The sequence below is a fragment of the Cottoperca gobio genome, chromosome 12 (assembly GCF_900634415.1).
Source record: "Cottoperca gobio chromosome 12, fCotGob3.1, whole genome shotgun sequence".
In the NCBI taxonomy this organism is placed as follows: domain Eukaryota; kingdom Metazoa; phylum Chordata; class Actinopteri; order Perciformes; family Bovichtidae; genus Cottoperca; species Cottoperca gobio.
The window spans coordinates 8,517,209-8,589,297 of NC_041366.1; positions in this window are offsets into that span (position 1 = coordinate 8,517,209).

Genomic DNA, 72,089 nt, shown 5'->3' on the forward strand with positions numbered 1-72,089 from the left:
TTGTTTATATGCTTCATACCACAGGTCCTCGGGGGTTTATAAATATTGATCGTTACAAAGGATGGATAGATGCTTGATAGCCTGTCCAGGCCCTGGGAATACACACACACACACACACACACACACACACACACACACACACACACACCCACCCACCTCAAAATCCTCTTTCGCAGTAGCCACAGCCCAATACAATCATCCTCTAATATGTTGCTTTGATTCAGAAAACAAGAAGATCTCTGAAGAGATTCTGTGCAAAATGAGGCAACCAGCATTTAAAAACGGTGTTGAACTTGAATGCTTATCAACTGTGACTATAGGGCTTGCCGATAATTCAATTATCAACTTTCAGCAGAATCATATTATTGTGGGGTTCCAGCTATGATCCACATCCCTCCTGATTTAACTCTGGCCAGGGACCTTTGTTGCGTGTCATTGTTTGTCTCTTTGTCGCCAAATTTCCTGTGAGCTCTTTAATAAATACATAATATGCCCCAAAATAATCATATTGTATGATTTGGGCCAGACTTTATTAAACATGCACAAAAGTATTATTGAAGTTTTTGTTTTACACATTTAAATTGTGGGTCTCTGAAACAGCATTGTGTGAAATCTTTCAGATGCATTATAAATCCATTAATACACAGGCTGCTCTGCTCTTTCTCCAAACCTGCCTTTCAAAGGCCAGTCTGAGAAAGTGCTGTGGGAACACTTGAGATGAATCGCATTTTATTTTCTTACCAAGTGTCCTCTAAACTAGATATACTACTATATTGTCAAAAATGTACAAACGATACAAGTAAACATACACAAGTCCTCATGAGTAAATCTGAAGATGAAAGCTTTCAACTATGTGGATATTTATTGATGAAATAAAAACCGTAAAATGCTCACGTCACAATTTCAATTATTAAAAGATTGCTTTCTAAAGGCTAGTCAGTAGGCAATGCAAGTCCTTCAGTTTTCATAAAGCTATACCGCTTTTACTTGCTTTCTATAATATCAATTTTTGCGTCACTTGGCAGCAAACATCAAATATATTTATATAATTCCGGAAACTCTTCAATTCCCCATTTTTACATGACAGAGACTTCTGTAGATGTTATTTCATATTCACCGTCATTGTCAGGATGTATGCGAATGGTGCGGCAGACGTTCAAAGCCTTAGATTGAGTGACAGGATTGCCCCTCAGAGCACACAATAGATTGAGATGATTGGATTGAGGCTTGGCTAAAGTGCAGCAAGACCTCTTGAGGAGGCAGAGTGTCTGAACAGGAATAATGAGACGGCGAGATCAGACGCCGTATTACCACGTTCCCATCTGCACTGCCAGATACATCTGAACACTCCATAAACCATCTTTCTTACGCACTTTTTTAAAGGGTCCCCTGTGGGACTGAGAGAATGAAAGAGAGAAAATAATGAGATGAAAAGATAAGACAAGCTGTATTTCCTGGTACAGAACTGGGTTACGAGACACTTGTAAACACTCCACAGTTTCAACACATTCCCTCTCACACATGTGACCGTGTGTGTGTGTGGGTTCTGTATCAAGGTGGAATATTAAGGGAGTCATGTTTGCACTGTTTGGGCTCCAGTGTACATACTGTGACTAAATTGGGTGACGAAGACGATAATTCGGAGCTGTATGTGGTACTGCTGAGTGTCAGGCGGACTAACTTCTGACAAAAATCTTTTCCTCTTCATTCATCATATAGAAAAACCAACAATCACATTCAGTTAATAATCATCTGTTTTTGCTGACCTTTCATGGCTAAATCAGTGATCTTCCTCAAGGTTTTATATTTTAAGGACCGCAAGGGTTATTAGTATTCTGGGAGAAAATAAAAATATACTCGGCTGTACAGTGTTCATGGCCAGCTGACTGGACCTGCTTTCTGTTTCTTTCTTTCCGTAACCTCTTTGTTTAAATGTAGCTTTTGCTTTTTGGGGCCCCAGGCCATTGCCCACTTTTGCCTAATGGTAGAGTCTTGGTCTATGTATGTGTTAAAAGCAGTTTGTTGCACTATCCTTACGGTTGACGCTGGTTTTCTTGGTTTTGGTTTGGCCCCTTAGTTCCAATTAAAATGGATCTCACTGCTACAGCATACAATGATATTTTAGACAATCGTGTGATTCCAACTTTGTGGCAACTGCCCTTCCCAACATGACATTCCCCCATGCACAAAGCAAGCCCTGATCTTAAACCCATCAACACCTTTAGGATTAATTGGAACAGCAACTATTTGCCAGACCTTATTGCCCAGCATCAGATTTGGACCTCACTAATGCTCCTGTGGCTGAATAGGAACAAATCCCTGTGGTGTTTGGGTGCCCATGTGGTGTACATCTTTTTACCTGCACATATGTAAGGCAGAGAGCTAGGGAAAAAACTGTGTGTGTGTGTGTGTGTGTGTGTGTGTGTGTGTGTGTGTGTGCGCCTCAACTCATCTCAGATTGTGTGTTAGTGTCTAATTCCCAGTGACAGATAACTGGTCGGAGCAGCACTGTGTCAGCTCTGTTTAGCCAGGACAGGCCTCCTGGAAATTAGACTTAACTCATAACCACAGACGCCAATTGTCCTTCTACAAATACACACTCACACACACAGACAAATCTATGCGGAGAAAAATCACCACATGAATGAAATAGATGAATAGATCTACTATGGCACACAAACAAATGTGTACACATGCAGATATTATAAAGAAACACACGTAGGGGCACATACAAACTCTCATAACTATTCCTAGACAAACACTGTTCCAGAAAACTTATTCAGTACCTGTCACCTCTGCTTAATAAATAAGAATCTGGTTTTGTCTGTGTGTGGGAGGAGAAGTTTAGGGTGTGTTCATTTGTGTGTGTGAGTGTTTGTGAGAGAGAGGGAGAAATAGAGATGGGGGTGAGCGAAGGAGCGAAGCTGTCTAGATTAACCATGTAGTCGGTGTGGTCAGGCCCCTTAATGAAAACCAATAGAGATTCACTCTGCTTTAATGAACAACACACACACCTCACAGCCTCAATTTACACCTGCAATAAGGCCCTGTCACTCACCTGCGACTGTGTGTGTGTGTGTGTGTGTGTGTGTGTGTGTGTGTGTGTGTGTGTGTGTGAGAGACTGAGAGGGAGGAACAGAGTGTGCAGGGGGTATTTTTCGCTTTTATATTTCGGTCTTCCTTTCTTCTATTTTCTTTTGTCCATTTCTTCCCTAGTCTCTCTCCCTATTTTTTTTATTCCCATTTCTCTCTGTCAGAGCTGGTGAGTGTTTATGGCTTTGTGTGTGTTTGGATGTGAACCTTTGCAGAGTCAATCTGGTAGGTGACACCCCTGATCTGGCTTCTACAACCAGTAAGCAACTCTGGCAATCACAAGCCGCCAAATTAATTACTATACGTGTGTGTGTGTGTGTGTGTGTGTGTGTTATTGAGCTTGAGAGGTTACACACTTACACACTTGACTGTACCACATCAAGTGTAAACTGTGGGACAACTGACTTGCTCTCTTTGTGGTTATTGTTTTTATGTCCCATTCCCCTCACACTTTCTTCCTCTTTGATGATATGATAAATGATAAATGCACACGTAATGACAGGATGACCAATTTGCTCTTTTGTGACGAGCCCTGTTCTAACTTTGTTCACAATTGACATGGCATTTGGCCTAATGTGTGTCTCTCTGTTTCTCTTAGTTCCAGTTATTTATGTATTTATCCGCTCTCTCCGACATTAGTAAATGAACATGAAATAAAACATTAATAATCAACAAAAATAATAGTATAACAGAAGTACTTTTCCATGTCTGAACTTTATAACCCTGAGTGACTGGATTGAAGTAAAATAATCAGTGAAGCATATTGCATCTTTTTTTAATTTTGTTATCGTATGATATGAAACAAAAAGCCTCTTTACCAAGAAAACAATTACTCAAACATTCATCCAAACTCACTGATCTTGTAGTTTTTTTCAATAGAAGTTAAACTCTGAGCTCTGGTTATAATGCAAACGATCGAATTATGAGACCATGTTAATAATCAATGTGTCTTTGTCTGTTGTCGTACATACAATAAATCTGTGTGTGTGTGTGTGTGTGTGTGTGTGTGTGTGTGTGTGTGTGTGTGTGTGTGTGTGTGTGTGTGTGTGTGTGTGTGTGTGTGTGATCCATTCTGTGATTGCATGAGTGTCACCATAAAGCTTGAGAGGCAAAAGCCTCTTTGTACTGGCGGTCAGGACCTCACCAGATGTTACTTATTAGATGATCAGATTGATGCCTAACAGCAGCACAATCGTGTGTTTGTACAAAACAAATCTGCCTGCAGGGATTTAAATGCAGTTTAACTGTTTTTTTTGGGAGGGTTCAATTAACTCAAATTTGTTGACTAAAGAAATGGCATACATATATTTTAGATTATTAAAAACAACGTATAAAGGACATGGAAGAGAAAGCAGTTCATCAAGAGAAGTCACGATTTATGACGCAAGGTACACTAGCGAAATTATTTAAGTCATATTACTACAGTATAACCAAAAAGAGCACAAACGTAGCCGACAGTATGAACACGAGTCAAGGGGATGCATGCAGCGTGCTATTTTTTGCAACAGAAGGCAACTAGATTTTATCGGGATTGTGCTCTTTATTTTGAGTAACACCAGAACTACTAACACCAAGAGCATGAGATCAAGGCCTCATTCATTTATGTACACGATACACCAATACATGTTGGATTTTTCTGGAGTATGCGATCTCTAGCACAATCATTTTAGTGCATTTAATGCAGTCTGTGTTGCCACGACAAGGTATTCAGCTCCAGCTGGTAGTGAGAGGTGAGTGTTGGGGTAAAATAACGGTAACAGGTCACAGCGTGTTATCTGAACAGGTATTTGACCTGTCTGACCTGACTGTGTTACGAATACACTGGCAACATGATCTTAGCCTGACAGCGACCAAGTACTATGACTAACTAATACCACAGCTAGACACAAGGGTAGACGGGCTGCTTCCTCTGTGTGTGTGTGTGTTTGTGTATGTGTGTCTAGCAGGGGTCGTAAAGTTAGATGGGCACATGACACTTTACTTTTCCACCATGGTTTGGCGTACTCTTATCTGAGTGTGGTAATACATTGATGGGTGCATTTGAATGAGATCTACTGGACATCATTTGAAAAGAGAGAGTAAACACGGATACAGGAGAGAGTTTGAGTGACACTAATGAGTTTGAAAAGTGACTACAACACCGTCTCTCCCTCAATATCACTTTTTATACAATTAAATAACATACACACACACACACACACACACACACACACACACACACACACACACACACACACACACACACACACACACACACACACACACATAAATACTGCTTCTACAGAAGCAGCTCTGCTTCCAGAGTTCTCGGTTTGATGCTACCTTGAATTCAGCGATCACTTCTGCTCATGGATCCTACAGATCCTAAAAAAAGTCTTAAATCTTTCAAAATCTCAATAATTGTTAACATCTAATCTATTTCAAATAATTTACCAAATCTCTCTCACGTTAACGACGCGCAGATCCAGATAGTGGATAAATTGCACATAAAATTGTTGTCTGTCTGCTAGCCTATTAAAACTACTAATACTGTTAGTAGTTTTGTTACTTGTACTGAAATTATTGTGACTGACTAAATCCCAGGCAAGGCTAAAACTTACAAAGGCCATATTTTAACTGTTGAACTATAACTCAGTATCTTTAAGTCACTCACTTCTCAAAACAAGATGAAAAAACAGGTAAAAATGATCTCACTGTAATGGCAGCTTTTTTCCAATTTTTCGTTTCATTTTAAAACGTGATTGATGTGAAATAAGACACAAAAAACACAACTGTCAGTGGCATGATGATGGGGAGGTGGTTTCACACAGTACCTACACTTTTGTCTCTCATTAACATCTCATGCAGGTCTGTGGAAAGTGAAAGGCGTGCAATGCCTCTGCCTCAGATCAGACTACAGTGTGTCAAAGAACGAGAGCAGAACAGATTTGAGATGTCTGTGAGAATAAGAGGTAACAGAGATGAGATTTTATTTTGGATTGTACAGAGCAGTGAGAAGGTAATCTGGCACCATTTAGCTAAAAACAATATAATCTAACAGGCAACTATTGTTAACTGATTTGCTTGAAATAAATCCATTCAGAGTCGGCTTGTTAGTACAACTTCTCACTAGTATTAATCAGTGATTGTTGGTTTGAGTGGCTGAACTCTTATTTGATTGCATTGGTTTACTTTCACTAAAACTACTGTAATGAATCTTATATTAGATGTCATCTTAGTTTGGGTTACAACAGCAAAAGAAAAGACACACACACACACACACACAGGTCTGACTTACTCTCGCTTCTCATGTACAGACGGGTGAAACACACACCAGAAAACACATCACCCGAGCCACCTCAGGTACTCACTACCTTCCACTCTGTTACCTTACCTTCACACAGTGTAACCTTTCTCAATAATTACCTCAGCTTACACAGACACATTGAGAGCTCAGATGACGATTACTAGTGCAGTGGTGCCCGTATAAGATCACATGGTAGTCATCTGTGTATTCAAGGCTCTCGTGGTCAAATTTATAAAAGGGAAGCAAGCTGACATATCAACATACAATTAAAAATCGATTAATTATTTTCCCAAAATACACCGTTTACTGTAGTTTCTGTAACAATCATTCATAACTCACTATAACTATATACTATATATATATATATATATATATATAACTAACAAGCCTTTTGTCAGTTCACTCAAGAAAGCTTTATCTCATACTGTGACAGTCGCCTGAAGAGTAAAAGCAACATACATTCAAAATGTCAAGGTGTCCCTTATTAACAACTCTGGCACATTTATTGTGACATACCCACCAGGAAATGCAACTAATGCCATCAAGGTCTAATTATGAGCCAGCTCTGACTGCGCTCCGGGCGTCATCCATCATACTCTGTGCTGATACTGTCTCTGCACATATAAGCGCTTGTAATCAGGCTCTGTCTCATGTGCCATTTGTCATCCTCTATGGCCGACTGGGTTTGTACTAATCACTACTATTACAACCATATCAGTACACCTAAGCAGCCCCTAATGGACTCATCCTGTGCAGTACGTTACTAAGACTCAGTCATTTTGTTTAAATATGTGGATATTCTAAAAGTAGCTCATTGGTTTAAACTGATTTACAAGGTTCACCCAAATATAACTAATTGTAGTAGAATGTTTCTTCTCAAATCAGTAAAACATTTGAATCCATTTATCATGTTTATTTACAATCAAAATCAAAAGTCCCAGATTTAGTTTTACATTATATTACATTTATATTAATTTGGTAATCTTTGAAAACATAGGCAATTTGGAATTCCTGTTGATTTGGCCTCTTGTACTTACAACATCGCTTTGCTCCCAGTTTTTGCTTCTGAGGATTAGTTTTTTCACATTATTTCAATTACAATTGTAATAAGTAACGCCTCCACTGTTTGACTGAGAAAAATGCAGAACAGAAATACAGCAGTAATGAATGAATGAACGTTTTCTGATACATGTTCATCCCTGTCTCATACAGAACCCCATGAATATTGCCTGTTAATTCAGCAAACATAATTTACAGCAGGTTTGAGGATGTAGGGTGGTAATATAGTGAGAGTGAAGGAGAGGCCTGTGGGCCTCAGGGGCTGAACTCTGTCTCTTTCTCTGCTTTTGCCTTTTTTAAATTCAGCTTCACCACCACAATTTGTACATCACTTATTCACCCTCTTTTCTTGTCTTTCCCTATGTGTCCTCAACCCTCTGTACATCACTCTGTCTCTTCTTTCTCCTCCCATCCAACCTCTTCATTTCTTGCGTGGTTCCCAGATGCCTCGTGCTGCTGGTCCCTTGGTCTGATGGCTCCCAGCAGGAGGGAGGACCCAGGCTGCAGGAGCACTGGGAACAAACAGAATGCTACATGATAGGATGTTGTAGTCACCGGACTGCTGTAGATAATATAGTTTACGTTCAAATGTTTCACTTACAACAACGACCACATACTAGTGTTAGTTGTATTTTTATTTTTATTTTTAACTCCAGTCATTTAAATAGACACATTTATTTTCATCAATCATAATTATGTTTATTCAAAGCCGTATTTTCCCATTTAAAGTGGTGGCTGTGTTAAAATGATGACACTAATTTGCCTTTTGTACCAATTTAATAACATTAACATTATAGTTGTATGGACATTCCTGAAAGGCCCTTTGGGCAATGTGAATAATCATAAACATATACCTTTTAATAAGAATCCATACTGTACTGTAAATCTGGAGCAAAATATGATATTGGAGTAAAAATGGTTAACTACAGGTAAAAATGCAACGTTATAATGAAAAAAGCACTACTCAAATGTTAAGAATGAATAGCTTTTCCATGTTGGAGGCGTTTGCAAGTTAGGAGCACAAAATCACATAAGTGTACTGATTGCCATTGTGTATTCATTATGCATAGTTTTTTGACTGACAAAATCGGCTGTGTGTCTCTGTCTCTTGCCACAGAGGCATTGCACTCATTGTGAATCACTCAGCTTTCACTGGGCGGGAACATCAGCTGCAGTAAATGACTCAAATATAAAATGAACACTTTGTGTGTTTATCTCATCTCTTCAGTCCCGAGCCTTGACTGCGCCGCATTGTAAAGTAATAAAGCAGTGCGTAGTTTTCACAGAGAGCTAGTAATTATGGGAGCGCTGTGATGAGAAGGTTTTCTCTAGATAGACTAGATTGGCCATTCATTACCAGCCCTACATACACACACACGCACAAACACACACGAGCTGCAGAGAGACAATGGAGTGCAAACTGATTCAATCTGGGCTTGTACTTACAGACAACAATGAGATAATCAAGTAGAGCATTACACCGCACAGTACAGGGCTGGGCGTGCGTGCGTGCATGTGTTCGTGCGTGTGTCCGTCCATGTCTCATACCCTTACCCCTTTTTTAAGGGACAAGTTAAGCAATTGTTGGCATTCTGTTGAATTCTGGTTGATTTCTTTCTCTGTCATAGGTGTACTTCTGTCTGTTTCTGTGTGTAAGGTGAACTTAAATGCAAGCGATACAAACACATTTGTTTACATCAAGGAGAAAGGGAGAGAGGGGGGGGCGTAAAAAAGGAACATTTCTCAAGCCCCTTCGCCACTGGACAGAAAAGCTATTAGCATCCACTAACATCTGGCTTTTGTCTTTAGAAGTAGAGAATACAGATTAGAATACAATCTGCAAGCGTTCCCGGGACAAATCCAAAGTCACTCGTATTTATCGGCTCCAGCTCCAATCGGCAGTGATGGAAACATGACATCTCGGTGGACTCGCTAATTTTCCAGCACGATGCTAGACGCAGGTTGAAGTAAGTATATACTAAAATGAAAATCTACAGGCAATTATTAGAGTTGATTAACGTACAAAACATACAGTTTATATGCTCTCAAAGCCTCTATCTGCAGAAACAATCATTTTACCTCGCTGATCATCGTAAAACACATTTCATTCAGACTTGAAGGAAACTAGAATAGAACTATTAATAACTGTTTGTTGGTCTTTCCTCTGTTCCAACAATCAGCAACTCTGGTTTGAGAGTTTAAAAGAGAGACTGAATAAGTAACTAATAAGAACGAAGTAACCACTGCTTTCTACTGTTTACAAACCCTGCCCTTTGACGCGACGTCGAACGTGACACACCAAAGAGAAAACAGATGAGCATACTCGTGTACTGACAATGGGGAAGGAGTCTATCGTTTGTTTTAACCTGCATAACATATGCATACATGGTTCAGTTTCACCATCAGTGCTCTGTGCAACACACTCTTTACATCTCTCTGGGTTAAGCAGGTGGAAGAAAATATCTGGAGTGGAAGAGAGAGAAGGGGGGGGCAGTATGAAAGGGTTAGATCAAAATAGGAAGTGGGGAAAAGAGGAGTAAGGAGATGCAGGTGGAAAATGGGAAAAGGAGAAAGAAGAGGCCTGTAATTTATAGTTGTCAGAGGAGCAGAGTTTACCATTGGAGGGACACTGTCTCTATTTCTTTTTACCCTCTTCTTCTCACCAGTACTTGGTCTCTCTCTGCTTCTCAATTGATATGTGCTTGATTTCCAACAGCCCCCTCCGGCGCCCGCTGGGGAGTCTTTTTAGATTTTACGCTTGGATATATCTGTTTAACTCCCCGTTTACCCCTCTGACAGCACACACACACACACACACACACACACACACACACACACAGACGTGCAGAGCTGCCGGCGGAGAATGTGAGGGAGAGGGATACAAGCCCACAGTCCTCTGGGAATTGGATATAATACAATACAATAAAAGAAAGACAGAGGAGAGAAGGAGAGATGTTTTTATTGTGGCGTAAGACACCCCACACTGATCGTGTGTGTGTGTGTGTGTGTGTGTGTGTGTATGTATGTGTATATATATATATTTATATGGCTGATATGTGTGGATGCTGTTAAGTGGATGGAGCACAGACAAAAAAATCAAACTTACTTTGCTTTGACCGTGACGTGTAAAGAGGTAACTTATGGATGAAGCTTGTTTTCTGCTCAGCATTGTTACTTAATGAATACACCTAATCCTTCCTCAAGTAACTCTAATAATTTAGCAATAAACCTAATCTATTCTGTTGTATTTTAATCGGTTACATTGTCTCATTTATTCATGAGTGTCCTGAGGTGTGTGTGTGTTTCGGGGGCGGTGTTATGCTAATGAGTCTTTGGATGGTTAACACAATGCCTCAAGGGAGGAGGAGGGGTGCAACTACATGACCGTGACTGACAGCGAGCAGCATGACCGATAAATTGATTGAGTTTATCCACGCTACACTTCCGATTGTTGTTTTCAAAATTATTGACGCAGACGGTAACAGCAATCAACAACAAGGAACGAGGAAGGCAAAAGGCCCATGGAGTGCAAAATCAAGGCAGATATCAGTTAGATTATAAAACAATCGATAGTTAATGTGCGTATTTATGGGACCCACAAAGAAAAATGAAGATGAATCCATAAAATCTAAGAGTCCATTAGAATGAAATGACACCTGTTCACTAACGTGCTTTAAAAAAGAGATAGAAAACGTTAAAGTAATTTTGTGAGTCAGAATGTTGTGTAACAATATGTCCCGTTCTTTCGCTCGCTCCCTTCTTCCATCTACACTTTCATTGCCGCATTTGCCACGTCCTAAACTACCATCATTCAACTTTCTTTGAATCTTTGAAGTCCTTCCCTCTTTCCTTCATCCTTTCTTCCATCTGCTTATCTTTTCCTTTTCTCCCTGACACATTTTGCAGAGAATATGTCCAGAGCTGTGGCCCCTTTTGTGTTCATTCATTCCTCAGCGCTGTTCTCGCCTTTTTAGTGGCTCATGTTTCAGTCTTTTATTTTTCTTGTCTTTCCATCTTTCCCTCTGTCTTCATCACATTTTCTTATAAGACTCATACGCAGCTCTTAATTCGTTTTACAATTTATGCATGAAATGTTTGTTTAAAGTTTAAATTGAAATTAAATTATTTAAAAAATAATGCTAAAATGGCATTAACGTGAACTAATGAATCAAATACAGCAATATTTACTGCATTATTAATTTCTTGTAGTCTACTTTAGTTATATCTGTAGAGTATAAATATTGTTTGGTACTTGCAGTTTTTATCGCCCAGAAGAAGCAAATAGATACGTAACTAAATGGCTGTCAGACCTAATTAATCTATAATGCCTTCTTTTCTCCTGAAGCAGGCGTGACCGTCAGAACACATCTATCGATCCCCCTCATCTCTGTCAATCTCACCCTTTCTCTCCTCCCCTCTCTTGAACCCTTGACCACGACCTCTCAAGGTCAGAGGTCAAGGTTGGGGGTCAGCTTGGTGACACTGAAAAGTCAAGAGTACCGCCCGCTGCTTTTTCTCCGTTTAAGCAGGTGGAAAGAATGTGATTGTGCCGTTAGATTGATTGTTGCTGCATGCCGGAGACCCGTGTGTGGTGTGTGTGTGGCTCGTTGCGGCAACAACAATGCATTTCAATAGGTCTAATGTGAAAACTGTCAATACTGCTGATCCAAACCACAACGCTTCATAGGAGGTTATTGCCCTTTGGCTGATAGACAGTGTGTGTGTGTACAGATTGGTTCACGTGTATATATATATGTTATATGCTGCTGTGTGTGTGTGTGTGAGAGTGTGTATGTGTGTGTTAATTGACAGATGTTGACTCGTACACAGCAGCCAGAGGGAAGTAAAGGAACCATGTATTGATTGGTTTGGTCATGATTGTCAGCTGTCTCCTCTCACATTTGTTCTCATATTGTGCCACATTTATTGTTTCTTGGATTGACTTACACTGCAGTTCTGTTTTTGTTTTGTTATACTTTAAATGTGTTCAATATTCATGGCGACAGAAGAAAATTGTCCACCTGTGAGAAATATGAATATTTCAGATTGCTCTCCAAAGACAGCGCAGATAGAGAATAAACTTTTGCAGATGTAAATGCAGGTGAATTGTAATTTATTCTCAATCATGTTTTCTGAGCGTCATCTTATTTGTTTTGCTCCACAGTTTAGATTAGATGTGATTTTCAGCAGCGATTTATTTAATGTTTGTGTCATTAGTTTGCCCCAGTTGTGTTTTTACCTTGATAAATTGTCCTTGTTGTTGCACGGTAATGGAAGGTTTCTGTTTGATTTAAAAAATCAGCTCTTTATATTACCGGGATATTGCACAATTATTACGGGGCGATAGCACTCTGGTGGTCGTATTAATATGTATATGGTTATTGTGTGTTTGTGTAAGTGTGTTGGCATGTATGTTTACATTTATTTTAGTGTGTGTGTGTGTGTGTGTGTGTGTGTGTGTGTGTGTGTGTGTGTGTGTGTGTGTGTGTGTGTGTGTGTGTGTGTGTTGTGAAAGTGTGAGAGTGTCCCTGTGGTGCCTCTTCTCACTGCTGGAGATTAAACAGCACGCTACACACACACATACACAGAAAAACAACATGCATCACACAAATCCCAGTGGTGATTATCAGATCCCCTCAGATCCTTTCCAAGCCTCAGACTGAAGTGGAATTTACTTTGCTTTTTATTTACTGGCTATGGAAGACCTGACGACAGGCGTACAAAGGGACCCAACACACACACTCTGACACATGTACTCGCATCAAGTCTCCTACAGTACAACAAAATAAACTCTCTTATTGAGAATTAGAATTGAAGTTTCATTCAAATTAGCCAACAATTGATAGGTTTAGATAATTCGACTCTTTCCAAAACAACTTTACTTGTTTCAAAACATTTTTAAGCGTCACCACGTTACGACTTTTTGTCCCTCAGGGTTTCATGAACTTTCACTTATTAAAGCACAAGCATGTTGTAGCATCAGCTGACATGCCAATACAATTGTGCTAAAATTAGCCAATATCGGCCCGAGCAGCGTATTGGTCAATCTCAATCTTGTGTAATTCCGTTATAATTGCAGAATGTAATTGAGTAAAAGACCTCAGTGTGCTGAATGAGCTGTGGCACTGCCGGCTTTAATACTGCACATTAAAAGTGTCTTGACTCAGAGAGATCTTTAATATGTGTGAGTGTGTGTGCCCATCCCTGGTCATTAAGCAGAGAAAATATACCAAAACTCTTGCACTGAGGTACAACATCATTACTTGTCCACAGCGCAAAACGGAATAGTTTCACAATAACTGCTGCGAAATTGTGAGACGGCGACGGCAAAAATCTAGGAAAAGCCAGTGCAACGTTTTTCATGATTGCGACGGTGGTTGCTAGGGGCGCTGCTGTCGCTGAAAACAGTCGCTGGCATGTTTGAATCGTTGTCTTTGCTGTTATGTTATTTTATGTATTTTATTTTTCTCTCGGTGAAGAACATAGATTTTAGAGCAGGGATGACACATTTATTCCTCTTCTTTGGATTTCTACAGAGTAGTGCCATTTCACAGTTCACTGATGTACTGTATGAATACAAAAAAAATGTGTGTTAGTGCATATGAGCTTTTAAACCTCTAATACCTCTAAAACAGTTGGATGTAAATTATATTACCTGCGTGTGTGTGTGTGTGTGTGTGGTGTGTGTGTGTGTGTGTGTGTGTGTGTGTGTGTGTGTGTGAGGATTATTGCTTGTGCCCAAATGTGTATATTTGTGCACTCGCCCATTCACACACATGTCTTTGTCTCTGAATATGTCTCCAAGTGATCATATTAGTCCTCTGAATGTTGCTGAATGTACGTCTGATTCCCCACAGACAGGCAGGGATTGAGACATTATGGGATGTGTGCAGGTACACTCACCTCTCTCTCTCCCTCTCTCTGTATGTGGGTGTGTAGGGATATTATGGAGATCAGAGTCGGGCTGGGAGCCTCCAAGGCTATTAGCTCATCTGTATTGTATTGAGACGAGGGTATGTACACATCTGCTGATGACACCAGAGAATTGAGCTTTGTGTGTGTGCGTGTGTGCGTTTGATCCCAGACACACTCGTTTTTCCCCCCCATGCCAGTGTGTGCATGTGTGCATGACTTCATGCTTGCTTGTCTGGCTAAGACTCCAATATTATTATTACTTGACAACTATGCTCTTGCAGGCAAATTGCTCAGCTGTGGTAAAACAACGGAACTATACACATAATATATACGGTACACAATTTGTTTTTGAGGAGCCTGGTTTGATCTATCAAGGGAGTTATTGCTATCAAAATGTAAAACATTTGAATATGTGTATTGTGAAATCAACAGCAAATATGTGAGGTGCAAAATGGGAGTAGATGCTCAGATCACTCCAGCGTTGCCCAAGTGCTCATTTTGCATACAGGCCTGTTTTGTATTTTATCATATCAGTGTATCTTGCACTTTGTGAATTAGCAGTAAAATCATCTTCTGACATTTCATTACATTTTCTTCCCGTAACAAGAATCTGCAAGTAAAATCGAGGCTTATTTGAAACCCACCTCAGATGCCTTTTCCCCCCAAATACATTGCCTCTTGATCAGCCGGTTTTTTCATAGCATTAGCATGAACTGCATTGCACCAGGGAGATTTTTTTGTCCGCCTCTCTCTCTCTCTCTGTCTCTCTCTCTCTCTGACTCTCTGTCTCTCTCTCTCTCTCTCTCTCTCTCTCTCTCTCTCTCTCGTTTATCTCTCTCTGGCGACCCAGTGGATCTGGGTCAATTGATGAATACAAATGTCACCTAATGTCCTATCAACTAGACAAAAAAAATGGTAAGGAGAGTGAGAGAGAAGGTGATGGAATAAAACGCTTCTCCTTTTTCTGCCTACGTTAGCAGCTTTTAACCCGCTTTGATTGATACGGCATCAGAAGTTACTCGATTAAACGGCGTTTCACACTGCATAGATTCCTACTTAAAAGTCTCAAGACCTCTAAATTATTTATTGATGTCTGTTCCAATCTACATCTGGCTAAGAAGGACTGTGCTCTGTGTGTGTGTGTGTGTGTGTGGGTGGAGGAGAAGTGTTCGGGGGGGTTGGATGGTGCTTCCACAGCGCCTAGAGGAACTTGTTTTCCATGTGCACTTGTTCACCTGCCCGTCTACTCTAATGGGGCTCAGCAGGGAGGGATGAATAGGCCTGAAAGTGGCAACGCGGCGGTGAAATTGCATCGTGGCAGCTCAGCATGCACGGGCTCTCTGAAGTTAAATCCCACCGCTGTCTTTTCTTTTTCAAATCCCACTCTCACCTATAGGAGAAGAAAAACGAGAAGCATGCACAGGCACACGTACAGTAATTCAAAGACCAACAAATGATCAAGTAAGGAAGAGAGGAAACATGCATACACTCACATGAGCAAGTGAGAAGATATTGGGTAATATCCTTGGCAAGCAGCTCAAGAATCTTTTTAAAGTTCAGCGGCAAAACAAAGCAGCTCCTCATTCTGTTTCTCTCTTTCCCTGGAGTGCACTGTCTTAGTGGATGTGGAAATATGCAAGTCTGATTTAAGACAAAGCTATTTGGAGGCATTTAAGTCTCCCAGTGTCCCAAAGAGGAAAGGCTCATTAGTGAAGTATTGGTGGAGAAGTGGTGGAATGATTGAAATTTTGTGAAATGAGAATTATTTCTTATAGGCCCAAAACACAGCGGACGTGCTGACACATCAACGTTTTACTTTGGGGTTCATGTGAATTGAGGCAGCAGTGAACAGTAAGCAAAGTATTTGAGAAGTACACAAGAAATGTACACGATAGATGGTTTATACGGGCTCCTGTTTCAGCAAATATATTTTATATTCAATTAAAAACTCTGTCTTTAACGTTGTAGACGGGACGTCACTTTAGGATGATATTCATTATCACATGCCTTTTGACAAGTACGACGACATATTAGGGTCATTGTAGGTATAAAACATAATTACAGAGCTGGGGGAGGGGGGGGTAATATTCAGAGGAAAAACTCTGAATTGCCAAGAAAAAGGATATTCTTTGAGATAAGAAATAATAATAAGAAGAAGAAGAAGAAGAAAACTTTCACAAATTTATGAGGAAAAAAACTTGAATATTCTTTGCTATTATTAAGTCTTAAATGTCCTCAACTGATAACATTGTCAGCAATTATTTATTTATTTATTTAAAAGAACAAATACATTTCCCTCACACATGTCAACTGTTTAATGCTACTTGTGAAATAATCCAATTAATCTTATTTCAATATATGCATTTTGTATATACCCTTTGTTAAACCCTCATACAGCAACTTTTTCTCAGTTGAGCAACATCGAAGGAAAAATCTGCAGATTGGGAATCTATTTTGGACATTGTGCAGAATCTCTGTAATTGTGTAGAAGTTGCACCGGCCATGTGTCTGATTGAATAACGGTAATTTGCTAAACCGTAACATTTCAGATGTCATTTTTACAGACGCTCACTTTAGTTGGCTAAACTTGAACCTTGTTGAAGCAGTGGATGTTTACTGGATAAATGACATCAATTATTTATCCTTTATCAAAATCGGATTTGCGTGCATTGCCGTGCCCGTGCATTGATCGCATGCCACGTGCACACATTCATACCTGCACCTCTCAGCCTGCAAACGGTACCGCGAGTGTGAAGGTGCCTCCCAATGAATCATGGCCGGGGATTGAAACATCACCGCGTCCTTGAGAGCTGAAACATTGGATAGAGGTCTCTGCTGTTGGTTGGATGAAGTTAGAGGAAAAGTAGTGAGTTCATTTACTTTGTGTTGTGCAGAGAGCGGGAGGTGAGGGGGAGCTTTAGCTCCGGAGGCTGGCCCATGTTTCTCCCTCCACTGTTTATTGAGGGCCTGTCTCAGGGGCCAGGTATTGATTTCTGCTGGATGAGATGGGATAGCCCTGGAAGACTCAATGACGGATGGATGAGAAGGAACGGAGGGATGAAGTGGAGGAGTGGAGCTCTTCTCCCACTACAAAGGCTGCTTCAATAGTCTATAAATGTTGCCTTGACCCCCACTTATTGGTTCCTGTTTAAGAAAATATAGTGTGGATTTTGAGTCTAATATGTTTGCTGAAAAGTCATAGCACCCTGAAAGAGCCAAATGCCTGAACTGACTCCAACTCGGATCCTAATCTATTCCCCTACGTCCCTTTTTATTTGATCAGTCTTTATCAGGTGTTTCCACATTCATGTTAGGCTGTGTAAAGTTGGTTCTTCCATTCGTATACCTTTATCACCTCTTGAACTCTTAGTATCACTCTTATTCATTAAGAATGTAAAGTACAAATCCCAAGGATTCAAAATTGATGTGTCTGTTTCTTTGACTTGGCTGGATCAGACAAGTCACACATGCAATAAACTAAATATGATGGCAAATGTGGAAAAAGAAAATACAGTTTAAATTTCTGTGCTAGTTTACCTTACACATATGTAACCTTTCCAGCGTTTGACATCGTTAACGATGAGTAAAATGTAATGTGGACCAAGAGAAAGTCACGGTTCAGAGTTGTTGAGTTCTTTGTTCTTTCACACCCAAGCAGCACTCCATACAGTCTATTTAGAATGTTTGATTCTCTGCTGCCTACATAACCATCAGCCATAAGAGAGCATTGCATTTGGTTTTATTGTTGAATCTTGTGAGGGAACAATTTGGAACTTTCTGTTACAGTTATGTGAATCAGCTGTCACTCTGAGGAAACAACTTGACAAGTTGCCCTTGAGATAAAACTCCCAGGAACTGGAACTGCTCAGGAGTCAACAGGAGGAGATATTGTGAACTTCTTCCCAAATGTGATTTGTGTGGACATGAATTCACTTTAAGAATTGAGTAGGTGTAAGAAATATGGAGGCTCAGAAGATACTTTCAGGAATAAATCATAGCTTAACAAATTGATACTCAAATGGACTTGTCTTTAAGAACCTCTAATGGTTCAATACTTTCAGTTCAACTGTTGTGTTCTCTTGTCTTTGCTCCTTATTTCTTGTTGACTCCTCTCCTCCTCCTTTTTTAGATGCACAGCCTGTGAGGTTGTGTCAAACTCAGACTCTGTCTTTCATTTCAACTGCACACAAATTATACTCTTTTTGGGCCGTCTATCACAGACACACAGTCTTGACTTTATCAAGGTTGTATAGTTGATCGTTCCCTGGTTAAGTGCCCAGTGAAAGTCGCAAAACACACACACACACACACCTCCCTGGCCCTCTGTCAACTTAACGGCTGCCGATCAATGGCAGGAGGTCAGCCTGGTGATAGAGAAGCTTGGAGCTGCATGTGTATGTCTGTATATGTGCGTCTGTGTTCATTTGTGCTTTTATGTGTCTATGTGAGTGTTTATTTGTGTGTGTGTGTGTGTGTGTGTGTGTGTGTGTGTGCGTGCGTGTGTCCGTCTGATAGAGAGCAGGGCTTAGGACTGCCGAGCGATTGAGGAGGGGTGAAAAAAGTGTCCAAGATTCATTTTTTCTCATCTGGTACAGAGGGAGAGGAGGGGAGGCTGGTGCGTTATTTTTCTTGGCTTTAGCCCTCACAGCTCTAAGTGGGTATTGATCAGGTGCCTTAATGCAAACCTGTCAAATTAATTTTGCAGGGAGAGAAGGCTGTGACTGCTGCGAGATTGCTTCAGCATCGAAGGGGGTGTGTGTGGGGGGGGGGGGGGGTGTGTGGATAGAGGGATGGATGGATGGAGGGGGTAAAGGGATGTTAGAGGTGGGGAGCCTATGAATTTTAATCATCATCTAAATAGGAAGCTGGCATTCTAGTCTCTTTTCTTCATTCTTCTTTTTCCCCCTGTGTGCTTACTTCTTCATCCTTATTTCTTTTTCAGCACCCTGTCCTCTGGCTTGTTCTTTTCTTCAACACACAACTCCTGGTGTGAGACCGTTGTATAGTTGCTATATGTGCCTGTAAGCAGCCAAGAAAATTAAAAGTTGGAGCAAGATGGTGGAAACATCCACATCTCAAACCAATTGGACCCATTGCATTTAGAGCGGATCAGAATCACACGGCCGATACACAAATAATTGTTTGCTGTCGTAAACAATGCGAGTTATGGCATGTGTGCGCCATTCATGTGGTCTCGGAATATAAAATAATCACCCTCCAGACTAAAGTGACTCATAATTAGGTAATTGGGCACATCTGTGTTGTCATTTAATATTTAATTTGTGTTAATCCTAGATATGTATGTACCTGCTGACACACACACACACTTTCTGTTTCACTGAGATTACTGTTACTGTGTTACTAATAACATTAATGATGACTCAGTTCTGTCTAAGTGTGCCAGTAAGTCCTGACAAGCCAGCATGCACATTATCAGAACCCTGAAACTGAAACAGCAACATGGGATTCAGCCGTCATGCATTGTTTTATTTACACTTGTGCTCTTCCTACTTTGCAATGTCAAAATGTCTTCTGCTTAAAAGGCACATGGTCTTGAACTTGTTTCAGATTAAATACATTGTGGTTACATGCTATGCTGCTCGGACCTCCAGGCCTACAGGCTACAGTGACCCTGAAAGACAAATAAGTGAAAACGCAGTATATATATATATATATATATATATATATATATATATATAACACTCCACTGGTGTTGTTTTACAATGCTGCTGTAAGGTCTCATCTCTTGACCGCTACATCGGATCAGACTAATCTCTGCCCTTCTCCTTTATCCCAGTAGTTAGTTAACTGTCGGCCAGGGTCTTTTCAAACCGGGAAGAATTAAAAACAGCCATAAGTAACTTTTACGACGAGGGATACGGTGAGCGGGCGAGCGCATCTGCATGTGATCTACTGCAGTGTGTTTTCTCTGACTCTCGCTTCTCTCTCTGTTAGTTTATCTGAAAGCTGTAAGTTTTACACAGAAGGCTGTCGCCCCTTTCCATCGACCCTCTCAGCCTTTTAGGTGTGCTTTATGATCCATAGAGTACAGAATGAAGACACACTATGTCTCACATACACTTGCACACACAGAGCCACACACATACATGAATGCATGCACAGTCTTGTTTGTATGCACATTCATGGATGTATAGACACACCAGTCGGTGTAAGACTTACAAGTACTGCATACATTAATATATCAGACACACACACACACACACACACACGTATCTACGGTCAGACTACATCGATACTGGCAACTGTGGAGGGCTCCACTGCAAACAAATCATTGTAATAACACTCTCTGGAAACAGCAGCGTGACAGAAATACAGTGCTAAGTATCATGTTGATTCAGAATGAGCTTTACAGTGGAGATTTTAAAATGTCTCATATTGAGATGACATTTTAACTATGTTTTAAATTCATGTTGATGTTTGCGCAGCTGAGGTTGTTTAGAGCAACACTCCACATCTCTCCCAAGTCTCTCATTGTCCATCTGGTCCACAGGCTGGGTCTTAAGTGTTGCCCCAAATAAGTACTGTGTCATTAGTGCCGTGTAAATTAAAGAAGGGAAAATGTGTCAGTCCACAGCAGCAGCAGCAGCAGCACACATGTGTTTTTGGTTGCACGTGAACTGTTTTTTTTTAGTTCATTTAGTAGATTTTGGATACTTATTGAACGCTTAACTCATATCTACTCTCTTCAAAAAAAGTTTGGAAGATTGAAGCTGTTGCTATTTTGTTGCTCTTCCTTTTCATGAGCGAGTTGTTGCAGTTGTTGTTGTCCATGTGGGCATTAAGGTACAGTAGCTGTTAAATTATTATTTATTTCTCAAAAATGGCTGTAGAAATTTGGGAACTGTTCAACATTTGGGGAAATATGCTTATTCGCTTCCTTGCCGAGAGTTAGATGAGAAGAACTATATCACTCGTCCATTAACTGTGAAGCTGGAGCCAGTAGTTAGCTTAGCTTAGCACAGTGGTTCCCAAATGGTGTCTGTGTGCCATGAGACAAATCCCGGTGTGCCGTGGGATTTTGAAAAAAGTTATGAATGATTGATGATGATGATATGAATGCGGCGTGCTGCCTGGGCTGGAGCAGGTCCGTGCGTGGCGCAGATTTTTTAAGTTCTCTCCTTACCTTTTCTCCGCTCGGTCTCTGACTGTAAGTGTGTGTGTGTGTGTGTGTGTGTGTGTGTGTGTGTGTGTGTGTGTGTGTGTGTGTGTGTGTGGGTTCTCCGCCTTTCACGACGCAGAGGAGAGGAGAGAATGTAAATACGCAAAGCAACTGAAACGTGCACATAAATGAGATACATGACATAAGCGTTTGGTTTGGTCTTTGGTGTGCCTTGGCCACAGAAGGTTTGGGAAAACTTGGCTTAGCATACAGACTGGAGGCAGGGGGATACAGCTAGCCTGGTTCTAGCCAAGGTTCAAACATCTTCATCCCAGCACCTCTAAATCTAACTTGTTAACATTTATTTTGTTTGTGTAAACTGAGCCAGAATAGCTGTTGCTAAAACCAACACCTCGTAGCTCTTGCTCCATAGTAATTCCAGTTTTACATCAGAAGAACACGATACACGAACATATAAGGTCATTCTTGAGTAATGATATATCATCTTGTTGCAGTGCAGTAAAAAGTGTTACTTATCCATGCACTATATCTGCGCTCCAACCTGTTACCTCACAGCAACATGTCATTTTCTTTCAGATACTGTTTTCTTTCGATCATTTGCAAAGTTTTTGGTTCTTTGAAATGTGTTTTATTTCTTCATCGCATTTAAAAAAATAAAATGAATAAATAACTTGTCTCTTTAAGGCCTGCAGGCCACGTTATACATGTAAACATCCGTAGAAGAAAAAGTTATTCAACTCACACAGTGTACCAAAGTGATTCTTGATTTAAGCTCCCCAACTAGAAAGCTCATTTCAAGATAGATTTCCCATGCAGGGCAGTATTTGCATATTCCTAAAAAAAATAACCTTCCTCTGCTTTTTTTCTCTCTCCAGGGCTCAAACAAACACTGCCTTCATTTGAATGGTAACTCGAATTGTCTCACTAGCTAGCTAGCTGCCACAGCACTAGAGATGCAAATGTATTCGGTAGATCTGTGTGTGTGTGTGTGTGCGTGCACGCTTGCACGTGTTTGTGTCAAATGTATTTTGGTGAGCTGCAGATTGGCTCGCTCGTCTCAACAGAGGTTCCATTACCTCTCAGTGGCTTTCATCTGCTCATCCAGTGAGACGTCCTCGCATCTGAGGCGAATGAGACTCGGCGTAACACACAGACACACACAAATGCACAACTAAGGATACAGATAGATGTGGAGCCATAGAGAGTGTGTGTGTGTGTGTGTGTGTGTGTGTGTGTGTGTGTGTGTGTGTGTGTGTGTGTGTGTGTGTGTGTGTGTGTGTGTGTGTGTGTGTGTGTGTGTGTGTGTGTGTGTGTGTGTGTGACAAGAACTCAAATACATTTAGGACAAAACACAATAGTTTTAAGGCTTGTTGTGCTGCTGAGTGCAGCCTCAAAGCTGATATGTTCCTTGCTGTCCACCTGAACAGCATTTCTGTGTCAGACCAGGGACATTATTGTATACAGAATTTACCACTGCAGGTTTGATTGACAGCAATAATAATGCCTCAAATAATGATTTACAAGTTAAAGACTACATTTTCAAGGCCTTTGGTTTATCCCTAACCTGGAGTCATTGTCTTGCTCACAAACACAATGGCAGGTTTAAAGACTGCAGCAAAACTTCAGCATGGCAATTTCTCTACTCTAAAGGTTCATTTAAAAGTGATCAAAAGTTCCTGGAAGTCTCCCATTTTAATATCCTTTTGAACCCAAGGAGAGATAGAGAATGGGTGGTGGAGAGATCTTAATGACTCGGAGATCTTAAAGATGCTCGAGCAGACTCCACCTTTATTTAGAAGGACACACAGTACACAGCTGTGGCAGGATGTTTAGAATAATAGGCTGCAATCTTCCTTTCTTTTATATGTGCGGCTCACACACGGTGTGAACATAACACAACCGGCACCTAAAGAAGAGCTTGTGAGGATATACTGTAGTGGTTAAGATAGTGTGAGCTTGGCAACACATCAAGCTGCTGACTAGATTTTTGTCATTAATGTTGCAGCGCTCTGAAGCTTCATGCATCATCAGAGAGTGAAATAATATCCTAAAAGTAACTCAGAGATTAGTTTCCCCACAGTTAAGAATTATAATAATTATATTTCTTGAAGGAAATGAAGGCATGTGTCTGTGTGTGTGCGTGTGGCAGACAGATGACGTGTAGCAGGAAGGCAGATGCAGACTGTCACAAGGCAGGAAATCCACTGACAGGACTGATTGTGTTTAGTTATGACTGACACTCACACACACCACACACACTCACACACACACACACACACACACACACACACACACACACACACACTCACACACCACACACAGGAGCAAACACTTATGGAAGTCTGGAAGTTTTGCAAATTGTTTTTAAACCAAATCTGTATAAGTTGTTTTTGGAAAAGGAAATGTGTGCAGGATATTTGAGGACCATCTGTAGCGCTCTTATTAGTACTGTTAGTTCCTGACAGCTGTGTGTGTGTGTGTGTGTGTGTGTGTGTGTGTGTGTGTGTGTGTGTGTGTGTGTATGAGGGAGCAAAGCTTGAAACTTTCTGGGAAATTGTTTTTTTAGTTTAGTAGAGGCACATTCTTTTGAATATTAATGGTACAAGAGAGAAAATGTAGGAACAAAGACACCAAAAAAGCTAAAGGTTTGTACTAACATCAGAATATAACTTATCATATTAGATTAGATGATGTACAGTACAACACAACATAATATGCAATGCTTTTATCCACACAAAGGGCTAAAAAATCACCTCTAGCTTTATTAATGTTTTTGAAAAGTCACTTAAACTGACTCATTTCACTCAACATTATTTATTTTAGAATATAAACATTATAACAACATGACATGGTAAGGTTTATATTTAGTCGTTTTTATTCAAATGCAAAATTCTGACAACAAAAGCGACAAAACAAGACAGTGCAGAATCATTCAGATTCATCCGGCCACAATGCATTTAGGTTTTCCAGAAAATGTTCAATGTATAACAAAAAAAAGAGAAAAGTTTCCTGAAGCTTTGCTAAAGTTTATAAGAACATGTGATATATTTTCCATTTGTTGCTTTTCTATTATTCTAAAAATGTGTTATGAATAGGAAATACCTAAAATAATCTTTTACATGGACATAAGATAAAGGAGTGGAGCTTGAGGACATTGTGATTGAGGGTGTGTGTGTGTGGTGTGTGTGTGTGTGTGTGTGTGTGTGTGTGTGTGTGTGTGTGTGTGTGTGTGTGTGGTGTGTGTGTGTGTGTGTGTGTGTGTGTGTGTGTGTGTGTGGTGTGTAGGGCAGATCTCCTGTCAGTCCTTATATCTATCAAAGACTGCATCCCATTCACAGCAACGTGACAGAGACGTAAAGCAATCTGCCTGACCAAAAGCATTTAATTTTGAAATGGCTGCCCAATGAATCCCATTCAAATGAACAGGGAGAGACACACACACACACACACGTATGCACACAAATGATTTAGCATGCATGCACTCAAAGTGTGCACATGCACAGATACGCACATATGCCATTTTGCAACCCTATCTATTACCATCAACCTACAACCCCCCCCCCCCCCCCCCCCCCCCCCACACACACACACACACAGCCTCTGGGGAAAAGAGGAAATGTCTTTTTTAAGGATTGAATACAGCGGGATGAGCTTCGCCACTTTAACCTTACATATGCAAAATCCAGCGTTGTGTATTCATGGAGAGAGACACAAAACAGGCGCTACAATCAAAAATGTCATTTCCACTGCCAGTGAGACGACCTCCACTCTCATCTGACCATAACAACATGCTCTCACTCCTACTGGCACAAACTTTCCTCACCAATATAAAAAGATACAATGAATGATATGTCATTATATAATAAGATTAATAAAGATATTGTAATTGTAATGTATGATTCTTTGACCATGCTTGTAAATAAATGTTTTTAATACCGAGGTTTTAGGGTTTCATTTTTAAAATGCTGCATATCCATGATAGGGAAACAAAGGAAGTCTAAACATCAAGAGATGCTGCTCATAATGGTTTTAACTTTATGTCAACAGTCACTACTTTTTGGGGACATTACATTGAACCTTTGTTGCAGTGTTTGTAGGGGGGGGGGTGGGGGGGGGGGGGGGCTAAACGATTCACATAAGAATTACAATTACCACTGATGTGGTCAATAATGACACTTTAATTTTCAACACAGAATTTAAAAAGCTGCACACTTTTCTTTGTATGTTTTCTGTGTTTGGTCAAAAAGTGACCGTCATAATGAACATTTAGCTTAACTGCCAGCTATGTTTCATATTGCATTTCTGTGGCATAAGGGCCTGAAACTAGTGAACACTTTTTCTATTCCTTAATCGAGATTCTCTTTTGAATCGAATCGACCGATTCCCCTTCCCTGCATGCTCTTCTCTCTCTTACACTCACATGTTCACAAACATACTCAAAAAACCTTAGAGCCCATTCAGTCACACCTCTGTACACCTTCAGTCTCCTTCTGCATCTCTTAAAGAAGAGTAACACGATTGAGAGTCATTTTGTCTTGTCGATCTGCATTACAAACAACACGAAAGAGAAGGAGCGGCAGAGACTGTCTGAGAAACCAGCTCCTGCTGAGTTCAAGGGACTTTTGTTTTACCCCCGAGTTGGCTTGTAATTGGACGGTGTCAGTCAAACAATGTTGTAAATAATGTTTCACACCAAAGAAGCAAAAAAACAAAAAAAGCAAAGTACATTTTTATTTATATAGCGCATCTCATTCCAGGAGAAACACATTATATTTGACTGAAAACAGAAAATCTGGTATTATCATATGTTTACATGTAATTAATTACTCTTATAATACAACAGAACACCATTAAAAAGCATGATAGCTCAGGAACTCTAGTCCAATAGTGGCTCTCATTCTGCAACAGGGAGAAAGCTCATTATCAAATGGAAATGGCATTTGCATACACTTAGGAAACACACACATACACACCTAACATGTGCATGAAAACACACAATCACACACTCACACGAGCACACACACACACACACACACACACATGAAGTACAGTGCTGCATAATTGAATTTGCAACACGCTGTTCTGTTGTGCCTTTTGAAAATATCACTATTGCCTGAAAACTGTTGTTACCTCTAGCCAGATGATGTTAGCTTTTAGCGGCTTTGTGTCGCAGACAATGAGGCCACTAGTGCTGCTAGCATCAGGTGTGTGCGCCTGATATCCAATACTGAGATCAAAAGAAGTATCTCTGTGTCTTAATTGAATTGATAAGCATCTGCAACAGGGATTGAATCTCAACTTTGAGTGTGTGTTTGTCCGTGAGCTGTAATTTGTGGATTAGGTGATTGGTCGCTGGGTGGCTTTGACTGCGTCTGAGTGTGTGCATGTGACTGCCAGTAATTGAATTGGGTGTTCTTAAAGGTCTGAGAGGTGTGTGTAAAGGAGTGTGTTTTCAAAGTACACCTGTGGCAGCGAGGAGGCGGCTGATTGTGTGTACAGATTCTGCTTTTTGCAAATCTATGTGCGCACGATTGTAGACTCCAAGACTCAAGATAAATGTTGAATTGAAAATCATGAATATGATTTGTGCATTATGAATGATCTGACCGAGTGTGTGTGTGTGTGTGTGTGTGTGTGTGTGTGTGTGTGTGTGTGTGTGTGTGTGTGTGTGTGTTGTTGACAGATTCATGAATGATTATTGCTTTCTGTTTTTTTTGTTTTCTTGGCAGCCAGAGAACTTACGAGAGACATGTACACATATGTTTACCCTCACACCTTGTTTGATAACTATGCATCTCAACAAAATCAAGTTCTTAAAGGAATCGAACTAAAAACATCCAATTCCCGTTCTGCTAATCCTTAAAAACAGCCATCTCTGTTATCCCAATGTTGTACTTTCATTTTCCTTTACACTTCAATCAACTGGATCACATATACAGAAGAAGGAGGAGGGTTACATTAAATGACAAAGATGGAAAATTACACTTTTGTTTGTTACTTATTATGTAACTTGCTTTACCTAGCATTTCTCACGTTTAAGGTTTATATTAAACATAGTAACATTTCCAGATGTAAATATATTGGGTTCTTGCTACATCGGACATCACAGGCCAAACAGAACTATGTAGAATGGAATGGTAATATTCAAGGTATGCACATCTGCCTGTTTCATAGCACATTCACTTACACCTGTCATAACTGGTATTCTACTTCTATCGACTGTATCTCTAATGTCTCCCTCTCACACCCTGAAAAGCCAAAGAGATTTAAGTTCTGTATTTTAATTTAATTTTTGTGCACTTTTTTAAAAAGAAGGGAGACATGGAGGGCTTTAAAAGATTTGGTCTAAGAGGGATTTCCGGGGGTGTTTTTAAAAGGGGCTTGACTCCACTGCTAGGGCTAGGGCTGCTAACTGTGCTATCTCACAATGAAATGTCCCAAATCCAGGAGACTTTGAACACTCATACATATGGGGGCCGGGTGAAACGAGGGTAAAAAGAAACATGAAATAAGAGGCTATTAGAGGGATGAGAGAATTACAACCCGTTTGTCTTTTCATCTCTGCTCTCCATCCATCCCTCAATCCATCTCGATTAGGAAATGAAAACTACGATAGTCTGAGGAGCGGAGGGCTTAGCACTCTGACCCTAGATGTGGCATCATAGGGTAATTCATAGCACAATACCCCACTTTTTGACTTTTATCATAATTTAGAAAATTCAATTCACTTATGACTTTAAAACCATCTTGCAGATCTTCAGCTTTGTGCGGAGAGAAATGCTTTGCTGATTTAACTTCTACAACTAAGACAAAGTGGTAGAGTGTATTAATGTTAAGAGCTAGTGCATTAATACTATAAGGTTTGGCTTTAACCATGAGGGAATCAAACTGAGTTGGTCTGCTTCTCAAAGCTATGAGTGTAAAATGTAAGTTATGGGTTTTGTAGGTACAAAACTTTTGACTGATTTTTTTACTTTTGTATTTGGGTAATAAGCCGCTGGGTATCACTGGAAGTTCAGTTTCATGGATGTGTACTGAGTGATACAAGCGCCAAGGAATATTTCCTCCCGTGCTTCCTCTTCTTCTGTTGCACATCTCCAGAAGACAAACACTCTATTTTATACCTGTCAGCTACACTAAGGAGGGGAAACAAACTTTTTATTTTCTTCCTTTGAATTAATAAATGAAAATAAAGTCTGTGTGTGTTTGTGTGTAGTACAACAGCAGAAGATGCCTGGTGCTCCATATGTTCCATTTGCCCCCCCCCCATGGAGCCCCTCCATCACCCATCATCTCCCATACACTCACACACACACACACGCATGCTTGTTTATACTTCTGTACTTGTGAGGACCTTCATTCACATGGCGCTTTCCCCGGCTGAGGAATATCTATTCCATCCACAACGTTGTGTAAATAGCACTGCTGTGTCCTGTGAGCTTCTTTTCATTTATATGTTGTGCTTTGTGAGATTGTCTTCTGAAGACAAATGACAGCATCAGCTGGAAAGACACATTGCTGTTGAGTTATTCAAGTGTCATCTAGTTTCATTATGTTGGTGAGAAGGCAGACATGTGCAACACTCGGCAACTCACACCAAAAACAATCTAGACAGAAGAAAAGTTCTACAGGTAAGAGGAAAAATATGTATTTTTGATTTTGCCGGTGTCAGATCTTGATAGGCACTGACAAATGACAGAATGTCGTCCTGCCGATGTTGGATGTAGGCTCAGAAAACTCTTAAAAGTGTCGTTCTGGAGGATGGTTACAAACAATATAGTTATAGTTTGATTTGAAGGCTCTGCTGTGTGTCTCTTTTTCAAAATCCATTTAGGAACATTTTACTGGAAGGTGTCTGTTCGGCTGTGTTGTGTAGGAGGAGAGGGAAAGCGTTTTTGTAAATGTATGAATTATACAGACGAATAAGTCAGATGAGGAACAAGAAAGAGAAGAACTGTGTGAGTGGGTGTGTGTGTGTGTGTGTGTGTGTGTGTGTGTGTGTGTGTGTGTGTGTGTGTGCATGTGTGTGTGAGGATGAGAGGTGGTCAGAAGTGGTTAGAGGAACAGTGGCCTTTTCATCCCTAGAGGGTGAAAGAGCCAATGATAGCCTTTCTGCTGCTGCTTAGCTGATAACACATAGTACCACCACCTAATGTCCTCCCTCATCTCTCTCACACTTTCTCCCTCACTATCTCACTTTACTATCAACACTCGCTCGCTTACTTTCTCTCCCTTCCCTCTACTTATCTGTCTCGCTCTCCATTTATTTCCCCCCGGCCCTCTCTCTGTCTCTCCGCTGCTCTTGTCTGCAGGAATGAATCAGACGTAAGAGACCAAACAAGATTTTCAACCCATTGCTTTTGATTAAGTGACTTAACACAGAGGTCTGCGGCCCGGCAATATCACTAATGGTCCGAAGAAAGAGAGATAGTGTTTGGGGGAAACGGAGAGAGACACAGAGGGAGGGCAGGAGAGAGACAGGGAGAGAGAGAAAGTCAGACGTGGGCTAAATCTCCCACAAGTAGTACCATTATCCCCATTGTTATTTTGAATAATTCAATAAATATAACATATTGAGAGTCGTAATGCAGTCGTAATAGTACTCATGTCATTAGTAAAAAGGTAACATTTCACCCAATTTTTAGAACTGTTAAATATAAAGGAAGTTAACACACAAATTAAATATGGTAATATGATGCAAGATTTCAATGAGTGTTATTAGCTAATCATACATCTTATAATATGTTCATCTGCATACTACAAGCTCACCCACACACACACACACACACACACACACACACACACACACACACACACACACACACACACACACACACACACACACAGCAGGGTTGACAGCACTGGGCAATGAGCTGTCAGAACTGTCTCTCTGCATCACACAGGTCATTGGCTGATCCCTGTCTGTCTTTTTCTTTCTGTCTCTTTCTCCCCTTTTCTCTCTGTCTCTCTCCCTCTCCCTCTCATCCCTCCCCCCCTCTCTCCTTTGCGTCTCATTAACACAACATACAATTAAAGTGTGTGTATCAGTGTCAGACCCCTGCTATTAGCACCTCAGCCTAAATGGCACTTGGCAGGGAGCTGAATCGCAGCTTCCTCCTCCCAGTCAAACGATTAAAGACCTCAGACACGCGATCAACGGCGAAACACGTTAACACCTAATTAGCTTGACACAGCAGTGTATATAAATGCTGCTGCGCTGTTTGTAGGTGGACTGACACTGTCCAGCCCCGGTCACCTCTGTGTGCATATGATCATTTAAACAGAATCATTTTAAACATTTAATATAATAATGCATATTTGGCAAGTAAGAAGATTACCTTGCCATGGGTGGCTCGTCAGCATATTTACAACAGTCAAACTACTGTCAGCACTATCACACTTTGCTAGCTGGTGCATTTTCCACAATTTGCAATGTCTGACACAAACAAACAACAGGCGTTCATAAAGCAACTAAACTGTCACCTGCACGGATGACACCCAAAATGAGGGACACCATGTTTTTGGGTGAATTTATCTCATGTTGCATGCATTAATTGATTTTTTAAATTTAGAAATAAACCAATGTTTGATCACACTACAGTAAGCTCAAATGGACGCATGGACTGTAGATGTAGGAGCCCAAGGGAAAACAATGTTAAAAAAATCCCTTCAAAAGTCTCCACACATCCCTCTTTCTCACACACAAACAAACACACACAGACACGCACACTCGCACACACACAAACAAACAAACAATGCAAACACACACACACACACACACACACAGACACACACACACACACACACACACACCACACCCTCTCCCACACTGCAGCAGTAAATATCTGAGATCTAAATCCTCTTCACAGCGTTGCCTAATTACTCCCAACAACATGGTAGCTGATTAACTTGTAATTGCTGCTCTGAACGCAGCCTGTCCCTCTCTCCTCGTTAGGGTTATTACTGACTATAATTACCGCTAATGTGCAGAGAGGAACACACACTCACACACATAACCTTGGCATTTACACAAACATACATGCAGGTGGGAAGCTCATGCGCCTGAACACACACACATTCTCCTTCATAACACACTCATACGCACACCTCCAACAGGAGAATACTTATTTTCTAGGAAACTGTGACTGGTGCACAAAGCAATAACAGTGAAATTTAGGCAACTAAATTCATTTTCAGTATGTTGCCTCATTTAAGTGATGCAGTTCACAGCAGCCACAATCCTGTAATGGTCTTCATAAACAGCATCACATGCTCACATTTGACATTTGTGTCCCTTGGTTGTGTGAGTGAGGCCTAACATGTGGCTGGTTCCTCTCTACCCTTTAGGCTTCTGGAACATTTCATCATTTCATCATAGGTTGATTGTGGCGACAGCGACATACAAAGTGAAGGTGATAACTAAGTAAATATCTCCTCTGAGATCACTACACTAAACCAACCCTTTAACAGATAAAACAACAAAATGTAACACATGCATGTTCTGCTTTTGTAATAATCATCCAAAAACAATCTCCACCAAACAAACGATTATAAGAATGTATTTTCCATGTTTTTCTGGGGGGGGGGAGGTGTTTTAAGTACATCCTGTCATCACAGAGATCATATCCCAAATTGTTTTGATATTCTGCAGGAAATCAGATAAGTAGCGACATATGTTTTGCATTTCCATAAAAGCAACATTTGTAGAATTAAGTATCTGCTTGTAAACCCCAAACAGGGAATTTATAAACGCTCATCTGTTTACAAACTTCCTCACTGGGTTCCTGTGGAACAGAAAGAATGGAAATACACAAAATTACAGTATTATTATTATTATTATTATTATTATTATTATTATTATTATTATTGTATCACATTTACTCAGTGTATAGGGCAGAAAGAAAACACAGATTAACAAAGCTTCAGGTCATGTCAGGACTGTCAGTTCTTCCTTTGTCGAAGCAAATTCTTCTCTTTGAAGTCACGTTCAGCTGTGAGCTGCGTGCTGACAGCATCTATTGTTACCGTTGCATCGTCTTTCTACGCTTACTTTGCAATACGAGGGGCTTCTCTTCTCTCCTTCTGCCTCCTCTGTTTAAAAAGGCCTTTGCGTGAATCTAAATCCGGCTTAATTGTAATTCTCCAACTAAACTTGCTGTGGAGAAAGCTACGAGCGCAAAGCTCCTTTTAAGTTCATAATCACTTTCTCCGTTAGCCGGGGATAATGGTACTACTTGTGGGAGATTTAGCCCACGTCTGACTTTCTCTCTCTCCCTGTCTCTCTCCTGCCCTCCCTCTGTGTCTCTCTCCGTTTCCCCCAAACACTATCTCTCTTTCTTCGGACCATTAGTGATATTGCCGGGCCGCAGACCTCTGTGTTAAGTCACTTAATCAAAAGCAATGGGTTGAAAATCTTGTTTGGTCTCTTACGTCTGATTCATTCCTGCAGACAAGAGCAGCGGAGAGACAGAGAGAGGGCCGGGGGGAAATAAATGGAGAGCGAGACAGATAAGTAGAGGGAAGGGAGAGAAAGTAAGCGAGCGAGTGTTGATAGTAAAGTGAGATGGTGAGGGAGAAAGTGTGAGAGAGAAGAGGGAGGACATTAGGTGGTGGTACTATGTGTTATCAGCTAAGCAGCAGCAGAAAGGCTATCATTGGCTCTTTCACCCTCTAGGGATGAAAAGGCCACTGTTCCTCTAACCACTTCTGACCACCTCTCATCCTCACACACACATGCACACACACACACACACACACACACACACACACACACACACACACCCACTCACACAGTTCTTCTCTTTCTTGTTCCTCATCTGACTTATTCGTCTGTATAATTCATACATTTACAAAAACGCTTTCCCTCTCCTCCTACACAACACAGCCGAACAGACACCTTCCAGTAAAATGTTCCTAAATGGATTTTGAAAAAGAGACACACAGCAGAGCCTTCAAATCAAACTATAACTATATTGTTTGTAACCATCCTCCAGAACGACACTTTTAAGAGTTTTCTGAGCCTACATCCAACATCGGCAGGACGACATTCTGTCATTTGTCAGTGCCTATCAAGATCTGACACCGGCAAAATCAAAAATACATATTTTTCCTCTTACCTGTAGAACTTTTCTTCTGTCTAGATTGTTTTTGGTGTGAGTTGCCGAGTGTTGCACATGTCTGCCTTCTCACCAACATAATGAAACTAGATGACACTTGAATAACTCAACAGCAATGTGTCTTTCCAGCTGATGCTGTCATTTGTCTTCAGAAGACAATCTCACAAAGCACAACATATAAATGAAAAGAAGCTCACAGGACACAGCAGTGCTATTTACACAACGTTGTGGATGGAATAGATATTCCTCAGCCGGGGAAAGCGCCATGTGAATGAAGGTCCTCACAAGTACAGAAGTATAAACAAGCATGCGTGTGTGTGTGTGTGAGTGTATGGGAGATGATGGGTGATGGAGGGGCTCCATGGGGGGGGGGGCAAATGGAACATATGGAGCACCAGGCATCTTCTGCTGTTGTACTACACACAAACACACACAGACTTTATTTTCATTTATTAATTCAAAGGAAGAAAATAAAAAGTTTGTTTCCCCTCCTTAGTGTAGCTGACAGGTATAAATAATAGAGTGTTTGTCTTCTGGAGGATGTGCAACAGAAGAAGGAGGAAGCACGGGAGGAAATATTCCTTGTGCGCTTGTATTCATCAGTACACATCCATGAACTGAACTTCCAGTGATACCCAGCGCTTATACCAAAATACAAAAGTAAAAAAATCAGTCAAAAGTTGTACCTACAAAACCCATAACTTACATTTTACACTCATAGCTTTGAGAAGCAGACCAACTCAGTTTGATTCCCTCATGGTTAAAGCCAAACCTTATAGTATTAATGCACTAGCTCTTAACATTAATACACTCTACCACTTTGTCTTAGTTGTAGAAGTTAAATCAGCAAAGCATTTCTCTCCGCACAAAGCTGAAGATCTGCAAGATGGTTTAAAAGTCATAAGTGAATTGAATTTTCTAAATTATGATAAAAGTCAAAAAGTGGGGTATTGTGCTATGAATTACCCTATGATGCACATCAGGGTCAGAGTGTAAGCCCTCCGCTCCTAAGACTATCGTAGTTTTCATTTCCTAATCGAGATGGATTGAGGGATGGATGGAGAGCAGAGATGAAAAGACAAACGGGTGTAATTCTCTCATCCCTCTAATAGCCTCTTATTTCATGTTTCTTTTTACCCTCGTTTCACCCGGCCCCCATATGTATGAGTGTTCAAAGTCTCCTGGATTTGGGACATTTCATTATGAGATAGCACAGTTAGCAGCCCTAGCCCTAGCAGTGGAGTCAAGCCCCTTTTAAAAACACCCCCGGAAATCCCTCTTAGACCAAATCTTTTAAAGCCCTCCATGTCTCCCTTCTTTTTAAAAAAAGTGCACAAAAATTAAAATTAAAATACAGAACTTAAATCTCTTTGGCTTTTCAGGGTGAGAGGGAGACATTAGAGATACAGTCGATAGAAGTAGAATACCAGTTATGACAGGTGTAAGTGAATGTGCTATGAAACAGGCAGATGTGCATACCTTGAATATTACCATTCCATTCTACATAGTTCTGTTTGGCCTGTGATGTCCGATGTAGCAAGAACTCAATATATTTACATCTGGAAATGTTACTATGTTTAATATAAACCTTAAACGTGAGAAATGCCAGGTAAAGCAAGTTACATAATAAGTAACAAACAAAAGTGTAATTTTCCATCTTTGTCATTTAATGTAACCCTCCTCCTTCTTCTGTATATGTGATCCAGTTGATTGAAGTGTAAAGGAAAATGAAAGTACAACATTGGGATAACAGAGATGGCTGTTTTAAGGATTAGCAGAACGGGAATTGGATGTTTTTAGTTCGATTCCTTTAAGAACTTGATTTTGTTGAGATGCATAGTTATCAAACAAGGTGTGAGGTAAACATATGTGTACATGTCTCTCGTAAGTTCTCTGGCTGCCAAGAAAAACAAAAAAACAGAAAGCAATAATCATTCATGAATCTGTCAACAACACACACACACACACACACACACACACACACACACACACACACACACACACACACACACACACACACACACACACACACACACTCGGTCAGATCATTCATAATGCACAAATCATATTCATGATTTTCAATTCAACATTTATCTTGAGTCTTGGAGTCTACAATCGTGCGCACATAGATTTGCAAAAAGCAGAATCTGTACACACAATCAGCCGCCTCCTCGCTGCCACAGGTGTACTTTGAAAACACACTCCTTTACACACACCTCTCAGACCTTTAAGAACACCCAATTCAATTACTGGCAGTCACATGCACACACTCAGACGCAGTCAAAGCCACCCAGCGACCAATCACCTAATCCACAAATTACAGCTCACGGACAAACACACACTCAAAGTTGAGATTCAATCCCTGTTGCAGATGCTTATCAATTCAATTAAGACACAGAGATACTTCTTTTGATCTCAGTATTGGATATCAGGCGCACACACCTGATGCTAGCAGCACTAGTGGCCTCATTGTCTGCGACACAAAGCCGCTAAAAGCTAACATCATCTGGCTAGAGGTAACAACAGTTTTCAGGCAATAGTGATATTTTCAAAAGGCACAACAGAACAGCGTGTTGCAAATTCAATTATGCAGCACTGTACTTCATGTGTGTGTGTGTGTGTGTGTGTGTGCTCGTGTGAGTGTGTGATTGTGTGTTTTCATGCACATGTTAGGTGTGTATGTGTGTGTTTCCTAAGTGTATGCAAATGCCATTTCCATTTGATAATGAGCTTTCTCCCTGTTGCAGAATGAGAGCCACTATTGGACTAGAGTTCCTGAGCTATCATGCTTTTTAATGGTGTTCTGTTGTATTATAAGAGTAATTAATTACATGTAAACATGTGATAATACCAGATTTTCTGTTTTCAGTCAAATATAATGTGTTTCTCCTGGAATGAGATGCGCTATATAAATAAAAATGTACTTTGCTTTTTTTTGTTTTTTGCTTCTTTGGTGTGAAACATTATTTACAACATTGTTTGACTGACACCGTCCAATTACAAGCCAACTCGGGGGTAAAACAAAAGTCCCTTGAACTCAGCAGGAGCTGGTTTCTCAGACAGTCTCTGCCGCTCCTTCTCTTTCGGTGTAATGCAGATCGACAAGACAAAATGACTCTCAATCGTGTTACTCTTCTTTAAGAGATGCAGAAGGAGACTGAAGTGTACAGAGGTGTGACTGAATGGGCTCTAAGGTTTTTTGAGTATGTTTGTGAACATGTGAGTGTAAGAGAGAGAAGAGCAAGCAGGGAAGGGAATCGGTCGATTCGATTCAAAAGAGAATCTCGATTAAGGAATAGAAAAGTGTTCACTAGTTTCAGGCCCTTATGCCACAGAAATGCAATATGAAACATAGCTGGCAGTTAAGCTAAATGTTCATTATGACGGTCACTTTTTGACCAAACACAGAAAACATACAAAGAAAAGTGTGCAGCTTTTTAAATTCTGTGTTGAAAATTAAAGTGTCATTTATTGACCAACATCAGTGGTAATTGTAATTCTTATGTGAATCGTTTAGCCCCCCCCCCCCCCCCCCCCTAACACACACACTGCAACAAAGGTTCAATGTAATGTCCCCAAAAAGTAGTGACTGTTGACATAAAAGTTAAAACCATTATGAGCAGCATCTCTTGATGTTTAGACTTCTTTGTTTCCCTATCATGGATATGCAGCATTTTAAAATGAAACCCTAAAACCTCGGTATTAAAAACATTTATTTACAAGCATGGTCAAAGAATCATACATTACAATTACAATATCTTTATTAATCTTATTATATAATGACATATCATTCATTGTATCTTTTTATATTGGTGAGGAAAGTTTGTGCCAGTAGGAGTGAGAGCATGTTGTTATGGTCAGATGAGAGTGGAGGTCGTCTCACTGGCAGTGGAAATGACATTTTTGATTGTAGCGCCTGTTTTGTGTCTCTCTCCATGAATACACAACGCTGGATTTTGCATATGTAAGGTTAAAGTGGCGAAGCTCATCCCGCTGTATTCAATCCTTAAAAAAGACATTTCCTCTTTTCCCCAGAGGCTGTGTGTGTGTGTGTGGGGGGGGGGGGGGGGGGGGGGGGTGTAGGTTGAGGTAATAGATAGGGTTGCAAAATGGCATATGTGCGTATCTGTGCATGTGCACACTTTGAGTGCATGCATGCTAAATCATTTGTGTGCATACGTGTGTGTGTGTGTGTGTGTCTCTCCCTGTTCATTTGAATGGGGATTCATTGGGCAGCCATTTCAAAATTAAATGCTTTTGGTCAGGCAGATTGCTTTACGTCTCTGTCACGTTGCTGTGAATGGGATGCAGTCTTTGATAGATATAAGGACTGACAGGAGATCTGCCCTACACACACACACACACACACACACACACACACACACACACACACACACACACACACACACACACACACACACACACACACACACACACACACACACACACACACACACACACACACACACACACACACACACACACACCCTCAATCACAATGTCCTCAAGCTCCACTCCTTTATCTTATGTCCATGTAAAAGATTATTTTAGGTATTTCCTATTCATAACACATTTTAGAATAATAGAAAAGCAACAAATGGAAAATATATCACATGTTCTTATAAACTTTAGCAAAGCTTCAGGAAACTTTTCTCTTTTTTTTGTTATACATTGAACATTTTCTGGAAAACCTAAATGCATTGTGGCCGGATGAATCTGAATGATTCTGCATAATTGATTCTGCACTGTCTTGTTTTGTCGCTTTTGTTGTCAGAATTTTGCATTTGAATAAAAACGACTAAATATAACCATGTCATGTTGTTATAATGTTTATATTCTAAAATAAATAATGTTGAGTGAAATGAGTCAGTTTAAGTGACTTTTAAAAACATTAATAAAGCTAGAAGTGATTTTTTAGCCCTTTGTGTGGATAAAAGCATTGCATATTATGTTGTCTTGTACTGTACATCATCTAATCTAATATGATAAGTTATATTCTGATGTTAGTACAAACCTTTAGCTTTTTTGGTGTCTTTGTTCCTACATTTTCTCTCTTGTACCATTAATATTCAAAAGAATGTGCCTCTACTAAACTAAAAAAACAATTTCCCACAAAGTTTCAAGCTTTGCTCCCTCATACACACACACACACACACACACACACACACACACACACACACACACACACACACACACACACACACACACACACACAGCTGTCAGGAACTAACAGTACTAATAAGAGCGCTACAGATGGTCCTCAAATATCCTGCACACATTTCCTTTTCCAAAAACAACTTATACAGATTTGGTTTAAAAACAATTTGCAAAACTTCCAGACTTCCATAAGTGTTTGCTCCTGTGTGTGGTGTGTGAGTGTGTGTGTGAGTGTGTGTGGTGTGTGTGAGTGTCAGTCATAACTAAACACAATCAGTCCTGTCAGTGGATTTCCTGCCTTGTGACAGTCTGCATCTGCCTTCCTGCTACACGTCATCTGTCTGCCACACGCACACACACAGACACATGCCTTCATTTCCTTCAAGAAATATAATTATTATAATTCTTAACTGTGGGGAAACTAATCTCTGAGTTACTTTTAGGATATTATTTCACTCTCTGATGATGCATGAAGCTTCAGAGCGCTGCAACATTAATGACAAAAATCTAGTCAGCAGCTTGATGTGTTGCCAAGCTCACACTATCTTAACCACTACAGTATATCCTCACAAGCTCTTCTTTAGGTGCCGGTTGTGTTATGTTCACACCGTGTGTGAGCCGCACATATAAAAGAAAGGAAGATTGCAGCCTATTATTCTAAACATCCTGCCACAGCTGTGTACTGTGTGTCCTTCTAAATAAAGGTGGAGTCTGCTCGAGCATCTTTAAGATCTCCGAGTCATTAAGATCTCTCCACCACCCATTCTCTATCTCTCCTTGGGTTCAAAAGGATATTAAAATGGGAGACTTCCAGGAACTTTTGATCACTTTTAAATGAACCTTTAGAGTAGAGAAATTGCCATGCTGAAGTTTTGCTGCAGTCTTTAAACCTGCCATTGTGTTTGTGAGCAAGACAATGACTCCAGGTTAGGGATAAACCAAAGGCCTTGAAAATGTAGTCTTTAACTTGTAAATCATTATTTGAGGCATTATTATTGCTGTCAATCAAACCTGCAGTGGTAAATTCTGTATACAATAATGTCCCTGGTCTGACACAGAAATGCTGTTCAGGTGGACAGCAAGGAACATATCAGCTTTGAGGCTGCACTCAGCAGCACAACAAGCCTTAAAACTATTGTGTTTTGTCCTAAATGTATTTGAGTTCTTGTCACACACACACACACACACACACACACACACACACACACACACACACACACACACACACACACACACACACACACACACACACACACACACACACACACTCTCTCTCTATGGCTCCACATCTATCTGTATCCTTAGTTGTGCATTTGTGTGTGTCTGTGTGTTACGCCGAGTCTCATTCGCCTCAGATGCGAGGACGTCTCACTGGATGAGCAGATGAAAGCCACTGAGAGGTAATGGAACCTCTGTTGAGACGAGCGAGCCAATCTGCAGCTCACCAAAATACATTTGACACAAACACGTGCAAGCGTGCACGCACACACACACACACACAGATCTACCGAATACATTTGCATCTCTAGTGCTGTGGCAGCTAGCTAGCTAGTGAGACAATTCGAGTTACCATTCAAATGAAGGCAGTGTTTGTTTGAGCCCTGGAGAGAGAAAAAAAGCAGAGGAAGGTTATTTTTTTTAGGAATATGCAAATACTGCCCTGCATGGGAAATCTATCTTGAAATGAGCTTTCTAGTTGGGGAGCTTAAATCAAGAATCACTTTGGTACACTGATGTGAGTTGAATAACTTTTTCTTCTACGGATGTTTACATGTATAACGTGGCCTGCAGGCCTTAAAGAGACAGGTTATTTATTCATTTTATTTTTTTAAATGCGATGAAGAAATAAAACACATTTCAAAGAACCAAAAACTTTGCAAATGACCGAAAGAAAACAGTATCTGAAAGAAAATGACATGTTGCTGTGAGGTAACAGGTTGGAGCGCAGATATAGTGCATGGATAAGTAACACTTTTTACTGCACTGCAACAAGATGATATATCATTACTCAAGAATGACCTTATATGTTCGTGTATCGTGTTCTTCTGATGTAAAACTGGAATTACATCAACTATGGAGCAAGAGCTACGAGGTGTTGGTTTTAGCAACAGCTATTCTGGCTCAGTTTACACAAACAAAATAAATGTTAACAAGTTAGATTTAGAGGTGCTGGGATGAAGATGTTTGAACCTTGGCTAGAACCAGGCTAGCTGTATCCCCCTGCCTCCAGTCTGTATGCTAAGCCAAGTTTTCCCAAACCTTCTGTGGCCAAGGCACACCAAAGACCAAACCAAACGCTTATGTCATGTATCTCATTTATGTGCACGTTTCAGTTGCTTTGCGTATTTACATTCTCTCCTCTCCTCTGCGTCGTGAAAGGCGGAGAACCCACACACACACACACACACACACACACACACACACACACACACACACACACACACACACACACACACTTACAGTCAGAGACCGAGCGGAGAAAAGGTAAGGAGAGAACTTAAAAAATCTGCGCCACGCACGGACCTGCTCCAGCCCAGGCAGCACGCCGCATTCATATCATCATCATCAATCATTCATAACTTTTTTCAAAATCCCACGGCACACCGGGATTTGTCTCATGGCACACAGACACCATTTGGGAACCACTGTGCTAAGCTAAGCTAACTACTGGCTCCAGCTTCACAGTTAATGGACGAGTGATATAGTTCTTCTCATCTAACTCTCGGCAAGGAAGCGAATAAGCATATTTCCCCAAATGTTGAACAGTTCCCAAATTTCTACAGCCATTTTTGAGAAATAAATAATAATTTAACAGCTACTGTACCTTAATGCCCACATGGACAACAACAACTGCAACAACTCGCTCATGAAAAGGAAGAGCAACAAAATAGCAACAGCTTCAATCTTCCAAACTTTTTTTGAAGAGAGTAGATATGAGTTAAGCGTTCAATAAGTATCCAAAATCTACTAAATGAACTAAAAAAAAACAGTTCACGTGCAACCAAAAACACATGTGTGCTGCTGCTGCTGCTGCTGTGGACTGACACATTTTCCCTTCTTTAATTTACACGGCACTAATGACACAGTACTTATTTGGGGCAACACTTAAGACCCAGCCTGTGGACCAGATGGACAATGAGAGACTTGGGAGAGATGTGGAGTGTTGCTCTAAACAACCTCAGCTGCGCAAACATCAACATGAATTTAAAACATAGTTAAAATGTCATCTCAATATGAGACATTTTAAAATCTCCACTGTAAAGCTCATTCTGAATCAACATGATACTTAGCACTGTATTTCTGTCACGCTGCTGTTTCCAGAGAGTGTTATTACAATGATTTGTTTGCAGTGGAGCCCTCCACAGTTGCCAGTATCGATGTAGTCTGACCGTAGATACGTGTGTGTGTGTGTGTGTGTCTGATATATTAATGTATGCAGTACTTGTAAGTCTTACACCGACTGGTGTGTCTATACATCCATGAATGTGCATACAAACAAGACTGTGCATGCATTCATGTATGTGTGTGGCTCTGTGTGTGCAAGTGTATGTGAGACATAGTGTGTCTTCATTCTGTACTCTATGGATCATAAAGCACACCTAAAAGGCTGAGAGGGTCGATGGAAAGGGGCGACAGCCTTCTGTGTAAAACTTACAGCTTTCAGATAAACTAACAGAGAGAGAAGCGAGAGTCAGAGAAAACACACTGCAGTAGATCACATGCAGATGCGCTCGCCCGCTCACCGTATCCCTCGTCGTAAAAGTTACTTATGGCTGTTTTTAATTCTTCCCGGTTTGAAAAGACCCTGGCCGACAGTTAACTAACTACTGGGATAAAGGAGAAGGGCAGAGATTAGTCTGATCCGATGTAGCGGTCAAGAGATGAGACCTTACAGCAGCATTGTAAAACAACACCAGTGGAGTGTTATATATATATATATATATATATATATATATATATATATATACTGCGTTTTCACTTATTTGTCTTTCAGGGTCACTGTAGCCTGTAGGCCTGGAGGTCCGAGCAGCATAGCATGTAACCACAATGTATTTAATCTGAAACAAGTTCAAGACCATGTGCCTTTTAAGCAGAAGACATTTTGACATTGCAAAGTAGGAAGAGCACAAGTGTAAATAAAACAATGCATGACGGCTGAATCCCATGTTGCTGTTTCAGTTTCAGGGTTCTGATAATGTGCATGCTGGCTTGTCAGGACTTACTGGCACACTTAGACAGAACTGAGTCATCATTAATGTTATTAGTAACACAGTAACAGTAATCTCAGTGAAACAGAAAGTGTGTGTGTGTGTCAGCAGGTACATACATATCTAGGATTAACACAAATTAAATATTAAATGACAACACAGATGTGCCCAATTACCTAATTATGAGTCACTTTAGTCTGGAGGGTGATTATTTTATATTCCGAGACCACATGAATGGCGCACACATGCCATAACTCGCATTGTTTACGACAGCAAACAATTATTTGTGTATCGGCCGTGTGATTCTGATCCGCTCTAAATGCAATGGGTCCAAAATTGGTTTGAGATGTGGATGTTTCCACCATCTTGCTCCAACTTTTAATTTTCTTGGCTGCTTACAGGCACATATAGCAACTATACAACGGTCTCACACCAGGAGTTGTGTGTTGAAGAAAAGAACAAGCCAGAGGACAGGGTGCTGAAAAAGAAATAAGGATGAAGAAGTAAGCACACAGGGGGAAAAAGAAGAATGAAGAAAAGAGACTAGAATGCCAGCTTCCTATTTAGATGATGATTAAAATTCATAGGCTCCCCACCTCTAACATCCCTTTACCCCCTCCATCCATCCATCCCTCTATCCACACACCCCCCCCCCCCCCCACACACACCCCCTTCGATGCTGAAGCAATCTCGCAGCAGTCACAGCCTTCTCTCCCTGCAAAATTAATTTGACAGGTTTGCATTAAGGCACCTGATCAATACCCACTTAGAGCTGTGAGGGCTAAAGCCAAGAAAAATAACGCACCAGCCTCCCCTCCTCTCCCTCTGTACCAGATGAGAAAAAATGAATCTTGGACACTTTTTTCACCCCTCCTCAATCGCTCGGCAGTCCTAAGCCCTGCTCTCTATCAGACGGACACACGCACGCACACACACACACACACACACACACCACACACACACACAAATAAACACTCACATAGACACATAAAAGCACAAATGAACACAGACGCACATATACAGACATACACATGCAGCTCCAAGCTTCTCTATCACCAGGCTGACCTCCTGCCATTGATCGGCAGCCGTTAAGTTGACAGAGGGCCAGGGAGGTGTGTGTGTGTGTGTGTTTTGCGACTTTCACTGGGCACTTAACCAGGGAACGATCAACTATACAACCTTGATAAAGTCAAGACTGTGTGTCTGTGATAGACGGCCCAAAAAGAGTATAATTTGTGTGCAGTTGAAATGAAAGACAGAGTCTGAGTTTGACACAACCTCACAGGCTGTGCATCTAAAAAAGGAGGAGGAGAGGAGTCAACAAGAAATAAGGAGCAAAGACAAGAGAACACAACAGTTGAACTGAAAGTATTGAACCATTAGAGGTTCTTAAAGACAAGTCCATTTGAGTATCAATTTGTTAAGCTATGATTTATTCCTGAAAGTATCTTCTGAGCCTCCATATTTCTTACACCTACTCAATTCTTAAAGTGAATTCATGTCCACACAAATCACATTTGGGAAGAAGTTCACAATATCTCCTCCTGTTGACTCCTGAGCAGTTCCAGTTCCTGGGAGTTTTATCTCAAGGGCAACTTGTCAAGTTGTTTCCTCAGAGTGACAGCTGATTCACATAACTGTAACAGAAAGTTCCAAATTGTTCCCTCACAAGATTCAACAATAAAACCAAATGCAATGCTCTCTTATGGCTGATGGTTATGTAGGCAGCAGAGAATCAAACATTCTAAATAGACTGTATGGAGTGCTGCTTGGGTGTGAAAGAACAAAGAACTCAACAACTCTGAACCGTGACTTTCTCTTGGTCCACATTACATTTTACTCATCGTTAACGATGTCAAACGCTGGAAAGGTTACATATGTGTAAGGTAAACTAGCACAGAAATTTAAACTGTATTTTCTTTTTCCACATTTGCCATCATATTTAGTTTATTGCATGTGTGACTTGTCTGATCCAGCCAAGTCAAAGAAACAGACACATCAATTTTGAATCCTTGGGATTTGTACTTTACATTCTTAATGAATAAGAGTGATACTAAGAGTTCAAGAGGTGATAAAGGTATACGAATGGAAGAACCAACTTTACACAGCCTAACATGAATGTGGAAACACCTGATAAAGACTGATCAAATAAAAAGGGACGTAGGGGAATAGATTAGGATCCGAGTTGGAGTCAGTTCAGGCATTTGGCTCTTTCAGGGTGCTATGACTTTTCAGCAAACATATTAGACTCAAAATCCACACTATATTTTCTTAAACAGGAACCAATAAGTGGGGGTCAAGGCAACATTTATAGACTATTGAAGCAGCCTTTGTAGTGGGAGAAGAGCTCCACTCCTCCATTCATCCCTCCGTTCCTTCTCATCCATCCGTCATTGAGTCTTCCAGGGCTATCCCATCTCATCCAGCAGAAATCAATACCTGGCCCCTGAGACAGGCCCTCAATAAACAGTGGAGGGAGAAAACATGGGCCAGCCTCCGGAGCTAAAGCTCCCCCTCACCTCCCGCTCTCTGCACAACACAAAGTAAATGAACTCACTACTTTTCCTCTAACTTCATCCAACCAACAGCAGAGACCTCTATCCAATGTTTCAGCTCTCAAGGACGCGGTGATGTTTCAATCCCCGGCCATGATTCATTGGGAGGCACCTTCACACTCGCGGTACGTTTGCAGGCTGAGAGGTGCAGGTATGAATGTGTGCACGTGGCATGCGATCAATGCACGGGCACGGCAATGCACGCAAATCCGATTTTGATAAAGGATAAATAATTGATGTCATTTATCCAGTAAACATCCACTGCTTCAACAAGGTTCAAGTTTAGCCAACTAAAGTGAGCGTCTGTAAAAATGACATCTGAAATGCTACGGTTTAGCAAATTACCGTTATTCAATCAGACACATGGCCGGTGCAACTTCTACACAATTACAGAGATTCTGCACAATGTCCAAATAGATTCCCAATCTGCAGATTTTTCCTTCGATGTTGCTCAACTGAGAAAAAGTTGCTGTATGAGGGTTTAACAAAGGGTATATACAAAATGCATATATTGAAATAAGATTAATTGGATTATTTCACAAGTAGCATTAAACAGTTGACATGTGTGAGGGAAATGTATTTGTTCTTTTAAATAAATAAATAAATAATTGCTGACAATGTTATCAGTTGAGGACATTTAAGACTTAATAATAGCAAAGAATATTCAAGTTTTTTTCCTCATAAATTTGTGAAAGTTTTCTTCTTCTTCTTCTTATTATTATTATTATTTCTTATCTCAAAGAATATCCTTTTTCTTGGCAATTCAGAGTTTTTCCTCTGAATATTACCCCCCCCTCCCCCCAGCTCTGTAATTATGTTTTATACCTACAATGACCCTAATATGTCGTCGTACTTGTCAAAGGCATGTGATAATGAATATCATCCTAAAGTGACGTCCCGTCTACAACGTTAAAGACAGAGTTTTTAATTGAATATAAATATATTTGCTGAAACAGGAGCCCGTATAACCATCTATCGTGTACATTTCTTGTGTACTTCTCAAATACTTTGCTTACTGTTCACTGCTGCCTCAATTCACATGAACCCCAAAGTAAAACGTTGATGTGTCAGCACGTCCGCTGTGTTTTGGGCCTATAAGAAATAATTCTCATTTCACAAAATTTCAATCATTCCACCACTTCTCCACCAATACTTCACTAATGAGCCTTTCCTCTTTGGGACACTGGGAGACTTAAATGCCTCCAAATAGCTTTGTCTTAAATCAGACTTGCATATTCCACATCCACTAAGACAGTGCACTCCAGGGAAAGAGAGAAACAGAATGAGGAGCTGCTTTGTTTTGCCGCTGAACTTTAAAAAGATTCTTGAGCTGCTTGCCAAGGATATTACCCAATATCTTCTCACTTGCTCATGTGAGTGTATGCATGTTTCCTCTCTTCCTTACTTGATAATTTGTTGGTCTTTGAATTACTGTACGTGTGCCTGTGCATGCTTCTCGTTTTTCTTCTCCTATAGGTGAGAGTGGGATTTGAAAAAGAAAAGACAGCGGTGGGATTTAACTTCAGAGAGCCCGTGCACGCTGAGCTGCCACGATGCAATTTCACCGCCGCGTTGCCACTTTCAGGCCTATTCATCCCTCCCTGCTGAGCCCCATTAGAGTAGACGGGCAGGTGAACAAGTGCACATGGAAAACAAGTTCCTCTAGGCGCTGTGGAAGCACCATCCAACCCCCCCGAACACTTCTCCTCCACCCACACACCACACACACACACACACAGAGCACAGTCCTTCTTAGCCAGATGTAGATTGGAACAGACATCAATAAATAATTTAGAGGTCTTGAGACTTTTAAGTAGGAATCTATGCAGTGTGAAACGCCGTTTAATCGAGTAACTTCTGATGGCCGTATCAATCAAAGCGGGTTAAAAGCTGCTAACGTAGGCAGAAAAGGAGAAGCGTTTTATTCCATCACCTTCTCTCTCACTCTCCTTACCATTTTTTTTGTCTAGTTGATAGGACATTAGGTGACATTTGTATTCATCAATTGACCCAGATCCACTGGGTCGACAGAGAGAGATAAACGAGAGAGAGAGAGAGAGAGAGAGAGAGAGAGAGAGAGAGAGAGAGAGAGAGAGAGAGAGAGAGAGAGACAGAGAGTCAGAGAGAGAGAGAGACAGAGAGAGAGAGAGAGGCGGACAAAAAAATCTCCCTGGTGCAATGCAGTTCATGCTAATGCTATGAAAAAACCGGCTGATCAAGAGGCAATGTATTTGGGGGGAAAAGGCATCTGAGGTGGGTTTCAAATAAGCCTCGATTTTACTTGCAGATTCTTGTTACGGGAAGAAAATGTAATGAAAATGTCAGAAGATGATTTTACTGCTAATTCACAAAGTGCAAGATACACTGATATGATAAAATACAAAACAGGCCTGTATGCAAAATGAGCACTTGGGCAACGCTGGAGTGATCTGAGCATCTACTCCCATTTTGCACCTCACATATTTGCTGTTGATTTCACATACACATATTCAAATGTTTACATTTTGATAGCAATAACTCCCTTGATAGATCAAAACCAGGCTCCTCAAAAACAAATTGTGTACCGTATATAGTTCCGTTGTTTTACCACAGCTGAGCAATTTGCCTGCAAGAGCATAGTTGTCAAGTAATAATAATATTGGAGTCTTAGCCAGACAAGCAAGCATGAAGTCATGCACACATGCACACACTGGCATGGGGGGGAAAACGAGTGTGTCTGGGATCAAACGCACACACGCACACACGCACACACACAAAGCTCAATTCTCTGGTGTCATCAGCAGATGTGTACATACCCTCGTCTCATACAATACAGATGAGCTAATAGCCTTGGAGGCTCCCAGCCCGACTCTGATCTCCATATATCCCTACACACCACATACAGAGAGAGGGAGAGAGAGAGGTGAGTGTACCTGCACACATCCCATAATGTCTCAATCCCTGCCTGTCTGTGGGGAATCAGACGTACATTCAGCAACATTCAGAGGACTAATATGATCACTTGGAGACATATTCAACTTGGAGACATATTCAGAGACAAAGACATGTGTGTGAATGGGCGAGTGCACAAATATACACATTTGGGCACAAGCAATAATCTCACACACACACACACACACACACACACACACACGCAGGTAATATAATTTACATCCAACTGTTTTAGAGGTATTAGAGGTTTAAAGCTCATATGCACTAACACACATTTTTTTTGTATTCATACAGTACATCAGTGAACTGTGAAATGGCACTACTCTGTAGAAATCCAAAGAAGAGGAATAAATGTGTCATCCCTGCTCTAAAATCTAATGTCTCATCTTTCACCGAGAGGAAAAATAAAATACATAAAATAACATAACAGCAAAGACAACGATTCAAACATGCCAGCGACTGTTTTTCAGCGACAAGCAGCGCCCCTAGCAACCACCGTCGCAATCATGAAAACGTTTTGCACTGGCTTTTCCTAGATTTTTGCAGTCGCCGTTCTCACAATTTCGCAGCAGTTATTGTGGAAACTATTCCGTTTTGCGCTGTGGACAAGTAATGATGTTGTACCTCAGTGCAAGAGTTTGGTATATTTTCTCTGCTTAATGACCAGGGATGGGCACACCAACTCACACATATTAAAGATCTCTCTGAGTCAAGACACTTTTAATGTCGCAGGTATTAAAAGCCGGCAGTGCCACAGCTCATTCAGCACACTGAGGTCTTTTACTCAATTACATTCTGCAATTATAACGGAATTACACAAGATTGAGATTGACCAATACGCTGCTCGGGCCGATATTGGCTAATTTTAGCACAATTGTATTGGCATGTCAGCTGATGCTACAAACATGCTTGTGCTTTAATAAGTGAAAGTCATGAAACCCTGAGGGACAAAAAGTCGTAACGTGGTGACGCTTAAAAATGTTTTGAAACAAGTAAAGTTGTTTTGGAAAGAGTCGAATTATCTAAACCTATCATTGTTGGCTAATTTGAATGAAACTTCAATCTAATTCTCAATAAGAGAGTTTATTTTGTTGTACTGTAGGAGACTTGATGCGAGTACATGTGTCAGAGTGTGTGTGTTGGGTCCCTTTGTACGCCTGTCGTCAGGTCTTTCCATAGCCAGTAAATAAAAAAGCAAAGTAAATTCCACTTCAGTCTGAGGCTTGGAAAGGATCTGAGGGGATCTGATAATCACCACTGGGGATTGTGTGATGCATGTGTGTTTTTCTGTGTATGTGGGTGTGTAGCGTGCTGTTTAATCTCCAGCAGTGAGAAGAGGCACCACAGGGACACTCTCACACTTTCACAAACACACACAACACACAACACACCACACACACACCACACACACACACACACACACCACACACACACACACACACACACACACACTAAAATAAATGTAAACATACATGCCAACCCACGTACACAAACACACAATAACCATATACATATTAATACGACCACAGAGTGCTATCGCCCCGTAATAAATTGTGCAATATCCCGGTAATATAAAGAGCTGATTTTTTAAATCAACAGAAACCTCCATTACCGTGCAACAACAAGGACAATTTATCAAGGTAAAACACAAATGGGGCAAACTAATGACACAAACATTAAATAAATCGCTGCTGAAAATCACATCTAATTTAAACTGTGGGCAAAACAAATAAGATGACGCTCAGAAAAAATGATTGAGAATAAATTACAATTCACCTGCATTTACATCTGCAAAAGTTTATTCTCTATCTGCGCTGTCTTTGGAGAGCAATCTGAAATATTCATATTTCTCACAGGTGGACAATTTTCTTCTGTCGCCATGAATATTGAACACATTTAAAGTATAACAAAACAAAAACAGAACTGCAGTGTAAGTCAATCCAAGAAACAATAAATGTGGCACAATATGAGAACAAATGTGAGAGGAGACAGCTGACAATCATGACCAAACCAATCAATACATGGTTCCTTTACTTCCCTCTGGCTGCTGTGTACGAGTCAACATCTGTCAATTAACACACACATACACACTCTCACACACACACACACAGCAGCATATAACATATATATATACACGTGAACCAATCTGTACACACACACACTGTTAACCTCCTATGAAGCGTTGTGGTTTGGATCAGCAGTATTGACAGTTTTCACATTAGACCCTATTGAACTGCATTGTTGTTGCCGCAACGAGACCACACAACACACACACACGGTCTCCGCATGCAGCAACAATCAATCTAACGGCACAACTCACATTCTTTCCACCTGCTTAAAACGGAGAAAAAGCAGCGGGCGGTACTCTTGACTTTTCAGTGTCACCAAGCTGACCCCAACCTTGACCTCTGACCTTGAGAGGTCGTGGTCAAGGGTTCAAGAGAGGGGAGGAGAGAAAGGGTGAGATTGACAGAGATGAGGGGGATCGATAGATGTGTTCTGACGGTCACGCCCTGCTTCAGGAGAAAAGAAGGCATTATAGATTAATTAGGTCTGACAGCCATTTAGTTACGTATCTATTTGCTTCTTCTGGGCGATAAAACTGCAAGTACCAAACAATATTTAGACTCTACAGATATAACTAAAGTAGACTACAAGAAATTAATAATGCAGTAAAATATTGCTGTATTTGATTCATTAGTTTCACGTTAATGCCATTTTAGCATTATTTTTTAAATAATTTAATTTCAATTTAAACTTTAAACAAACATTTCATGCATAAATTGTAAAACGAATTAAGAGCTGCGTATGAGTCTTATAAGAAAATGTGATGAAGACAGAGGGAAAGATGGAAAGACAAGAAAAATAAAAGACTGAAACATGAGCCACTAAAAAGGCGAGAACAGCGCTGAGGAATGAATGAACACAAAAGGGGCCACAGCTCTGGACATATTCTCTGCAAAATGTGTCAGGGAGAAAAGGAAAAGATAAGCAGATGGAAGAAAGGATGAAGGAAAGAGGGAAGGACTTCAAAGATTCAAAGAAAGTTGAATGATGGTAGTTTAGGACGTGGCAAATGCGGCAATGAAAGTGTAGATGGAAGAAGGGAGCGAGCGAAAGAACGGGACATATTGTTACACAACATTCTGACTCACAAAATTACTTTAACGTTTTCTATCTCTTTTTTAAAGCACGTTAGTGAACAGGTGTCATTTCATTCTAATGGACTCTTAGATTTTATGGATTCATCTTCATTTTTCTTTGTGGGTCCCATAAATACGCACATTAACTATCGATTGTTTTATAATCTAACTGATATCTGCCTTGATTTGCACTCCATGGGCCTTTTGCCTTCCTCGTCCTTGTTGTTGATTGCTGTTACCGTCTGCGTCAATAATTTTGAAAACAACAATCGGAAGTGTAGCGTGGATAAACTCAATCAATTTATCGGTCATGCTGCTCGCTGTCAGTCACGGTCATGTAGTTGCACCCCTCCTCCTCCCTTGAGGCATTGTGTTAACCATCCAAGACTCATTAGCATAACACACCGCCCCCGAAACACACACACACCTCAGGACACTCATGAATAAATGAGACAATGTAACCGATTAAAATACAACAGAATAGATTAGGTTTATTGCTAAATTATTAGAGTTACTTGAGGAAGGATTAGGTGTATTCATTAAGTAACAATGCTGAGCAGAAAACAAGCTTCATCCATAAGTTACCTCTTTACACGTCACGGTCAAAGCAAAGTAAGTTTGATTTTTTTGTCTGTGCTCCATCCACTTAACAGCATCCACACATATCAGCCATATATATATATATATATACACATACATACACACACACACACACACACACACACACGATCAGTGTGGGGTGTCTTACGCCACAATAAAAACATCTCTCCTTCTCTCCTCTGTCTTTCTTTTATTGTATTGTATTATATCCAATTCCCAGAGGACTGTGGGCTTGTATCCCTCTCCCTCACATTCTCCGCCGGCAGCTCTGCACGTCTGTGTGTGTGTGTGTGTGTGTGTGTGTGTGTGTGTGTGTGTGTGTGTGTGTGTGTGTGTGCTGTCAGAGGGTGTAAACGGGGAGTTAAAACAGATATATCCAAGCGTAAATCTAAAAAGACTCCCCAGCGGGCGCCGGAGGGGGCTGTTGGAAATCAAGCACATATCAATTGAGAAGCAGAGAGAGACCAAGTACTGGTGAGAAGAAGAGGGTAAAAAGAAATAGAGACAGTGTCCCTCCAATGGTAAACTCTGCTCCTCTGACAACTATAAATTACAGGCCTCTTCTTTCTCCTTTTCCCATTTTCCACCTGCATCTCCTTACTCCTCTTTTCCCCACTTCCTATTTGATCTAACCCTTTCATACTGCCCCCCCCTTCTCTCTCTTCCACTCCAGATATTTTCTTCCACCTGCTTAACCCAGAGAGATGTAAAGAGTGTGTTGCACAGAGCACTGATGGTGAAACTGAACCATGTATGCATATGTTATGCAGGTTAAAACAAACGATAGACTCCTTCCCCATTGTCAGTACACGAGTATGCTCATCTGTTTTCTCTTTGGTGTGTCACGTTCGACGTCGCGTCAAAGGGCAGGGTTTGTAAACAGTAGGAAAGCAGTGGTTACTTCGTTCTTATTAGTTACTTATTCAGTCTCTCTTTTAAACTCTCAAACCAGAGTTGCTGATTGTTGGAACAGAGGAAAGACCAACAAACAGTTATTAATAGTTCTATTCTAGTTTCCTTCAAGTCTGAATGAAATGTGTTTTACGATGATCAGCGAGGTTAAAATGATTGTTTCTGCAGATAGAGGCTTTGAGAGCATATAAACTGTATGTTTTGTACGTTAATCAACTCTAATAATTGCCTGTAGATTTTCATTTTAGTATATACTTACTTCAACCTGCGTTCTAGCATCGTGCTGGAAAATTAGCGAGTCCACCGAGATGTCATGTTTCCATCACTGCCGATTGGAGCTGGAGCCGATAAATACGAGTGACTTTGGATTTGTCCCGGGAATGCTTGCAGATTGTATTCTAATCTGTATTCTCTACTTCTAAAGACAAAAGCCAGATGTTAGTGGATGCTAATAGCTTTTCTGTCCAGTGGCGAAGGGGCTTGAGAAATGTTTCCTTTTTTACGCCCCCCCTCTCTCCCTTTCTCCTTGATGTAAACAAATGTGTTTGTATCGCTTGCATTTAAGTTCACCTTACACACAGAAACAGACAGAAGTACACACTATGACAGAGAAAGAAATCAACCAGAATTCAACAGAATGCCAACAATTGCTTAACTGTCCCTTAAAAAGGGGTAAGGGTATGAGACATGGACGGACACACGCACGAACACATGCACGCACGCACGCCCAGCCCTGTACTGTGCGGTGTAATGCTCTACTTGATTATCTCATTGTTGTCTGTAAGTACAAGCCCAGATTGAATCAGTTTGCACTCCATTGTCTCTCTGCAGCTCGTGTGTGTTTGTGCGTGTGTGTGTATGTAGGGCTGGTAATGAATGGCCAATCTAGTCTATCTAGAGAAAACCTTCTCATCACAGCGCTCCCATAATTACTAGCTCTCTGTGAAAACTACGCACTGCTTTATTACTTTACAATGCGGCGCAGTCAAGGCTCGGGACTGAAGAGATGAGATAAACACACAAAGTGTTCATTTTATATTTGAGTCATTTACTGCAGCTGATGTTCCCGCCCAGTGAAAGCTGAGTGATTCACAATGAGTGCAATGCCTCTGTGGCAAGAGACAGAGACACACAGCCGATTTTGTCAGTCAAAAAACTATGCATAATGAATACACAATGGCAATCAGTACACTTATGTGATTTTGTGCTCCTAACTTGCAAACGCCTCCAACATGGAAAAGCTATTCATTCTTAACATTTGAGTAGTGCTTTTTTTCATTATAACGTTGCATTTTTACCTGTAGTTAACCATTTTACTCCAATATCATATTTTGCTCCAGATTTACAGTACAGTATGGATTCTTATTAAAAGGTATATGTTTATGATTATTCACATTGCCCAAAGGGCCTTTCAGGAATGTCCATACAACTATAATGTTAATGTTATTAAATTGGTACAAAAGGCAAATTAGTGTCATCATTTTAACACAGCCACCACTTTAAATGGGAAAATACGGCTTTGAATAAACATAATTATGATTGATGAAAATAAATGTGTCTATTTAAATGACTGGAGTTAAAAATAAAAATAAAAATACAACTAACACTAGTATGTGGTCGTTGTTGTAAGTGAAACATTTGAACGTAAACTATATTATCTACAGCAGTCCGGTGACTACACATCCTATCATGTAGCATTCTGTTTGTTCCCAGTGCTCCTGCAGCCTGGGTCCTCCCTCCTGCTGGGAGCCATCAGACCAAGGGACCAGCAGCACGAGGCATCTGGGAACCACGCAAGAAATGAAGAGGTTGGATGGGAGGAGAAAGAAGAGACAGAGTGATGTACAGAGGGTTGAGGACACATAGGGAAAGACAAGAAAAGAGGGTGAATAAGTGATGTACAAATTGTGGTGGTGAAGCTGAATTTAAAAAAGGCAAAAGCAGAGAAAGAGACAGAGTTCAGCCCCTGAGGCCCACAGGCCTCTCCTTCACTCTCACTATATTACCACCCTACATCCTCAAACCTGCTGTAAATTATGTTTGCTGAATTAACAGGCAATATTCATGGGGTTCTGTATGAGACAGGGATGAACATGTATCAGAAAATGTGACATTCATTACTGCTGTATTTCTGTTCTGCATTTTTCTCAGTCAAACAGTGGAGGCGTTACTTATTACAATTGTAATTGAAATAATGTGAAAAAACTAATCCTCAGAAGCAAAAACTGGGAGCAAAGCGATGTTGTAAGTACAAGAGGCCAAATCAACAGGAATTCCAAATTGCCTATGTTTTCAAAGATTACCAAATTAATATAAATGTAATATAATGTAAAACTAAATCTGGGACTTTTGATTTTGATTGTAAATAAACATGATAAATGGATTCAAATGTTTTACTGATTTGAGAAGAAACATTCTACTACAATTAGTTATATTTGGGTGAACCTTGTAAATCAGTTTAAACCAATGAGCTACTTTTAGAATATCCACATATTTAAACAAAATGACTGAGTCTTAGTAACGTACTGCACAGGATGAGTCCATTAGGGGCTGCTTAGGTGTACTGATATGGTTGTAATAGTAGTGATTAGTACAAACCCAGTCGGCCATAGAGGATGACAAATGGCACATGAGACAGAGCCTGATTACAAGCGCTTATATGTGCAGAGACAGTATCAGCACAGAGTATGATGGATGACGCCCGGAGCGCAGTCAGAGCTGGCTCATAATTAGACCTTGATGGCATTAGTTGCATTTCCTGGTGGGTATGTCACAATAAATGTGCCAGAGTTGTTAATAAGGGACACCTTGACATTTTGAATGTATGTTGCTTTTACTCTTCAGGCGACTGTCACAGTATGAGATAAAGCTTTCTTGAGTGAACTGACAAAAGGCTTGTTAGTTATATATATATATATATAGTATATAGTTATAGTGAGTTATGAATGATTGTTACAGAAACTACAGTAAACGGTGTATTTTGGGAAAATAATTAATCGATTTTTAATTGTATGTTGATATGTCAGCTTGCTTCCCTTTTATAAATTTGACCACGAGAGCCTTGAATACACAGATGACTACCATGTGATCTTATACGGGCACCACTGCACTAGTAATCGTCATCTGAGCTCTCAATGTGTCTGTGTAAGCTGAGGTAATTATTGAGAAAGGTTACACTGTGTGAAGGTAAGGTAACAGAGTGGAAGGTAGTGAGTACCTGAGGTGGCTCGGGTGATGTGTTTTCTGGTGTGTGTTTCACCCGTCTGTACATGAGAAGCGAGAGTAAGTCAGACCTGTGTGTGTGTGTGTGTGTGTCTTTTCTTTTGCTGTTGTAACCCAAACTAAGATGACATCTAATATAAGATTCATTACAGTAGTTTTAGTGAAAGTAAACCAATGCAATCAAATAAGAGTTCAGCCACTCAAACCAACAATCACTGATTAATACTAGTGAGAAGTTGTACTAACAAGCCGACTCTGAATGGATTTATTTCAAGCAAATCAGTTAACAATAGTTGCCTGTTAGATTATATTGTTTTTAGCTAAATGGTGCCAGATTACCTTCTCACTGCTCTGTACAATCCAAAATAAAATCTCATCTCTGTTACCTCTTATTCTCACAGACATCTCAAATCTGTTCTGCTCTCGTTCTTTGACACACTGTAGTCTGATCTGAGGCAGAGGCATTGCACGCCTTTCACTTTCCACAGACCTGCATGAGATGTTAATGAGAGACAAAAGTGTAGGTACTGTGTGAAACCACCTCCCCATCATCATGCCACTGACAGTTGTGTTTTGTGTGTCTTATTTCACATCAATCACGTTTTAAAATGAAACGAAAAATTGGAAAAAAGCTGCCATTACAGTGAGATCATTTTTACCTGTTTTTTCATCTTGTTTTGAGAAGTGAGTGACTTAAAGATACTGAGTTATAGTTCAACAGTTAAAATATGGCCTTTGTAAGTTTTAGCCTTGCCTGGGATTTAGTCAGTCACAATAATTTCAGTACAAGTAACAAAACTACTAACAGTATTAGTAGTTTTAATAGGCTAGCAGACAGACAACAATTTTATGTGCAATTTATCCACTATCTGGATCTGCGCGTCGTTAACGTGAGAGAGATTTGGTAAATTATTTGAAATAGATTAGATGTTAACAATTATTGAGATTTTGAAAGATTTAAGACTTTTTTTAGGATCTGTAGGATCCATGAGCAGAAGTGATCGCTGAATTCAAGGTAGCATCAAACCGAGAACTCTGGAAGCAGAGCTGCTTCTGTAGAAGCAGTATTTATGTGTGTGTGTGTGTGTGTGTGTGTGTGTGTGTGTGTGTGTGTGTGTGTGTGTGTGTGTGTGTGTGTGTATGTTATTTAATTGTATAAAAAGTGATATTGAGGGAGAGACGGTGTTGTAGTCACTTTTCAAACTCATTAGTGTCACTCAAACTCTCTCCTGTATCCGTGTTTACTCTCTCTTTTCAAATGATGTCCAGTAGATCTCATTCAAATGCACCCATCAATGTATTACCACACTCAGATAAGAGTACGCCAAACCATGGTGGAAAAGTAAAGTGTCATGTGCCCATCTAACTTTACGACCCCTGCTAGACACACATACACAAACACACACACAGAGGAAGCAGCCCGTCTACCCTTGTGTCTAGCTGTGGTATTAGTTAGTCATAGTACTTGGTCGCTGTCAGGCTAAGATCATGTTGCCAGTGTATTCGTAACACAGTCAGGTCAGACAGGTCAAATACCTGTTCAGATAACACGCTGTGACCTGTTACCGTTATTTTACCCCAACACTCACCTCTCACTACCAGCTGGAGCTGAATACCTTGTCGTGGCAACACAGACTGCATTAAATGCACTAAAATGATTGTGCTAGAGATCGCATACTCCAGAAAAATCCAACATGTATTGGTGTATCGTGTACATAAATGAATGAGGCCTTGATCTCATGCTCTTGGTGTTAGTAGTTCTGGTGTTACTCAAAATAAAGAGCACAATCCCGATAAAATCTAGTTGCCTTCTGTTGCAAAAAATAGCACGCTGCATGCATCCCCTTGACTCGTGTTCATACTGTCGGCTACGTTTGTGCTCTTTTTGGTTATACTGTAGTAATATGACTTAAATAATTTCGCTAGTGTACCTTGCGTCATAAATCGTGACTTCTCTTGATGAACTGCTTTCTCTTCCATGTCCTTTATACGTTGTTTTTAATAATCTAAAATATATGTATGCCATTTCTTTAGTCAACAAATTTGAGTTAATTGAACCCTCCCAAAAAAACAGTTAAACTGCATTTAAATCCCTGCAGGCAGATTTGTTTTGTAAAAACACACGATTGTGCTGCTGTTAGGCATCAATCTGATCATCTAATAAGTAACATCTGGTGAGGTCCTGACCGCCAGTACAAAGAGGCTTTTGCCTCTCAAGCTTTATGGTGACACTCATGCAATCACAGAATGGATCTCTCACTCACACACACACACACACACACACACACACACACACACACACACACACACACACACACACACACAGATTTATTGTATGTACGACAACAGACAAAGACACATTGATTATTAACATGGTCTCATAATTCGATCGTTTGCATTATAACCAGAGCTCAGAGTTTAACTTCTATTGAAAAAAACTACAAGATCAGTGAGTTTGGATGAATGTTTGAGTAATTGTTTTCTTGGTAAAGAGGCTTTTTGTTTCATATCATACGATAACAAAATTAAAAAAAGATGCAATATGCTTCACTGATTATTTTACTTCAATCCAGTCACTCAGGGTTATAAAGTTCAGACATGGAAAAGTACTTCTGTTATACTATTATTTTTGTTGATTATTAATGTTTTATTTCATGTTCATTTACTAATGTCGGAGAGAGCGGATAAATACATAAATAACTGGAACTAAGAGAAACAGAGAGACACACATTAGGCCAAATGCCATGTCAATTGTGAACAAAGTTAGAACAGGGCTCGTCACAAAAGAGCAAATTGGTCATCCTGTCATTACGTGTGCATTTATCATTTATCATATCATCAAAGAGGAAGAAAGTGTGAGGGGAATGGGACATAAAAACAATAACCACAAAGAGAGCAAGTCAGTTGTCCCACAGTTTACACTTGATGTGGTACAGTCAAGTGTGTAAGTGTGTAACCTCTCAAGCTCAATAACACACACACACACACACACACACACACACACACACACACACACACACACACACACACACACACACACACACACGTATAGTAATTAATTTGGCGGCTTGTGATTGCCAGAGTTGCTTACTGGTTGTAGAAGCCAGATCAGGGGTGTCACCTACCAGATTGACTCTGCAAAGGTTCACATCCAAACACACACAAAGCCATAAACACTCACCAGCTCTGACAGAGAGAAATGGGAATAAAAAAAATAGGGAGAGAGACTAGGGAAGAAATGGACAAAAGAAAATAGAGACAAAAATGGAGAAAAGAAAATAGAAGAAAGGAAGACCGAAATATAAAAGCGAAAAATACCCCCTGCACACTCTGTTCCTCCCTCTCAGTCTCTCACACACACACACACACACACACACACACACACACACACACACACACACACACACACACACACACACAGTCGCAGGTGAGTGACAGGGCCTTATTGCAGGTGTAAATTGAGGCTGTGAGGTGTGTGTGTTGTTCATTAAAGCAGAGTGAATCTCTATTGGTTTTCATTAAGGGGCCTGACCACACCGACTACATGGTTAATCTAGACAGCTTCGCTCCTTCGCTCACCCCCATCTCTATTTCTCCCTCTCTCTCACAAACACTCACACACACAAATGAACACACCCTAAACTTCTCCTCCCACACACAGACAAAACCAGATTCTTATTTATTAAGCAGAGGTGACAGGTACTGAATAAGTTTTCTGGAACAGTGTTTGTCTAGGAATAGTTATGAGAGTTTGTATGTGCCCCTACGTGTGTTTCTTTATAATATCTGCATGTGTACACATTTGTTTGTGTGCCATAGTAGATCTATTCATCTATTTCATTCATGTGGTGATTTTTCTCCGCATAGATTTGTCTGTGTGTGTGAGTGTGTATTTGTAGAAGGACAATTGGCGTCTGTGGTTATGAGTTAAGTCTAATTTCCAGGAGGCCTGTCCTGGCTAAACAGAGCTGACACAGTGCTGCTCCGACCAGTTATCTGTCACTGGGAATTAGACACTAACACACAATCTGAGATGAGTTGAGGCGCACACACACACACACACACACACACACACACACACACACACACACACACAGTTTTTTTCCCTAGCTCTCTGCCTTACATATGTGCAGGTAAAAAGATGTACACCACATGGGCACCCAAACACCACAGGGATTTGTTCCTATTCAGCCACAGGAGCATTAGTGAGGTCCAAATCTGATGCTGGGCAATAAGGTCTGGCAAATAGTTGCTGTTCCAATTAATCCTAAAGGTGTTGATGGGTTTAAGATCAGGGCTTGCTTTGTGCATGGGGGAATGTCATGTTGGGAAGGGCAGTTGCCACAAAGTTGGAATCACACGATTGTCTAAAATATCATTGTATGCTGTAGCAGTGAGATCCATTTTAATTGGAACTAAGGGGCCAAACCAAAACCAAGAAAACCAGCGTCAACCGTAAGGATAGTGCAACAAACTGCTTTTAACACATACATAGACCAAGACTCTACCATTAGGCAAAAGTGGGCAATGGCCTGGGGCCCCAAAAAGCAAAAGCTACATTTAAACAAAGAGGTTACGGAAAGAAAGAAACAGAAAGCAGGTCCAGTCAGCTGGCCATGAACACTGTACAGCCGAGTATATTTTTATTTTCTCCCAGAATACTAATAACCCTTGCGGTCCTTAAAATATAAAACCTTGAGGAAGATCACTGATTTAGCCATGAAAGGTCAGCAAAAACAGATGATTATTAACTGAATGTGATTGTTGGTTTTTCTATATGATGAATGAAGAGGAAAAGATTTTTGTCAGAAGTTAGTCCGCCTGACACTCAGCAGTACCACATACAGCTCCGAATTATCGTCTTCGTCACCCAATTTAGTCACAGTATGTACACTGGAGCCCAAACAGTGCAAACATGACTCCCTTAATATTCCACCTTGATACAGAACCCACACACACACGCGGTCACATGTGTGAGAGGGAATGTGTTGAAACTGTGGAGTGTTTACAAGTGTCTCGTAACCCAGTTCTGTACCAGGAAATACAGCTTGTCTTATCTTTTCATCTCATTATTTTCTCTCTTTCATTCTCTCAGTCCCACAGGGGACCCTTTAAAAAGTGCGTAAGAAAGATGGTTTATGGAGTGTTCAGATGTATCTGGCAGTGCAGATGGGAACGTGGTAATACGGCGTCTGATCTCGCCGTCTCATTATTCCTGTTCAGACACTCTGCCTCCTCAAGAGGTCTTGCTGCACTTTTAGCCAAGCCTCAATCCAATCATCTCAATCTATTGTGTGCTCTGAGGGGCAATCCTGTCACTCAATCTAAGGCTTTGAACGTCTGCCGCACCATTCGCATACATCCTGACAATGACGGTGAATATGAAATAACATCTACAGAAGTCTCTGTCATGTAAAAATGGGGAATTGAAGAGTTTCCGGAATTATATAAATATATTTGATGTTTGCTGCCAAGTGACGCAAAAATTGATATTATAGAAAGCAAGTAAAAGCGGTATAGCTTTATGAAAACTGAAGGACTTGCATTGCCTACTGACTAGCCTTTAGAAAGCAATCTTTTAATAATTGAAATTGTGACGTGAGCATTTTACGGTTTTTATTTCATCAATAAATATCCACATAGTTGAAAGCTTTCATCTTCAGATTTACTCATGAGGACTTGTGTATGTTTACTTGTATCGTTTGTACATTTTTGACAATATAGTAGTATATCTAGTTTAGAGGACACTTGGTAAGAAAATAAAATGCGATTCATCTCAAGTGTTCCCACAGCACTTTCTCAGACTGGCCTTTGAAAGGCAGGTTTGGAGAAAGAGCAGAGCAGCCTGTGTATTAATGGATTTATAATGCATCTGAAAGATTTCACACAATGCTGTTTCAGAGACCCACAATTTAAATGTGTAAAACAAAAACTTCAATAATACTTTTGTGCATGTTTAATAAAGTCTGGCCCAAATCATACAATATGATTATTTTGGGGCATATTATGTATTTATTAAAGAGCTCACAGGAAATTTGGCGACAAAGAGACAAACAATGACACGCAACAAAGGTCCCTGGCCAGAGTTAAATCAGGAGGGATGTGGATCATAGCTGGAACCCCACAATAATATGATTCTGCTGAAAGTTGATAATTGAATTATCGGCAAGCCCTATAGTCACAGTTGATAAGCATTCAAGTTCAACACCGTTTTTAATGCTGGTTGCCTCATTTTGCACAGAATCTCTTCAGAGATCTTCTTGTTTTCTGAATCAAAGCAACATATTAGAGGATGATTGTATTGGGCTGTGGCTACTGCGAAAGAGGATTTTGAGGTGGGTGGGTGTGTGTGTGTGTGTGTGTGTGTGTGTGTGTGTGTGTGTGTGTGTGTGTGTATTCCCAGGGCCTGGACAGGCTATCAAGCATCTATCCATCCTTTGTAACGATCAATATTTATAAACCCCCGAGGACCTGTGGTATGAAGCATATAAACAAGCAATGGAGTAGAGTAGGATAGACCACACACACACACACACACACACACACACACACACACGAAAGCAGCAACATATTAAAGTGCATATGCAATCAGGCACACATAAAAAAGACAGAAAGAGACATAGAAACTGTATAGGCTCAGCAGATTGTCAATATTTGTCAGAAAATGTCATAATCACATACAGAATATTGTAATTAGTATCTCGGAATAACTCCCTGTGCGATTTGCTTAAAGGCAATTTACTGTGTGTGAAATCAGGTGAAACAATGACTATTGATTATCATCACAATTCTGCATTTTATTACTGCCTCGATGATGTGATAGTGGTTGTCAAATATAAAATAAACAATTTCAAGAGCTGTTTGCACATGATTACTTCTGTTTTTTTATGTTACTGTAATATCATTATTTTACAATTCCTGTTTGCTTAATAACAATTTAACAGCTAACCTGACTGGCAAAATGGCTGCCACTTTTTTTTCTTTACATCAGAACGTTTCAAAATTTAAAACAAAATTATTTAGAGTACAATTACTGAATTATCAATTATAAGAACACTAAAGTCATTTGCGGCATTTGCGACTTTTTCTTCGACATTTCAAGCTAGGGCTTCACAATTAATCGAATATTAATTGCAATCACAATTTTGGCTTCCAACAATTAAATGCACACACTAGACTGCGATATTGACATTTAAAATATGTGTTCCGCTCAACTCTGCTGCATATCAAATCAAGCACTTCCTAAACAAACAGCCAGCCAGCTGCCATGCCGCACCCTGCAGCTTCCCTGAATGTTTCGGCTGCAGTTCAGTAGAAGTAGAAGGTTATAGTACATTTTTATTCTCTTCTTAGTCTTATTTTGATGCAAAGATTTGTACATGGAATGTAGGACAACACGTATGTGAAAGCAGTGTACTGTTTATTTAAAAGTGCAATAAAATATGTTGTCCCTAAAATCAATGAGTAATCGTCATAAATAATTGTGAACTTAATAGAAAAAGAAATCATCGCGATTATCACTTTGACCATAATTGTGCAGCCTTAAGACGAGCTACTTTTTTAGCCCCATTACTCAATAAAAAGCAACACTGTCAGTATGTGTGTGGAGTGTAAATAACAATTCAGCCTTCAGTGGCTACAAAGCTTTTCATTGTTTGTCTTCATACTGTACATACGAACGGCCTGTACGAGAAAAACTTCAACTGCTATGACTAAGTGTGCAGACAAACTGGGAAGAAATTGATTCGAATAGATTTGAAATGTAATATAACCTCTTAAATATACAAATGATCAGTAAAAATAAATATAATAACATAAAATGCAGTTTCCTGTTGCATTGGTGTAGTTTACTGCAACTATCCACTGCAAACACCACACCATCTCAGACATCTCAGTGAGTGCTATAGTTGTCTGCAGTGTTGTTTAAACATTTAAATGCACAGATGCAAACACACACCCGAGTTTAGACATCCCATACTCATGGCATTGTGCGCAGTTTATCTGTCGAATGCGCAATAATCTTGTGCACGTGCGCAAATTCGTACACAAACTCAAACATATGTACAGTACACCGTTTAGTGTTTGTGTTGTGTCATCAGAGCAGGTGGAAACATGGCGTGTAATTAACATGTCATAATCAATGTGGGGGAGTTTGACACCTTGTAATCACTGTGTGGAGATTAGCACCCATAGCCCCAGGACTCACACCCACCCACACACACACTTTTGGAGAAATACATTTTAAAACATGCTCACACATGCACAAACAGCCAAACAAATACACACATGCACACACACAGACACAACCATGAACAAAACTGAAGGCATGCACATGCACCTGGCTGCTCAGCTGCTCAGGCTTGCGTACACACCCGGAACACACACATAGCACACACAGAGGGCCTGTTTAATATCATTTACATAATGAGAGAGCAGCCACAGTAATAGCTTTTCCTTTCTCTTATTATCATAATTTCACCCTGGGCACAAAATGACAGAAAAAGAGAGCGAGAGAGAGAAACACAGCAGCAGTGTCTCGTCCTTGTTACCCTGAACAACTCTTCCTCAAAGTCATGGCCAACTACCCCTCTGTCTTCCTATGTTTCTGTCCGTCTCTCTCTACCCTCTGTTTGTCCCTCTGTCCCTTCTGCTTCTGATGACCCCGTCATTCACTTGCAAACCAGTCAATCATACAAACTAAACTGTATGTTTGTGCATTGCCAGAACATTTTTAAACATTTCTAAATAAAATGATAAACAAATAAAACAATATCTTATTATTGTATGTATTCACAGTAGGGCTGCGTGATACGTTGAAATCAATAATCAAATGTTGATAGATCACAATATAATACACATAAAGTAATCAATTTAACATTCAAAGCAATTAGATGTGGTTCACTTCTGTGCATTATATCAAAAAGCTCATTTGGAGCCCTTAGTTTTGTAAAAAATATGATTACATCATTATGATCATATCACTCCATAGAACCTAATTTCATAACAAATTAAGGTTAATACATTTAATTAAACTGATACCTTTTAGGAAATAAGGTCTTTTAAACAAATAAAAGGTTCAGATGAGCAACCCGTCTTGCTACAGTATTACTACACATGAAATCATGTCTCTAAAATGACTCACAAATTATTTCTTATTTAATTGTAGTGTAGTAATTGTGCATCATTGATTAAATAATACCTAACATTTATTGAATGTATTTCGATAGGGAAATAACAAAACGAGATCATACATAAAAGACAAACTGTTCCAGCACTAAAACAAAATCTGTCATTTGGGAGAAGTGCAGGTAAAAAGTTTGCACCTCTCTTATTAAGTGGTGCATTTATTAGCCTCATGGGTAAGTAATGCCACTTGCGAAACGAGGAAGTGACTACAGATTAACTCACTGTGACTAAATGGTCCCTGTGTTTTCTTACATCCTGTCCATTTGGCTTCAGACGATTTCTATCTTGTGTCTTATGTAACTGTACACCACAAAACCACACATACCGCAAACTAAAAATGCAGGTACAGTTTTAAAATCAATGTGTGAATGTCAGTGAACTCCTTAAAAGCCCCAGGAGGAAAGTGGGGTCATATTCTACTGAAATCTAAAGAGTAAAAGACATATCGGAGTCCCGTGTCTGTGTGTGTCTGCAAAATGTCATTGATTTCTGACAAAAATAAGGAAAAAAGACCATGTTTCATCCGTAAAAAGAGAGATCAAGTGTTGGACACTGAGAAAGAAAAAAAAAAACAGGGGAAAAGAGGAGGAGGTGGGAGGAAGACGAGGGAGGAGAAGGTTGCATTGGTATCTTCTATCTGCTCCTCTTCTCCCTTTTTGTCTTCTCCAGACTCTCCTATCTTCTCCTCCTCATTGTCCTATCAATCTCCTCTCATCTCTGTCCTCTTTTCCCTAGCTATCATTTTTCTATCTCATTCCAGTCGTTCCTCTCGTCTTCTCCACTTCCTTTTGTCAGTTTGTCTAGATTATCTCCGTCTATCCTATCCTATCCATCCTTTCTTTCCCTTCATTATCTGCTGGTTTTCTTTTTTCTCACTTCCTGCACATATTCCCATCTCTCTTTTCGTATTCTATTTATGCTTTTTTCCCCTCTAAATCATGATTTTCTCAAATGCTCTCATGCTGCCATTTATTTTAGGTCCTTTTGACCCTTTTGCCCTTTCCTAACTTTTGCTTGATTCTTCCCCTCTCGATCTTTGTACTACTTTGTCTTGTGCTTTTCTGCCTTCCTCCTTCTTTCACGTTTACCCTATTCCCTGTTTTCTCACTTCCCTGCTCCTTCATGTCCTCCTAGTTCTCCTCCCTTCCTTTTTACAGTTTTCCCTTTCATTAATTTTCTTCTCTGCCCTCATCCCTCTCTTCTACCTATCTCTCTCATCCTTACTTCCTCCTGCTTTCTGCTTTTTCTTAACTCATCTCACGATTATCAATATTCTTACAACTCCCACATTATGATCTTTTTCTTTTTTCTCCTCCTTCTCCTCTCCCCGTCCTCTGTCATGTCTCCTCAACTTATTTCCTTTCTCTAATCATTTCCCTCCTCCTCTTTCCCTCCTCTGTATCGACAGACGAGGCATGCATTTTGCTAAAACATTGGCTGATGAATCATTGATGTTGCTGTTGAGGTTTCAGTGGCGCTGGGGCAGCCGGATGTAAATAAGTGAGGACTAGGTATGGGGTATAGCTCGCTGATATTCATCCCTTTCTCTGAAACATTGATGAGATATGCATGTGTGTGTGTGTGTGTGTGTGTGTGTGTGTGTGTGTGTGTGTGTGTGTGTGTGTGTGTGTGTGTGTGTGTGTGTGTGCTGGCGCAAATGTGAAGGCTATTTAAGAAGGCCAGATATGACAGTTGTTTACAACTCGGGCCAGACACTGAAGAACTAAGGGAGGGAGGGAGGGCTAAAGAGAGAAGGGGATGAAGCATTGATGAATGTTGGAAAATTGGGGATGGAGGAAGGGAAGGAGGGAGGGAGAAGGGAAGGAGGCAAGGAAGGAAGAAAAGAGAAGGGAGAATGAGAGTTGTAGATAGTGTTACTCGTCTAGGGGACACATACAATGACATGAAGCAGACAGACATGTCAGGATAACAGACAGACAAACACAAAATGATGCGAGTGTATGCACACACACACAATACACATGCCCGTACATTCTGCAACCTGCTCCCCATGCAACATACACCTAAGCAAATATTAATGCTACACACATATGCATGCAGCATGAACAAAAACAGATTTGTAAGTTGTACATGAGTTTGTTAAGTAACTAGTATAATAATATAAGAAGATATCAAAAGGCACTTAAGTTACAAGGAATGTAAATACAAGCATACTTACATATAAAGAACAAATGTTTTGTTTTTCACTCAAGGAGACTTTAGACATCCATGTGGCTCTTAAACGTAGGCTCAAACAGAGACAATATAATATATTGTAATATAGTATTGTACTTAAAAAAAAGTGTAACATAGCTACTTCTGAGCTGTGAGAGCTTCAATCAGATGCTGGAACTTTCTAGAACAGCAGTGTTTTCTCTTATAAAATTAAACCCACGAGAGCTTTTATTTGAAGTCCTTTCATCACTCCATTCGTGTAAGTGTCAACATTCACTTTTCTCTCTGTTACAGAACCATGCTAAGTAATGGATGATGCTTTTTTTAAAAAGTCAAACATCATACAGACAACCACGACGGTATTATATTAACCGATATGATACAATTAAGGATGTCAAATCAGGCATTTCACTTCAAATTGCACTCGATGTTTCAGTACTTTCCTTTAAAGAAGACGTGTAAATACTTTAAGTGTCCTCACTTGTGAAGGATTCCCTGATCTTTATAGACATTTGGTCCTTACAAGTACAGAAATGAAAATACTCTCTTAGACATACACACACACCCCATCGTAGCCAATCACTGTTCCACACCTTCATTTAAAGCCATTTTCAGACCTCTTAGTGCCTCCCTTCCTCCCTGCATTGAGCACCATTAATACAGTCATTTAGTCCACTAATACATCAGTGTGGTCAGTGCTGGTACATAATGCATCAGTTGGGGTCAGTGCACAATGAACTGTACTGGTCTGAACTCTAACCACACTTTGAAAAGACATTATCCGTTTCCCACAAAAAACAAAACCAACGCAATTTTAAGTGATTTAAGAAGACGTGCATTGATTTGCCAGTACACACACACACAGACACAGACACACACACACACACACACTTAAATTTAAGAAAATGAACAGAATGTGAAGAGGTAACAATGTGGACGTTGTGTCAAAGATGTCTGTATTGTGTTGCAGAGATATCTACTGATATTAGCACGCTAACTGATTAGCCCCGGCCTGTCCTGTCTTGAAATACCACAGGTTCCTCTAGAGGCGATAGTGAGCCACTTCAGCGCCGGTCTTCCCTCAGTACAGAGAATAAAGAAGTATAGCTGCCCTGAGACGAAATAGGTCCGTGCTTGTCAATATTACATCCATGATCCCTGCAAGTTTGTTTTGATTAAATTCAAAGTAGCAGAAATGAGTAGAAACAACTCAAACCCTCGCCTCATCCTCATGGAGAGCAGGAGATTAGTTCGCCGGGAGTAGTCATTGCACAATAAACAATATCTTTAAAAGTTGTGTCATTTGACACCATGTGTAAAGCCTCCGTTAACCCCCTGTCCTCTACCACCTGCCGTCCATTGCAATACATTTCGTGATGAAGTTATTAATGTGTCTCATTCTGTGTCTGAACGCCTGATCGAGATGTATGACGAGACGGGTCGCTCACTTTAGCATCAGCGGCGGTGCTAGCTAGCTCTGAGCTAGCTCCTCAGTGCTTTAAGTTGAGGTGATATTTCATCTTGAAGTTCTCCGATGGTTCGAACATTCTTTGCTACAGGAATCTCACAGAACGGATCATCAACAGTTACATCCTTGAGTTTATTAATGTAAACTGTCCATTCACTGGACCAAGTAACGTTTTCTCATCCGCTTCATCTAAGAGCGCGATTAATCTGCGTTAATTTTTATGTCGCGTTATTTTTTCTGTGATTAATTCATCGAAATTAACGCGTAAATTTGACAGCCCTATTAAAAACCTTTACTAGAATGGTGTGATGAATGTGGTTTTCCGGCAGGAAGGTCGTTAAGTACGGCACAGATAGGGAAACTAGGCATGATTTCCAATGTTATTTTAATTCTGCTATTTCATATTATTTTTAATGCTACTTCACACTCATTTACATCTACACTGTGATTATTGTACTGTAAATGCTCTGTCAAATATTTCACACATTTTTATGTTTTTGCTGTGAAGCACTTTGGGCTGCAATTCTTGTATGAAAGGTGCTATACAAATAAAGCTTATTATTATTATTATTATTATTATTATTATTATTATTATTATTATTATTATTATTATTATGTATTTGAATGATCAGATGAAATGAAGATGAAAAATGAAAATAGACTGTGTGTGTGCCCTTGTTTGTTTGTTTGTTTGTTTTCCTTCAGTCCGTTTCTCTATTTCACTGATTCGCTTAAATTGAACAGCCAATCAGAGTGATTTATTTTGATTCAACATGCTGAATCAGCAGCGGAGACTGTCGGCAGTGCCGAAAAGTGCAGATGGCGCAGGACACACCGCAAAAACTAGGCCGACAGATGCTCACCGATGGCCCGTCATTAACCTTTATTAACCATTAGTATTTTTTTTATTTCTGGATTTCAAATTAAATTACTGATGGCACTAATCTCTTAGCAAGTAACAAACATATACACAAATGCTTACGCACGTGCACACACACACTATCTTAACCACACAGTAATACCCCATATCTTTTAACCACAGAAAACAACAGCGCCTTAAGGTTAAAAAACCAAACTCTCTGAAGCCCATTAGCTATTCACCACAGAGCAGAGCACTTTAGACTGGTGTTTTACAGTTAACCACTGTTTCTAAAGCACATTACCTACTTACCGCAGTGTGTGTGTGTGTGTGTGTGTGTGTGTGTGTGTGTGTGTGTGTGTGTGTGCGTGTGCGTGTGTGTGTGTATGTGTGTGTATGTGTGTTTCTTGTAGAGTATGTGTCTGACTCAATGTTTGAATGTGTGTACGTGCATTTGAACATCTGTGTGAGTTACGGAGTATGTAAGAGTGATTGTGTGTTACTGTTTCCTGTCTGTGTGTGTGTTCATGTAACATGACACTTTAATGAAAGGAAGAGAAAGACTAGGGTGAAAGAGACAGAGGCAAGAGAGGAGAGAGACGACAGAGGAGAACAATATTGAGCGACGTAAGAGGGGAAAAAAAATCTGAGTATAAAGACACACAGACACAACACACATGGACATCAATACTGTAAAACCACAAAGTCACATTAGACACATGAGACAATACCCAGACTGTGTTACAGTGAGTGACAGAGGGATCCAAAAATGTGCAGTGAGAGTGAAACAAACACAGAGATAGAGAGAAAGCAATGTGCAAAGGAGAAATATTGAGATGGTGAGATATTGGAAAGAAAGAAAGACACAACACAGAAAAGCAAACCTAAAACAAAAAGAATAGACATCAGAGAATGATAAACTGTAAGAAAGAGAAACAGCTGAGGATGGAGAGAGTGTGAGGAAAACAAAGACAAAAAAAGAAACATTTTTCTTTTAGTATTTTCCACTGAATTATTCTTTAAATACTATTATTAGGAGTATCTTTCATGTTGTAGCTTATTCTTTTTTCGTGTTTTACTATGCTATATTTATTACACTTTTTAAAAACATTATTTCTTTCTTTATTACAGCTTTGGAAAAATGCCAGATGTACTTACAGTGAGGTCCATTGAAAATGAATAGATGAAGAGAAAAAAGCAAGAGTGAAATTCAAAGACAAATGAAAAGAGACACATGGAGACAAAGACAGAAAGAGACAGAGTGAGAAAGAGAGAGAGAGAGAGAGAAGTGAGAAAAACAGAGTTAACAGTGAATTTCAAAGAGAGAAACTGCGACAAGGCGGCAGCAGTACATCTTGATCAACAGATGACTGATCATATCAGCGCTGGCCATCTTTCACCAGCCGCCGTTTGACGACACAACGTGACCCCCTGTACACACACACACACACACACACAGACATATACAAGCACACTCCCACACACATCCATTTCCCCCGACGTACCCGGAGGCGGGAGCATCAATAACGTATGGCCTGGCCAGGGGCCTCCATTCACACACACAACCACACACATTCATTCATACAAATACACACAAACATGTGCACAAATACTCCCCCATATGTGACTCTCTTTCACATATTCATGCATTCAGTCGAGCACACACACACATCCACAAATGTGGTCAGGCTAGAGGAGAATAAGAGAGGAACAAGATGGTCTCTCTCTCTCTCTCTCTCTCTCTCTCTCTCTCTCTCTCTCTCTCTCTCTCTCTCTCTCTCTCTCTCTCTCTCTCTCTCTCTCTCTCTCTCTCTCTCTCTCTCTCTCTCTCTCTCTCTCTCTCTCTCTCTCTCTCTCTCTCTCTCTCTCTCTCTCTGCCCCCAGGCCGGGGTCTTACCCCCACCCCTGGCCCCTGTGTGTTCCTGCTGCCCTGCTGCAGCGCCTCTGTGTTTAATGACAGACAAGATGAGGAAATAAGAGGTGAATTAATAGGAAATATAGTTGTTTTTATAAAACGGACAAGGCGAAATGGAGAGATGATAAGAGGGGAATGGTAAAACCAG